General features: G+C 29.3%; 1 protein-coding gene and 1 long non-coding RNA gene across 9 annotated transcripts; both read right to left on the reverse strand.

Moving 5' to 3' along the window:
• Window positions 1-4517: 4517 nt before the first annotated feature.
• On the reverse strand, window positions 4518-8260 carry LOC105637134 (receptor-like protein 7). The gene is made up of 2 exons (XM_020680502.3): window positions 4895-8260; window positions 4518-4723 (listed from the first exon to the last, which is right to left on the reverse strand). Exon 1 carries the CDS (start codon window positions 8239-8241, stop codon window positions 4945-4947), a length of 3297 nt encoding a protein of 1098 aa, XP_020536161.3. The 5' UTR covers window positions 8242-8260; the 3' UTR covers window positions 4518-4723; window positions 4895-4944.
• Window positions 8261-19248: 10988 nt separating this feature from the next.
• LOC149493104 (uncharacterized) lies at window positions 19249-52991 on the reverse strand. 8 transcript variants are annotated; one of them, XR_016322965.1, is made up of 4 exons: window positions 52542-52991; window positions 51816-51881; window positions 40676-40871; window positions 38298-40592 (listed from the first exon to the last, which is right to left on the reverse strand). It is a non-coding gene; the product is annotated as an uncharacterized LOC149493104 (long non-coding RNA). The 8 variants fall into 8 exon arrangements; XR_016322967.1 differs by lacking the exons at window positions 38298-40592; window positions 40676-40871 and adding an exon at window positions 19249-19453; XR_016322964.1 differs by lacking the exons at window positions 38298-40592; window positions 40676-40871 and adding an exon at window positions 28133-29283.
• Window positions 52992-72089: the final 19098 nt, after the last annotated feature.

Consider the following 72089-nt stretch of genomic DNA (forward strand, 5'->3'; position numbering starts at 1 on the left):
CTTCTTTCCCTTTGGTGGATCAATTAAGTTCCACGTCTGATTCTTATAAAGAGACTTCATTTCTTCTTCCATAGCTTTTCTCCACTTTACTTCTTCTGAACTTTTGACAGCTTCATTAAAAGTGGATAGAATGCTATCATCTGCAATTGAAGATGCATGGCCACCATATCATCAAAACGAGCAGGCTTTCGTATAAATCTTCTTGGCCTATCAAGTGCAATTCACTCAAGTTACCCTCCTTCTACCTCAGGAGTTTCTGTAGGTTCAGTACCTGCCACTGATATTTTTCTATCAAACTCCACCTATTTTGAAGTATCCTCCACTTGTTGTGGAGTTCCATCTGACTGCTCCATTGTCACTTTTTTCAACATGGTAGATTCATCAAAAGTGACATCTCTGCTAAAGATTATTATCTTTGTTCTTAGACACCATAGCCGATAGCCTTTAACACCTGTGCTTATCTCCATAAAAATGGCTTTCTCAGGTCTTGGATCCAGCTTCGATTCCTTGACATGATAATATGCAGTGGAACCAAATATATGTAAGGAATCGTAATCATTAGCAGGTTCTCCACACCATACTTCTATAGGTTTTTTGCCACCAATAGCAATTGATGGTAATCGATTAATGAGATGGCATGCATATGACAAAGCCTCAGCCCAAAATTTCTTGTTTAACCCAGCATTAGACAACATACACCGAACTTTCTCCAACAACGTTCGATTCATGCGTTCTGCCACCCCATTCTGCTGCGGTGTATTTCTAACTGTGAAGTGTCGAACAATGGCTTCATCTGCGCAGATTTTATCAAAAGCATCATTTTTGTATTCTCCTCCATTATTTGTTCGGAGACATTTGATGCGTCTGCCAGTCTAAGTTTTCACCAATTTTTTCCATTTAAGAAAAACTCTTAGCACTTCATCTTTTGACTTCAAAGTATACACACAAACCCTTCAAGAGAAATCATCAACAAAGGTCACATAATAATGTTTGCCACCCAAAGAAGCCGTTGTAGAGGGTCCCCATACATCAGAGTGAACATAGTCCAAAATACCCTGGGTATTATGGATTCCGGTGCCAAATTTCACTATTGACTGCTTTCCTTTAGTGCAATGCTCACAGAAGTCCAACTTGCAGGTTTTGACATCTTTCAATAATCCCTGATCTGCCAAACTTTTCAAGGATTTTTCACCTGCATGTCCTAAGCGCATATGCCACAATCTGGTTGTTTCCAAATCTTTGTCATTAGTAGAAACAACTGCTGTTGTCGTCCTAATAATTGCATTACCCTGATAGTAATACAAATTATTCCTTCTCCGTACTCCTTTCATCGCCACAAGTGCACCAAAGATGACTTTCATCATTCCATCTTTCGCAATTATAGTGAGTCCTTTTGATTCTAGGACTCCCACTGAAATGAGATTCTTTGTCAAACTCGGTACATATCGAACATTAGTCATAATCCTGATTGACCCATCATGATTCTTCAAACGAATTGAACCAATCCCTTCTGTGAAGCAAGGAGTGTTATTTGCAGTATAGACAGCTTCATTTTCAAGTTTTTTCAAGTCAAAAAACCAGTCTTGATGGGGACTCATATGATGACTGCATGCAGAGTCTAACAGCCATACATCATCAGAACTTGTCAAATTTGCTGATGAATTGTCTATAGATGCCATGATAACTAATGAGAAGTCTGAGTCTGCATCATCACAATCAGCTATGTTTGAACCAATGACAGCTTTGCCTTTGGCTTTCAGTTTTGGACATCTTTCTTCCAGTAACCTTTCTCACGACAAAAGGCACATTCATCTTTTTCAACTCTGGCTTTTGAATGGGATCTACTTTTCTTTCCCTCTTTCTTTTGACTTTGTGAATGGCCTCTAACAACCAGAGCTTCTACTTTAGTTACCTTTTCCTTCTTTTCTCTCTTTCTTAGTTCATGGCTGTAAAGATCAGCACAAACTTCACTGAAAGTCACATCTTTATTCCCATGGATTAGAGTCATTGTAAGAAACTCATATTCGTCAGAAAGAGATGCCAACAATAATAATGCCAAATCTTCACCTTCAAATGTCACATCCAAATTAAACAAATCAGCCACCAACTAATTCAACTTTGTGATGTGTTCATTTATAGTGGTACCAGGAACATAATTGAAGTGATACAATTTCTTCTTAATGAAGAGTTTGTTCTGATTGTTTTTCTTCAAAAATTTCTCCTCCAATGCCTTCCACAATTTGTTTGCAGAAGTTTCTTTCAAAAAAGCATATTTTTGCTCTCTAGAAAGACACGACCGAATTGTACCACATGCCAGACGATTGATAGTCCTCCAATCACTCTCCTCCATCTCATTTCGTTTCTCTTCTTCAATAGCAACATCTAGACCTTGCTGAAAGAGAGCGTCTAGAAGTTCACTCTGCCACATACCGAAATGACTGGTGCCATCGAAAATCTCCAGTGTAAATCTTACATTTGATACAGTATTTCTTACTAAGGTTGATGTTGTAGCAGGTATGGTATTTTTCTTTCGGTCTGTCATTTCTGCTTTAAATATTTAATAGCTATAAAATCAATTTTCAAAATGCGGAACACAACCAAGGAACTTTTTTTATGTGGAAGATCAGACTATGCTGTAACCACAGTGAATACTTAGTAACCTTGGCTCTGATACCAATTGTTGTGGAAATTGGACTTTTTCCACCAAATTAAAAACAATAAGTGGAGGAGTCACAAGCGGTCTCATTTAAAATCCACTTGTCTTAGACTAAATTCCTGTCATTTGACAGAATTTACCTAGATATGCAATTAATCAGAAAATAACCACTAAAAATATTTTGCCCAACAATAGCTATTAAATAAATAAAGACAAAGCAATAAATAAGAGAGAACACCAGAATTTTAACGAGGTTCAGTCAATTTTTACCTACGTCCTCGTACACTAGCAAATTTATATTTCACTGAAGAAATATACAAATTGAGAGAAAAGAGAAACTTATCTAACATACTAAGTATTGGAGACAAGCTGGGACGATTTAGAATTGAAAGAGGTAGTCTCCTTTTATAAAGCAGAGGATACCCTCTCCCTTGCAAAAATCCCGATGTGGGATTTTTTCCACTAACCAACATTAATGTCTAAATTTATGTCTTTAATGTCTTTTAATCATAGTAATAAGGCGTTGTGTTTTTTATTTCTGTATTTTTTTAATCATGCAAAAATTTACAATTGATTGATTTTTCTATATCTTTTTAGGAACAAAAAATGAACGGATGATGGTTATTGGAAAATTTTGATAATACAATTTATAGAATGATAAGTATTGCTCCAACGTTTAAGTTCGAGTAATATCCCACCAAGCTAATACTATACGTGTTCATGTTATTTATTTGTTCAAATGCAAATTATACAAACTGCATCTACTTGATAATCAAAACAGTAGAGGTATTTATTTTTGTTGTTTTATAAAATTGTATTATTCTATAATTTTTAAGTTTATAAAAATGCAACGTAGGGGTACTATTGAGACATAAAAATTGAGACATAGTTATAAACTTATAGATTTGAAAATTTAAATAAGTTTAGCTCAAATGTATTTTTATTTAAAATACTTTCAATTATTTTTATTATTTATTTGCTATAAAGTTATAAATAAATTTTTTTTGAAACACAAATGTACAACAAACAAACAAATACAACAAACAAACAAATAGAGCAATTTGCACAAATGCGTAGGCTTTCGCCTAGTTTAATAAAAAAAAATTAAAATTTATTGTAAAAAATTATAATAAAATAAAAAATAAATTGAAAATTTCTTTAAGATTTTTTTTTTTTTTTTTTTGGAAACTTGAACTGCCGGTTTTAATCCAAAACCGTCTGTTCCACTTTTAGAAAATAAAGAACCGGAATTGAACTTTAAATACACGGATTAGATTACAATCTATAATCTGGAATCGTACGTTGACTACAGTTTAATGCCAGTTGTGACCAATTCCATCATTATTCAGTTTCAATTTGAAATCAAACCATGGTCATGGTAAATCATTCTCTTAAAATTATATATAAAAAAAAACAAATAAAATAGTTCATGAGAAATAAAAATGAGAGAAGTATATACTCCTTTTAATTTTTTGACAATAAGAAAAATAAACAAAAAAAAACAAACAGGCCCTTAAGTTTGGTTTCTAAATTTTAGTTTCAAAAGACCTATAGCATCTCTAGTAAGAATTTAAGAGTTAACTAAAATAGCAAATTAAGTGGAAAATTCTGGTTAATAACATTTGGACTTGTTTGAAAGATGTGGGCATTGGACACAATTAACCTAAGCAAAATCTTTTTCCAAGAAATTAATTCAATCTCTACACAATATAAAGCATGATAATTTTCAATATTTTCTTCTGCTTCTTTGTCATTTTATTCCTTATCGTTCAAAATTAAAATGGTCTGACTAGAAAACTGAGGCAGAGGGAAATAGAAATGGAAATGCAAATGCACATTTCTCTGACTTGTGGAAATTTAAAACAGTAGAAAGCTACATTTATAATTATTTGCAGGAAATGGGTGGAAAGTCCAATATATATAATATTTTCAGGATATATTTGAAATCTTCTATGAGACTATAACAGGTAGAAGATAAATACAAGATTGACACAAATAAAATTTTCTAATACAGCATCTCATGGCTCATAATATACCAGAAATCAGAATAGATGATCCAATTGGTACCTGAAAAGAGCAATGTAGGTTAGTGGCTAGATGATCCAACACATATGATACTGGACATTCAAAAGCAAAATACTTTTCTTATTCTCTGTTTTTGGCTGTGGTAACAAAATATGCATTTCAAATCTAATAATCCTAAAGCATTTACTTATTAGAATTTGAACTTCAACTCACCAGAGATTTAGCTAAAAGTCTAAAGCCTTTGATGCATATCAAAATATCTTTCATCTTCTTCGCCTTTTCTGCAAGGTAACCCCACATGTCTTAGCGAACCAACCTTTCTTTCTTTCTGTTACGAAATGTCCAATCACAAGTCCAAGCACAAACCCACACCCATATCCCATCAAAACTACTTCCCAACCAAATTCGAACAAGAATCCTGAATGGTGATTCTGTTTAGGTGCCGCAGGGGAGCTGTCAGGATATTCACAAGACTTCGTCAATGGACTACCACAAAGTCCAGAATTCCCATCATATGAATTATTTGGAAAGGTATCAAATTGCTTCCCTTGAGGTATAGGTCCAGTGAGATGGTTATATGCTACGTCGAACTTGGAAAGAAAAGTAAGCTGTTTCAGTTCCTGAGGGATAGGTCCTGAAAGCATGTTTCGAGAAAGGTCTAAATTTTCAAGGTTTGTCAAGTTCACAATAGATAAAGGGATGTGGCCAGTGAGAGCATTTTTGGAAAGGTTGAGAGAGCGAAGTCCCTTTAAAATGCCAATTAATTCTGGAATTTCCCCTTCAAATTTGTTGCATGAGATATCAATAGCTGAGAAAATCTCTACCACTCTTGGATATTCCCTTTCTACACCTTTGTTTGTCATTATGATTGAGTAAGCATAACCAAAATGCATGGATGAAAATTTGGATACTATATCTACTCCCATGTATTTTAAAACCTTCGAATCAACAACCCTCATTGCATTCCATCTCAGAAAACAATCAACAGGAAACTTGCCAGAGAAATTATTGGAAGAGAGGTCAATAATTCGCAACTTGGGGAATGCCGAGTCAGATTTACAAATCTCTAGTAGCGTACCATGAAACCGATTGAATCGAATAATGAGAATTTCTAACTCTGAGAGTGTTACCAACCAGAGGGGAAATGTATCATTGAGCTGATTGTTTCCGAGATCAACACTTTCTAGCATTGTACACTTAGCCAATGACTTTGGTATCTTCCCATGAAGCTTGTTTCGACCCAATTTTATCATCCTTAATTCACTTCTTGTCCATATATCAGGAATTGTGCCAGTAAATGAGTTTTTCTCTAGGTTCAGAACTGATAATGAAACACTGAAGTTTCCCAACCATTGAGGAAGCATGCCACTGAATTTATTGTTTGACAGGTCAAGTACTTGAAGGGAACTCAATTTGCAAAACCATTTTGGCATTTCTCCTGCCAGTGAATTATTAGAGGCTGAATAATATAAAATGGAAGATACCGGGATCGGCAATGATGAACTCTGAAGCTGGTTAGAATTGATGCTTAAGACTTGTAATCTAGACCATGGAAGAAAAACTGGAGTTTGGACAAAATTTGTAAGCAAGTTGTGAGAGAAGTTTATACAAGCAAGAGTTTCTATGCTAATGTTCAGTAACCATTTTGGTATCCGGCCCTTCATATTGTTAAAAGACAAGTCTAAGAACGTTAACTGATTTTGATTCTGTAAGAAGTCAGGAAACTCAGTTAGATTGCATGAACTCAAATCTAAATTAATAAACTTTGGAGAAGTAGAGTTATTACTTTTTTTTGTGATCAATGACAGATTATTTCCCCCTAAGTATAGATACTTTAGATTTTTCAGCACAAAGAATGAATGTAGCTCAACGTTGCCAACAAAATTATTTAAACGCAAGGAAAGACTTTCAATATTCACAAGGCTTGGAATTGGAATTGTGCCATGCAACCTATTTCCTGCAACAGTTAGCCAACTTAGTTGGGTTAGGTTCATTAGCCAAAATGGGAGTTGACCAATTAATTGATTTGAATCTAAGTCTAGGTTCTGAAGTCTAGTTAAGTTGGCCAAAAAAGATGGGATTTCACCAGTAAGTTGATTAAATCCCAAATCCAAATAATTAAGTTGTGATAATCCATCCGGGTCTAAATCTAGTGTACCATTAAAGTAGTTTGCAGCAAGGTTGAGAGTTCTAAGATTCTTGAGACCTGAAATTGAGGTTGGAAATGAACCTTGCAAATCATTTGATCCCAGATCCAGAAAATCCAATTGTGTGAGATTTGCAATCCAAGAAGGGAGCACACCAATTAATTGATTTTTAGCTAGGTCTAGGGTCTCAAGTCTTGTTAAGTTGGCCAAAAAAGATGGCATTTTGCCGGTAAATTGATTGTCACTCAAATCAAGATAGGCAAGTTGTGATAATCCATCCAGCTCCAATGTACCATTCAACTCATTTGAAAAAAGATGGATACCTTTAAGATTCTTAAGACTTGAAATTGAGGTTGGAATTGAACCTTGTAGGTAATTGGACTCCATAAACAGATAACCCAATTGGGTAAGGTTTCCTAGGGAAGAAGGAATTTTGCCTGTAAACGAGTTGCCTGTAAGGCGAATCTCAACGAGTTTGGAAAGATTACCGAGTGCAAATGGGATCATTCCTGAGAATTTGCAGTAACTGATATCAAAATATTCCAAGGAAATTAGTTTTCCAATAGAATCAGGAAGCTGACCGGAGAAACTTGTGTTAGAGAACCGCAATACCTTAATGTCAATATTCAACTGAAATCCAGGTAAACGACCATTGAGATAAGGATTGTGTGCCATGAGAAAAAAATGAACCTTTGGCAAATGAAAAATGGCTACTGGGAATTCACCATAAAGTCCACAATTGCAGAGACGGAGAGGGGTCAATGAGGACATATTTGCCAACATGTAAGGAATTGAGGAGGATATTTTAACAGAATCAAGATGGAGATATTCAAGGTTGGTCATGTTTTGCACTAAGATTCTAAGATCAGGCGTTTTAAGTTCCAATAACATTTCAAAGTCCCTTCTAGACATATCAAGGAGAGACAATTTGGATAACATAGAAATTTCAAATGGAACTTGGCCAGAAAATGAAGAATGGGAGAGATTAAGATGCGTAAGCATAGAAAGATTGCCAAACCTTGATGGTATTTGAGAAAAATTGAAGTGATTGAAGGCGAGGTTAACCTTTTGAAGATGCACAAGATTGAAGAGACTGCTATTGGAGTCAATAGAACCATAGAGACAGCTACTACTAACATCAAGGCCTATCACATGACTTGTGTTCTGATCACACTCCACGCCGTCCCATGAGCAGCAATCGTGGTTTAGTCCTCCAAGGTTCCAGGAGGCGACCTTGGGGTATGCTAGAGGATCATAATAAGAAGCATTCTTGGTAATGATGAAGCTTTCCTTGAATTGTAAGAGGGCAGAACTCTCTTCACTATGGCATAAAGGCTGCAAGGGTGGAAAGGCCGAGCTGAAATGAAACAGCAAGAGCAAGGGAAGTGAGCAAGTTATGATTTTGTTATGCATATTAATTAGTCCAATCTCTACTAATGAAGGAAAATTTAATTAGGAGATTTATAGATACTTCGAGTCTAGGGGAAGATTTACCCATGTATGGACTCACCTCCATATCAAACCAATCATAAATAGTGTTTTGATTGAAATGATTATATTTCTGATCGTATAATGAAAAAAATAAAAAGTAACATTTTCTTAAAAAATTATTTTTTAATTAGTTTGTTATATGGAACCACCAATACATCCTGTGTATGCAAGAATTTTCTTTAATTCTATGTGAGCAATCCAATTTGTACCAAGTAAATTTAATAGTCCCCGGTGACAATTGAAAACTAGAAAATTAAAAAGTGAGCAATTCATTCATTAAAATAATAATAATAATGTTGCACACTAAGAAATAGCTTAGTGGTCAGTGCATTACAACCTGACAATAGATCCATATTCAAATCCCCTTCCTTAATACTAAAAATAAAAAAAAAAAAAAATAATGATGTGAACTGCCAAACAAAGTGCCAAACGCGTAGAAGAACAAAGTGCCAAACGTAGAAGAAGGGTTACATGTCTAAATTAATGGTAAATAACGAGAGCACATATATAATTGATGCACAGATCAAGTCAATGAATAAGTTAAGTTTCAATTGACTTTGACAAATAAATATTAAATAGATGTTCTGGATCGTTAATTATAATCTACATCAGATATGTAGTATTATGAATATTTAAATAGATGTTTTTGAAATAATTAAAGAATAAAATCCAATTTCGTTCCTAAAAATGTCAATTTGACATTTTGAGCTAATTAAACCTTTAAACTTTTTTGAAATAATTAAAAAAATTAGATTTAATATTTTGGATCAATTTAACCACTGAATTTATTTAAAATAATTAAAAAAATCATATTTGATATTTTGAGTCAATTTAACCTCTAATTCTTCACTGCACTTATAATGTAAAATTCATTATATAGACATTTATTAAAACTTTAGTTGGGATCGAGCTAACTAATTTATTGAAAAATTAATTGATTATAAAATATAGAAAATGATATATGTAAGTATATTGTATCTCTCTTTACCTTGATTGATGGTTTTGAATCTATAAATATATATTAATTTGAACATTTTCAAATTAATCTCTCTTACTCGATTATCGCATTTGAAATCTATGCATTTTTCATGTTGAATAAATTAAAGTTCTAATGCATATTTATCAATTTATTATATTACAAGAAATAATATTTTTATAGATTTTAAATTTATATTCAGTGTTGGAAAAGTTTGATATGAGTATTTTTATTCTAGAACAAAAATAGATAAAAAGTTAATCATATCAAATTAAATCAATTATTAATTTATAAAAATCAAAACAAGTTTAAGGTTAAATTAGCCTAAAAAGTGAAATCGGATGTTTTTAATCATTTTATATAAGTTCAAGAGCGAAATTAACCCAAAAGGTCAAATCTGACCTTTTTTATCCTGCTAAAAAAGTTCAGAGACCAAATTAGTCTTTATTTTAATAATTAACTACCCCTCGTCAAATTAATTACTATGTTTTTTAAATAAATCGTTTAAAGTTTTTACACGGGATTTAAAGAAGCAATTAATTCTCCTAAATTATAACAAAATTAAGGATAATTTGACAAAATTACTTTTTATCTCACGTCATTATATTATATCTAATATAAATAAGATTAAAATTGAAAAAAAAAATTATTAGTCCCTAAACTATTCAAAACAACTTATATTTTGGGATAAAACTATCATCTAAATAAAACGACTTATGTTTTGGTATAGAGTGAGTAATTAATTATTGTTTCACAATTTTTATGATTAAAATATGTAAAACTTGCTACAAAATAAATTTTTATAATTTCCTAATCAAAATTATATAAAAAAATATCAATTCAAACACTGAAATACAATTATATATTTATTAATATAAATTTTTTTTTTGAGAATGTAAAATATTATAATTTGATGTGCCATATGCACTTAATGATTGTTTAGGAGGCTTCATTCCTTAAAAACAATCCTCTTAGACTATGAGGGCTATGGTTATGAGAATCGGACCAAATCAGCTAGTTCAATTAGTTAATTGAGAATCCAACCGTAGTCCATTCTGAATTAAATAGTGATATAAAAGGTTAAAAAACATTCAAGAATCTAAAAAAAATATTGAGTAATTGGCAAATTCGATTCAAAATCAATAAAAAAAATACGAGGAGAGAAAAGAGTTGCAAAGATCCTAAATGTGAAAAATAATATATATATATATATATATATATATATATATATATATATATATATATATATATAATAAAAATTAATTAATTTCTTGTTTAACATTAAATTTAGTTCTTTTTCATTATTTTTATAAAAATTATATAGTATTTATAAACCATATCTTTTCAATAATATTTAATAAATGTATTTAAAAATATTATATATAAAAATTTAGTTCAACGAATTGAATTTGGTAAAATCCGTGGTACAATGAACCCTTCGTTAGTCTAATAACTAGTCCGATTTTTTAAATATTGATCAAGGCCGACTCAATTTAACAATAAGTCAGTAACAATCATGTCAATATCTAAATAACATCGAAGCAAATTGCAAACGTAGGAGAAATAAGAATGAGTCCACTGCTATAAAGTTATGAATAATGAAATGACTAAATTCATAAAATTACTCTTCAACTTTGTAATTTTAATTTTATGCCACTCTGAATTTTGTAAATAACTTATTATGTACTTGACTTGCAAATTTTAGTAATATTGTACACCTTTTTATACTAATTGAAATAGTTTTAGGATTTAAAATTTCTATATGCAAACTATTTATTTGATATATAATTAACATAATTTTTAGGAAAATGGTTTCACATTTTTCGACTATTTATAAGTGTTTAATTGATTTAATTTTGTAAGTTGAATTGTTTAATATATCAAAATAAAAATTGAGGGTGTCATAAAGTTAAAGTAACAAAGTTTAAAGGTGAATTTATATATTGAGCTATAACGAAATTGTTTGATGCTTAGGCATTTCATGATACATCTAAAATTATTCAATACTAACTACTCCAGAATCAGGAGTGTAACATTTCAAATTCCATTCTAAAATATTTTGAAATTTAAAACTTTATTTCGTTCTGTTGTAAATATTTTTTGCAATTTAAAGTCTCATTTCATTTCGTTTTCATTTTGAAATTTAAAGTCTCATTTCATTTCGTTTTTTGAAATTTCATTTCATTTTGTTTTATAAAAATTCAGTTTGGAATTTTGTAATTCTATATTTCGTAAAGAATAAATCTAAATTTAAGAATAAATCTAAATTATAATATTATTTACGATATAAATTTTTAAATTTAATAAGCAATAATCAATATATTTATTTAATTTGATATAACAACATATGGGAATTGAAATTTGATAAAGTAAGAATTGATATATATATTAAATATGATATATTAAAATATAATAAGAATATAAAAGTTGAATTCAATAAAACAAGAAATTATCTTACATATTAAATATGTATACTTCAAATATGGTTAAGGATATAAGAATTCAAATTTGATTTTTGGTAATATTTAATTTAAATCAGTAGTAAAATTTAAACAAGTAATTAAACAATAAAAGTTCGTCCTAATCCTATTCTGTTATTAAATTTCGTCGTCATTTTTAATTTACTATATCAAATAAAAATAATTATATTTAATAATTAGAAGACCTATTTTAAAAAAATTAACTATCTTTATTGTAATAAGTACATTTTTAATTAGCATATCAAAAAATATAAAGAACATTAATTAAATTATAAAAGTTATTTTATTGCATAATGAATTAGCTATCTTATTGCACAATAAATTTTTTAAACATTCTTTCCTACATATATGCACGATTCAAGTTACTTATATTATTTTTATGTTTTTATTTTTGTATCTTTATTATTTTATCTTACAAGTTTTTTTTTTAATTATATCTTTGTTAATGGTGGTTTATGTAATTTAATTTTGTTTTTCCAATTCCCGCAAATGTCCTAGCTTGCTTATTTAAATATTAAAAACTTTCAAAGAATTGGGTTTGTTATATAAACTGGGATTTCTTGCACCTTTTTGTATAATTAGATTTATTTTATTTCATTTCTAATGTATTGCTTTATAATTATTAAGTCTCGAGTAAGTATATATATAAAAGTAGCGATAAGAAGTGTAATATGGGTCGGATACAAGTTAAATTTTGGTCAAACCATTGAAAGAACTCCTAGCTTTGCGGGTTGTTTTAATCTATCATAAGTCTAACTTTCTTCTTCAAATACCCTGAACTACATTAGTTACAATAGCACATAAATTCAAATTCTACCTAATTTAATGATAAAAAAATTATTTTTACGGGACTACAGTCTCTCTCATAGTTAACTTAATCCGAGGAAAAGGTTGATCCAAAGCACACCAGAATTTTAATACAACGTATATTCACTATAATTTTTAATTTAAATGAGCAAACTCGTGTGATATTTAGTTAATTTCAATAAATTAAAACTATTATTGTTAATATATATAAGATAAAATGTTTATCAACAAATATCTAAAATATAGTATTATTATCTTACAGATGAACTAGAAAAGGTCTAATATCTTTAAAATTATCTCAAATTACATCATTAATTAAATAGTTATTCGTTGATTGATCATACATATTTCCAAAGTTTTGTATTGATAGAGCTCAAAAGGCTTGTTTTACATTAGCAATAGCAAGCAACTGATAGAATAGGTGCAAGTTTTAAAAGTATGAACTAAGAACTAAAATGATTAGAGATTTCAAAAAGAATTAAAAATGAAAAAACAATTAAGAATTAAAATGAAATAATTGAAATTTTATAATCTAAACTCCATTTACTGATATTCAAAGTTTGCTAAGTGAAAATTTATAGATACTTTAATTAGGAGATTTATAGATACTTTGAGTCTAGGGGAAGACTTACAACTCGCCTATATATCAAACCAATCATAAATACTATTTTAATTGAAATGATGATATTTCTGACCGTATAATGAAAAAAATTGAAAGTAACACTTTCTTAAAAAATTGTTTTTTAATTAGTTTGATATAAGGAACCGCCAAAACATCCGGTGTATGCAAGAATTTTCTTTAATTCTATATGAGTCAAATCCAATTTGTACTAAGTAAATTTAGTAGTCCCACAGTGACAATTGAAAACTAGAAAATTAAAAAGTGAGCAATTCATTCATTAAAAAAATAATAATAATGTTGCACACTAAGGTATAGTTTAGTAGTAAGTGCATTACGATCTGACAATAAATCCATAATCAAATCCCTTTCCCTAATATAAAAAAATAAAAAAAAAACCAATAATGATGATGTGAACTGCCAAATGTAGAAGAAGGGTTACATGTCTAAATTAGTGGTAAATAACGAGAGCACATATATATATATATAATTGATGCACAGATCAAGTCAATGAATAAGTTAAGTTTCAATTGACTTTGACAAATAAATATTAAATAGACATTCTGGATCATATTATATATATATATAATTGATGTACAGATCAGGTCAATGAATAAGTTAAGTTTCAATTGAATTGGACAAATAAATATTAAATAGACATTCTGAATCTTTAATTATAATCTGCGTCAGATATGCAGTATTATGAATATTTAAATAGATATTTTTGAAATAATTAAAGAATAAAGGCCAATTTAGTTTATGAACTTGTTTAACATGATTAAAAATGTCAGATTTGACCTTTTTTGGGCCAATTTAGCCTCTAAATTTGTTTAAAATAATTTAAAAAATTAGATTTAATATTTTGGGTTAATTTAACCCCTGAATTTATTTAAAATAATTAAAAAAATTATATTTGATATTTTGAGTCAATTTAACCTTTAATTCTTCACTGTAATAACAATGTAAAAAATTCATTCTATAGACATTTATTCAAACTGTAGTTGGGATCGGGTTAAGTAATTTATTGGAAAATTAATTGATTATAAAATATAGAAAAATAATATATGTAAGTATATTGTATCTCTGTTTACCTTCATTGATGGTTTTGAATCTATAAATATATATTAATTTGAACATTCTTGGTAATGATGAAGCTTTCCTTGAATTGTAAGAGGGCAGAACTCTCTTCACTCTGGCATAAAGGCTGCAAGGGTGGAAAGGCCAAGCTGAAATGAAACAGCAAGAGCAAGGGAAGTGAGCAAGTTATGATTTTGTTATGCATATTAATTAGTTCAATATCTACTAATGAAGGAAAATTTAATTAGGAGATTTATAGATGCTTTGAGTCTAGGGGAAGACTTACCCATGCATGGACTCACCTATATATCAAACTAATCATAAACAGTGTTTTGATCGAAATAATGGTATTTCTGACCGTATAACGAAAAAAATAAAACAGTAACACTTTTTTTAAAAATTATTTTTTAATTAGTTTGATATATGAAAACACTAATACATCCAGTGTATGCAAGAATTTTCTTTAATTCTATGTGAGTCGAATCCAATTTGTACTAAGTCAATTTAGCGGTCCCACGTTGACAATTGAAAACTAGAAAATTAAAAAGTGAGCAATTCATTCATTCAAAAAACAATAATATTGCACACTAAGTTATAACTCAATAGGAAACTCATTACGACCTGACAATATATCCATGTTTAAATCCCCTTCCCTAAAACTAAAAAAAAACAATAATGATGTGAACTGCCAAACGTAGAAGAAGTGTTACATGTCTAAATTAATGGTAAATAACGAGATATATATATATATATATATTTGATGCACAGGTCAAGTCAATGAATAAGTTAAGTTTCAATTGACTTTGACAAATAAATATTAAATAGACATTCTGGATCGTTAATTATAATCTACATCAGATATGTAGTATTGCGAATATTCAAATAGATATTTTTAAAATAATTAAAGAATACAGGTCAATTTAGTTCCTGAATTTATTTAACAGGATTAAAAATGTCAGATTTGACCTTTTGGGCCAATTTAGCCTTTAAACTTGTTTAAAATAATTAAAAAATTAGATTTAATATTTTGGATCAGTTTAACCCCTGAATTTATTTAAAATAATTAAAAAAATCATATTTGATATTTTGGATCAGTTTAACCCCTGAATTTATTTAAAATAATTAAAAAAAATCATATTTGACATTTTGAGTCAATTTAACCTCTAATTCTTCACTGTACTTATAATGTAAAATTTATTATATAGATATTTATTAAAACTGTAGTTGGGATCGAGCTAACTAATTTATTGAAAAATTAATTGATTATAAAATATAGAAAAATGATATATGAAGTATATTGTATCTCTCTTTACCTTGATTGATGGTTTTGAATCTATAAATATGTATTAATTTGAACATTTTAAAATCAATCTCTCTTACTGTGTTATTGCATATGAAATCTGTACATTTTTCATGTTGAATAAGTTAAAGTTATAATGCATGTTTATCGATTTATTATACTAAAAGAAATAATATTTTTATGGATTTTAAATTTATATTCATAAGTGTTGGAAAATTTTGATTTGAGTATTTTTATTTTAGGAAAAAAATGGATAAAAAGTTAATCATGTCAAATTAAATCAATTATTAATTTGTAAAAATCAAAACAAGTTCAAGGGTTAAATTGGCCTAAAAAGTGAAATCGGATGTTTTTAATCATTTTATACAAGTTCAAGAGCGAAATTGACCCAAAAGGTCAAATTGGACCTTTTTCATCCTGCTAAACAAGTTCAGAGATCAAATTAATCTTTATTTTAATAATTAACTACCCCTTGTCAAATTAATTACTATGTTCTATAAATAAATCGTTTAAAGTTTTTACACGGGATTTAAGAAAGCAATTAATTCTCCTAAATTATAACAAAATCAAGGATAATTTGACAAAATTACTCTTTATCTCACGTCATTATATTATATCCAATATAAATAAGGGAAACTTGAAAAAAAAAATATTAGTCCCTATAATATTTAAAAGAACTTATATTTTGGGACAAAACTGTCACCTGAATGAAACGATTTATATTTTGGTACTGATGGAATAATTAATTCTTGTTTCACAATTTTTATGATTAAAATATGTAAAATGTGCTACAAAATAAATTTTTATAATTTCTTAATCAAAATTATATAAAAAAAAATATCAATTCAAACGCTGAAATACAATTATATATTTATTAATATAATTTTTTTTTTGAGAATGTAAAATATATTATAATTTGATGTACCACATGCACTTAATAATTGTTTAGGAGGCTTCATTCTTAAAAACAATCCTCTTGGTCTATGAGTGCTATGGTTATGAGAATCGGACCAAATCAGCTAGTTGAATAGTGACATGAAAGGTTAAAAAACATTTGAGAATCTAAGAAAAATATTGAGTAATTGGCAAATTCGATTCAAAATCAATAAAAGAATATGAGGAGAGAAAAGAGTTGCAAAGATCCTAAATGTGAAAAATCATATATATATATATATATATATATATATATATATATTATAAAAATTAATTAATTTCTTATTTAACATTAAATTTAGTTCTTCTTCATTATTTTTTTAAAAAAATTATATAGTATTTATAAATCATATCTTTTCAATAATATTTAAAAAATATATTTAAAAATATTATATATAAAAATTTAATTGAACGAATTGAATTGGATAAAATCCGTGGGGACAATGAACCCCTCATTAGTCTAATAACTAGTCCGATTTTTTAAATATAAGCCAATATTATTCCAGGATTGCAAGTCAGTAACAATCATGTCAGTTGTCACCATCTAAATAACATCGAAGTAAATTACAAACGTAGGAGAAGGGTTGCAAGTCCACTGCTATAAACTCATGAATAATGAAATGACTGAATTCATAAATTTACCCCTTAATTTTATAATTTTTACTTTATGCCACCCTAAATTTTGTAAATAACTTATTATGCACTTGACTTGTAAATTTTAGTAATATTGCATACCTTTCTATACTAATTGCAATAGTATTAGGACTTTTAATTTTTATATGCAAACTATTGATTTGATGTATAGTTAGCATAACTTTTAGAAAAATGATTTCCCATTTTTCGATTATGCATAAGTGTTTAATTGATTTAATTTTGCAAGTTGAAGTATTTAATATATTAAAATAAAAGTTGAGAGTGTCATAAAGTTAAAGTAACAAAGTTCAATGATGAATTTATATATTCAACCATAATGAAATTATTTGATGCTTAGGCATTTCATGAGACATCTAGAATTATTCCATACTAACTACTCTAGAATCAGGAGTGTAATATTTCAATTTTATTCTAAAATATTTTGAAATTTAGAACTTTATTTTGTTCTGTTGCAAATATTTTTTGAAATTTAAAGTTTCATTTCATTTTGTTTTATAAAAATTCAGTTTGGAATTTGGTAATTCTATATTTAGTAAAGAATAAATCTAAATTATGATATTATTTAAGATATAAAATTTTAAATTTAATAAGCAATAATCAATATATTTATTTAATTTGATATAACAACATATAAGAATTAAAATTTGATAAAGTAAGAATTGATATAATATATTAAATATGATATATTAAAATATACTAAGAATATAAAAGTTGAATTCAATAAAATAAGAAATTAGCTTATATATTAAATATGTAAGAATTCAAATTTGATTTTTGGTAATATTTAATTTAAATAAGTAGTAAAACTTAAACAAGTAATTAAATAATAAAAGTCATCCTAATCCTATTCTGTTATTAAATTTCTTCGTCATTTTTAAATTACTACATCAAATAAAAATAATTATATTTAATAATTTCTAATATAAGTTTTAATTGATTAGTTATGAATCAAACTAAAAGTATATATTAGAATTAGTAGAGCTATTTTTTAAAAAAATTAACTATCTTATTATAATATGTACATTTTTAATTAGGATATCAAAAAATATAAAGAATATTAATTAAATTATAAAAGTTGAGACTTTTTTTAATGGTTTGGCATTAAATTTTATAAATAAGAAAATATTATTTATATAAAAAAAAATCATTAATCAGATTGATTGTATTAGTTTCTTACTTCTATCTATCTATACTACACTATATATATAAATGTGAGAATAAGGGAGAAATAATTAGATTTTTGATATTGCCCTTAATAAAATTTAGAATATTCTAAAATAACCTTAGTCATAGTCAATTAGATTATTATATTTTATTAGTTGATTTGATATGTTTATAAAAATTAGTTTTTAAATAAATATATATAGATATTTAAGCATTTCAAATTTGAAGTTTTTTCTTTTCTAAATTTACTTTTAATAAATATATATGATAATAAGATATTTAAAAATTTTTATATTTCATTTATTACATATTTGATTCTATTTTGATTATAATTTAAATTATTTTATTTAGGAGAGAGATAAAATAAAATAAAAAGAAGTATATGTTATATATAAATAATTTTACTAAAAAAAATTTTAGTTGTGTAACGTGAAAAAATTTTAGTTGTGTAACGTGAAAAAATTTTAAAATATGTTATATATGATTTAGTATTTTATCTTAAAAATATAACACTAATATTATATATTATTAAAAATCTTAATCGAAAAATTTTGTATGCTACTATTTCTATCTTTTTTTTTTTTTTTTTACTGTTTATACTATTATATGTATTTATAATATTTTATTTATTTAATTAATAAATAACTATTAAAATTGTCACGACCCGTTTCCGTAGGCCGGACCGGCACTAGGGCCCCAGTAAGCTTAAGGCCCCCGAGGCCCATAGTAAGCCTAAATTATCCAATCTATCTAACTATCTGTCCCAATTTCATCAAAACAGTAAGCCCATATGGCTTAAGATACAAGTTGATAAAAATTTTCAAACATCTGACCCAATCTCAATAATACATAAAATTTAACCAGGGCCTGTTCATAATAAATCATAATCACAATATGGGCCTACTGATTCACCTGTAGCTAATTAAACAATAATTAATTTATAGCGTAGTGCTAACAATAAAACCCAATTTAAATACACAACCCTATAACTGCGGAGTTCAATAATAGTCTGATAAAAATATAATTTATACAGTCCAAATTAAATAACAGGAATACAAATTTTACATTTATAGCTCTGCGGAGAAGAGTGCAGAGCTTCAGTCGAACCGGCAACTTCCTAGTACCTGGGAGATTTGTTTGGGGGGGGGTGAGTTTTGCAACTCAGTGAATAATAATAAATAATACACATCACAAACAGTCACACATATGCACCCTAAAAGACTGAATGTACACACAACAGTCAATCATATGGCATCATATCAGCACCCACAAACAATATCACCTTCAAATAATCACATCACGTGGAAATTAGTCAGTGGAGTCACCGAACCCCAGATGAGCCGTCCTCCCACATGGCTCATCCTCTCACATGTGCACCAGGGAGCCGATCCCCCATACTGGCCGACCGGTCTAATCCTCACTTGACCAGCCCTCTCATTGTTTTTCTATCCTCTCTTTTCTTTTTCATACCAACATGAGGCAACCCGGTGGTCTCCATCCAATCTAGATCATCAAGCGCTCACGACAGGAGGCCACCCTGCGGACTGCGATCAAATCTAGACTGTCCGGTGCGCAACGACGAGAAGCCAACCTGTGGTTAACGGTAACGGTAACGGTAGGTGCACACGGGGGCGCCGATCTCCCATTTACCCAGATAACGGTAATCATATTGGATCCATATAACGGTACGGTCTCACAGTCCCATGGTGACCCACTTCATCCCAATTCCACACAAACAAATCACAATATATGCACAGCACAATTATTCAAACAATTCTTTCAACGTACTACACCAAATACATCCAAATATACAATTATGCAACATAAAATAAATATGAGCTTACTTTTACTGTTGGTGAACAGTAGTCTCTGTCGAAGAATCTCTACTGTTTGCTTTTACTGTTGGTGAACAGTAGTCTCTGTCGAAGAATCTCTACTGTTTGCTTTTACTGTTGGAACAGTAGTCTCTGTCGGAGAATCTCTACTGTTTGCTTACTGTTGGAACAGTAGTCTCTGTCGGAGAATCTCTACTGTTTGCTTACTGTGCCAAGTTGACCTTTACTGTTGGCGAGTGGACCTTTACTGTTGCTGAGTGGACTTTTACTATTCTTGAATTCTGGCGTTTTTACAAAGGTTGAAGGAATAAGGTTCCTTCTACCTGTTTATAATGATTCAGAACAAGATGAGGACGATGATGTGTCCTTCTTTTTCTTTTTTAGCTTTTCTTTTCTTTTTATTTTTTCTTTCTGTTTTAACTTCTTTTTTCTTTCTTTTTCTTTTTTACCTGCTTTACTTTGGATTTTTATGATATCGTTGTCTTCACTTTCGTCACTAGATGAACTAGATGATGAGGATGATGGTAAAGCAATTTTACCCTTGTGTTTATGGTGTGTAGTGTTTGAAGATTTACTGGAGGATGCACTTTGGGCTTTACTGGTGGATGGATTTATGGGCTGTTTTGAACTGGTTGAGAGTTGTTCAAACATCTCTTGACAGATCAATTTATATGCTTCTGGTGTTTTTGCTGCAGCTAACCGGGCCTGACATTGGGCTTTTTGGATACCAAACTGGGGGTTATCCTGAATAGCTAATGTATGGGCATAGGTTAAAGCTGGTTTAGATGGGCTGGATAATTTATTGCGGATCCATTGACTAATTTTATGTTCAGTGGTGGAATTTTTGAATGATCCCCACCATTTTATTTTATGTCTTTTTATTGTCATGGGAATTTGGCTTCCCGGAACATACTGATAATCAAAATACCATTGATATACCCATGGAGTGAAGAAGGTCATACAGTAATACATCAAAGAGGGAATATGAACTTCTTCAGGTTTAGGTTTATAATGGGTTTTAAAGAACTGGTACAAATAATGGATATCAGGAGGAATGATTTCCTCGGAAATTCCTTTAAATTGCCACCATCGTTTAAACCAATTTGGGATTTTTAAATCAGTGCGTATATTTTGATCAAAATATATTAACCATGAATGAGTAGTGGTGGGATTTTGAAGACAAAATATCGTATCCCACGCTTTTTTATAATCAAAATAATTATAACTCATATTATATTTATGTAATCCTTTAAATTTTACTGGCGTTGTTAAGGAAGATACGGGCCAATCCTTAGGATGGATGACGCGTTTTATTTTTATAGAAGAATAGGAAATTATTCCATTTTTATCAAAAGTATGTTTGATGTTTACTGAATCAGTATCTAATAATATATTATTATAATATGCCTGAGGTTTTGACAAGTCTGTTGGCATAAAAAACCAATTCTCAGGATAATAATTTTTTATAATTTGCCAAGGATTGGTATGATTATACCCATCCTCAACTTCGATTTCAAAATCAAATAAATTTTTATCAAACCATTTATGTATATTACCAGTAGATTTATATTGGATTTTTGGCAAATCCACAGCCATCAACGGATTTGATAACTCTTTACTATCTACCGTTTGAGACAGAGTAGCCGTATCATGAGCGGATACGATCGCTTTAGATTTAGAAGACATACCTGGGTCCTCTGTGGAAGAGGATGCCATACCCTGCAATGCTTTGATTACTTCAGGAGATTGAGAAAGTTCCTCAATCCATTTTTTAAGGTCTTTAGTAGAAGTGGTTTTAGTGTTTAAGGTTTTACTAAGATCTTCAGAGTGCTCAGAAAGAGCTTTAGTTGGGGAGCTGGAATCTTGTTTAATTTCTTTCCCTTTATCTTTCTTTCTTCCCATTGTTCTGTAAGAATTCTCTAGTTAGAAAGTCTGGAATATTATTATCATTACCTTTAATATATTCTATGTCAAATTCAAAAATACTTAAAAGCGCTTGCCATCGAGCAAAAATTTGTTTAGAGGCAAGGTTTTGGACATCTTTCTGCAAAACTTCTTTTGCAGATTTACAATCAATACGAAGTAAAAATTTTTGATTTAAAAGATCAGATTGAAATTTATTTATACAAATAACAATACTTAAAATTTCTTTTTTAATGGTAGAATAATTTAATTGAGTTGAAGTCCAATGACCTGAAGTATATTGGATTATTCTTTCTTTACTATTAATTTTTTGTTTTAAAATGCCGCCATAACCAATATTAGAAGCATCAGTTTCAACAATTTTAAAAGCATTAGGATCAGGAATATATAAGTAAGGAATTTCTTTTACTAATGATTTTATCTTTTTTACGAGTTGAGTATGCTGAGTTGTCCAAGGACCAGCATTTTTACAAAGTCTATTATGTAAAGGTTTTATCATGCAATTTAAATTTGGATAAAAATCAATTACATAATTTAAACAACCAAGAAAACGTTGTAATTGGGGTTTATTAGAAATTTCATCAGGAAATTTTTCACCAAAAACAAGTGCTCTTTCTATAGGTTGAATCTTACCTTATTCTATATGATGTCCTAAAAATCTTATTTTAGTTTTAAACAAATCCATTTTAGCTTTACTTAATGCTAAACCATTTTTCTCGATGACCATACAAAATGTTTTTAAATGTTTAAAATGATCTTCAAGAGTTGTACTAAATATAAGCACATCATCAATATAAACAATACAAAATTTAGAATGAGGGTTAAAAATATCATTCATGATCCTCTGAAATTCAGAAGGAGCATTTTTTAATCCAAAAGGCATTACATTCCATTCGTATTGGCCAAATGGAACTGTAAATGCTGTTTTATATCTGCCTTTAGGGTCAATTTGAATCTGCCAATAGCCAGATTTCATATCAAATTTACTAAAAATATTTGCATTATAGAGTTGCTTTAAAAGATCTTTTTTATTTGGAATAGGATACCTAATCCATTTTAAAGCTGTATTTAATGGTTTATAATTTATTACTAATCTGGGAGCACCACGTTCTATTTCAGCGTTTTTATTCACATAAAAAGCTGCACAAGACCATGGGCTTCTAGATTTAGAAATTAATTTTTTATTAAGTAAATCTTGAATTTCATTTTTACAATGGTCAATCAATTCAGGGCTCATCTGAATTGGTCTAGCTTTAGTTTTAATGGTTTTTTCATCAAAATCTTTTTCATATGGTAAGTCTACTATGTGTTGTTTACGATCCCAGAAAGCATTTGGATGATCAGCACATAATCTGTTTTCCATAAAATCTTTTAGAGTTGAAATTTTATTTTGGATGTCTTCAATATTTAATTGGCTTTTAATTCTATTTAAATATGCATTATTTTGCAAATCTTTTAAGTTTTCTTCTTTAGATTTAATCAAAGAATTTATTTCTAATATTTTAATAGAATGAGCTTTTAATAAATTTAATTGTTTCTTTTTAGGCTTTTCTGTAAATTCCAATTGAGCTTTACAATTTTTTATTTTAAATTTAATACAATCTTCTTTAACTGAATATGGTGTGATGAGATTTATAAATGGAGTGCCTAATATTACCATATAATTTATCTGAGGTGATAGTAAAAATACTGTGTTTATTTCTAATTCTTGATTTATGATTATTGCATATGTTTTTCCTATAATTTCAAGTTTAGATTTGTTGGCTGTACTTAATTTTTCACTAGTTTTTAACCAATATCTTTTAGGAACTAGATCAGATTTTATACAGTTTAAATCTGCACCTGTGTCAAAGAGTGCAATTGCATCTATCACAAAATCATTTATTTGAATGTTTATTTTTACTAAATATTTTCGTGAAGTAATTTCTTGTAATAAATTGAGAAAATTACAATCTACATCTTCATCTAATTCATTTATTTTTAAATTATTATCTGGTTCGTCTTCTTCTGAAGAAGAACTGGAAATAAGTTGGGATTCTAGTATTTTTATTTTTTTAGAATTTTGTTGAAGTTGGGTTTTTAATTCTTTTACTTCATGTTTTAGCGTCTTAATTTCCTTATATAATTCCTTAGTAGATTCATCCGCATCTACCTTTTTAGGTTTATTTTTATTTAAAATGGTAGTTAAATCATAAGTATTAGACTGAATTTTAGGAGTAATATTTTTTACTTCATTTTCTTCTTCAAAACTTTTTATTAGTTTTTTAAGAAGTTTAGCTTTAGTTTCTTGATCTTCAATACCATTAACTACTGTTAATAAATTACTTTGATCTTTAGATAACATGTTTAAAGAAAATTTTGATGAACTGGAAGAACTTGCAGTAGTTCCTAATTCATCAATTTGATTTTCACTTTCATTAATCTCAGATTCCGAAGAATCTGAATCAATATATAGTTCATATATTTTATTTAAAACATTATCTTCCAAATTTAATTCATGTAATCTTTTATTAAATTTACAAAATTTAGATGTATGCCCTTTTTTACCACAATTGTAACAAGTCAAATTTTTATAAGAAGTTTTAGTTGTAAATTTATAAGGTTGTTTATTTTTGTGTTTATAAGAAGATTTTGTTCTCTTTTTACTATAAAATTTATCTTGACTAGGTGTAGACCTATATTGTTTTTTAGAGTATTTATTTTTATAATATTTTTTAGGTTTATTTGTTTTAGAACATTGGCCATCACATTTCTGTGGAGAAGTTATACTATAGTCAAGTTGTTTACAAAAAGATCCTAATTCTTTTTTAGTTTTCTGCATTTCATATTTTATTGTTCTTTGAAGTTTTAGATCATGACATATTTGTAATCCTTCCTTTTGAATTATACTAATTAATTGTCCATAGGTTAACGTACTATAAGGTATAGGTTGACCATGTTGTTGTTTAATATGATTTCTAACCTTTTCTCCCAAGAAATAAGGTAACCCAGCTAAAAACTTTTCTTTCCAAAAGCTTTGATTAGAGTCTTCCCTTAACATTAATCGAGTGAGAAAAGTCGTTTTATAATTTTGAAAATCACCTAAGTTTCTACATTTTAAATTACTAAGTAACTCTGCATTTTTATCTTTTAAGTGAGATGGATCTCCTATAAAATGAAGTGAAATAGTGAGAATTAAAGATGGCACTGCATCTTGAATTACTTCACCATTTTCATCATATATAGGTTCACCTTCATCATCTATTTGAATTGAATTTAGGATTTCTAAATGTTGTTGGTCAGTGAGATGATAATCCCACCATCCTTTAAGTTGGCCGGTAAATCCAGCAATTAAGATTTCTGCTATAGCTTTATCAGAAATGATTGACTGTGTTTTATAAGCATTTGCAGCCATTGTCATTTGTTGCAAAATACTTAAGATATTATATTCACTTAAACCATCTATGTTCCATTCATAGATTGTTGAAGCATTATATTTAAATTGAGATACAGTGTTAGGTTTATCAATAATGCCTAAGTCTGGTGCCCTATTTACTATGTCTCGATGATGATTTATAGGATTGATTTCAAAATGTTTAATATTTTCTGAGTCAGGTTCACTAACATCAGAGTTGGTGTTTTCTTCTATCATATTTACAGATGCTTGAGGAGTATCAGGAGCTACTTGTTGAATAGTCGCAGAACTAACCTCAATTCTACTTAATTGATCTTTTAATTTTTTTACAAATTCTTTTTTACTTGACTGAGAAATTTGGTAAGGCTTAAACATGTGAGATTTTACTATTTCTTTACCTTTTATATTTTCCGTAACTAAAGGTTTATCTTCGAGCATATGTTCTATGCATTTTAATTGTGAGTTTAAACAAATTAAACTTGCATTACTAAAGTTATTCTGTTCAATTATCTTACTATTTGTATCATTATCTCGAGCAACTTTATATGGTGCACAGATAATTTCATGATCTTGATGTTTTAATTTACTAATTGTTTTAGGAGGAAAATCAATTTTTATGGTTTGTTCATTTACTATCCATTCAGGTCTTTTATCTCTAATTGTTATAGGGTTTAAATCTTTTTCAGATTTATTTGCTTTAATTAATTTATACCAATCAAAGAAATTAATTTTAGTTTGATTATTTATTTTATATTCTAAATATTCATATTTTAATTCTTCAAAAGTGTAAAGTTTTAATATCTTTTTCATTTTAAGTAAATTTTTAGTTTTAGATATTTCTTTTATTAAACTTTTCTCAATATCTATTTTACTAAGAACATTTAATTCTCTGTTTATATCACTAACATTTTCAATGATAGCTGAAGCTGTTGGTGATTCAGGTGAATTGACTAAGGTTGACTGTTGATTTACATAATTATCTACAAGATTATAAACTGCCTGTGGTATAAAATTACTATAATCAACACCTTTCATTTTACTTGGAATGTCTGAAGTTGAATATCTTGGTTTTACTATGGTTTGAATAATTGGTTTAGATTCATTATCTTTGTATTTAGCATAAATCACAGAAGGTATGGAGGAACTAGGTTTATCATTTTCATCTGTTGTAACAGAGGAAGATGACCCTGTATACCTCATACTTTGACTGCGATTAAATTTTAAAGTTACTTTACCATCTTCAAATTGTTCAATTTTTTGCAAATTGACATTTGGTTTTATTTGATCAATAACTGGAGGAGGTACAACCCCCTCTAAAATCCATTCATCTGGAAGTGTTATATCTTTCCATTGGATGGTTTTAGGAATTACTGTGTTTGTTTTAGTCAAGTCTGTTTGAAGAAATCTTGTTTCACCAATTTTAGGTTGTAATTTATATTTAGTACCAAAAGCTGAATTCATTGCCTTATAATGAATTTTATAAATTAAAGCTATAGGAATTGATCCTTGCTTCATTTTATAATTATGAGTTTTAATTTCCAAAACTATACTTTCTAGAATATTTAAATCATTTAATGAGACAGTCATATCTGGATAGACTTCAAAGGAGATCGATCCTTCACTTAAGCTAGTCTCAACTGATCCTAATAAAGAATCTTGAAAATTTAAAAATCTAGCATCTCTTACTACTGCAAGAATACTAGTATTTAATCCTTCTCTGGTTAAAGGTTTTATTCCAACTTGAATTAGTCCTATATGAATATATTTATATTTTTTACTTTTATGATGTTGCAAAGTTTTAGAAGACAAAAGAGTTATACGTTCAAAAGGTTTACTTAATTGGAAATCTCTTTCTTCGGTTTTAATTACATAATCTGTTTTAAATAAATTAAATTTAGAAATTTTATAAATTTGTTCTTTATCAACTTTAGGTATTTCCCATTCATCAATAGCTTTACTAAAATCTTGTAAAATTAATTCATTTCTATTTATTACCCTTTTAATTTCTGAGTTATCTGAGTCTTCAGATTTATTACTACTAGCCGACCTACACAACAAAGGATCCATTTTATTATATATCAAAAGCTTTAATGACTACCTGGTTATACCCTCCTGGTTATACCCTTTCGATGCCACTCACATGGGTCTTACTCACGGGTTCAATAGGAACGGGTTCAGTAGGCAAAGTCAAAACCGCTTAGGATATATACTAAAATGAAGTCTTTATTTATGTATTCAGATTGTAGATCTAAATCCTTAGGCTCTGATACCAACAAATCCACAAATCCGGCTGCTTAGGTGTCCGAAGGTCTAAGCGAGAGGGGACTGGTTACCCGCACCTCAGGATCGTGACAACTTGCGGTACCACTTAATTCTGTTTTACGGGCTGAATCGATTTGTGCCTCACGACACGCCCAACCTACCCCATTGAAGGGCTGACGCGCAAAACTAAGTGGCGTCCCATTAAGGGCCCTTGGCCACAGAGCCGCATTCGTCGAATAGGGTAACCTGGGGGTAAGAGCCTCTGCTTCGTCACAAGGTCACAAAGTGAGAGCCCCCCATGGAACGGACCCGATTTTGTCCTCAGAATTAAGTCAGATTATGGAGGGAGAAGAGAAGGAAGCCTTTAACAGGGCTTTAGGAAGTAGCAATTTATAAATAATATAAAACTTTATTTAATTACAAAGATTAAATTTGATTTACAAAATTGAAAGACATATACAAAATTTAAAAGATTAGACTTACAAAGTTTAAAGAATCTCTAACCTTGAATTCTTACAGTGGACGTTGGAAAGAGAGGAGAGGGGTTTACTAACTAAGCTTTTGGGCTTAGGATTGCCTATATTTGGACAATGCCTTCACATGGGGAAAGGCTCCCATTATATAGAAATTTTAAGAATCTATACTATTTGCTTTTTACTGTTAATGAACAGTGACATATCTGCCATGAAATCTTGCTTTTACTGTGGATGAACAGTGGGTTGTCTGCCACTGTGTCTTTGACCTTTACTGTTGAACTTTGGCTTCTACTGTTGAAAAAGTAGCTTGGCCTTTACTGTGCTGAATAATGGTTGACCTTTACTGTGTATGAATAGTCTTTGGTCTGCCACTCGTTTATGAGATCAAATTGAAGGAATAAGGTTCCTTCTGCCTTTTACAAGAAGATGAGGACGATGAGTTGTCCTTCTTTTTATTTTTTTCTTTTTATCTTCACATTTCTTTTCTTTGATTTATCTTTTATCTTTTGACTTTAATAATGGAATATCATCATGAATTGCACTATCGCCATGTGAAGGTGAAGGTGATGATGATAATATAATTTTATCTTTTTCTTTCTGCAAAATATTATTGAGACCATTTGGGCCTATTATATGGGCTTGCTTGCTAATATAGGCTTGCTTGCTAATATACCCATAATATACCCAGGGCGAAAAGAAGCCCAGCCGGATTTTTCGAGTATGGGTTTTAAAATAGTGATATTAAACCATTTAATCAAACAATGGCTTTACATAGAGCCTGAGCAAACAATTAAATAATCAATATATTGGATTTTTGGCAAATCCACAGCCATTAACGGATTTGATAATTCTTTACCATCTACCGTTTGAGACGGAATAGCCATACCATGATCGGGTATGATCGCTTTTAGGTTTAGAAGCCATACCTGACTCTTCTGTGGAAGAAGAGGTTATACCTTGTCATTCCTTTACGAAGTCCTGTTGATGATTTACTATGCAAGGGAAGTGTTTAAGAGGAGTTTAGAGGTTGGGAGAACATGTATCCCGGCTTCCTTTCCAAGTTGCTGTAAGAATTCAAGAGAGTCCAGTATACAAGACAAAAATATTGTAACAAAAGACAAAAGTTTAATATACCGATATGTATCAGAAAATGTCCAAAAATACGTTATAAAAGGATATGAATATTTTATTGTTTAAACTTTTGAATACGGATTTTTACTAGAAATACAAAGATAAAAATATTTTATTCGGATGAACTGGTTGTTGTTTCGAGTTTATCAGATTCTATAAACTCAGAGTCTGAAGTGTCTGAATCAAGATATAATTTATGAATTTTTATTAATATTTCTTTATCTAATTTTAATGCATTTAATTTTTTGTTAAATCGACAAAATTTAGAAGTATGACCATTGTTACCACAATGAAAACAAGTTAAATCTTTAAAAGAAGTTTTACCTGAAGATTTATGTGGTTGTTTCTTTCTATATGTTTTATGAGGTTCAGATTTATAAGATGGTTTTCTTTGACATACTTTTGACGTATGTCCTAGTTTGCCACAAATATAACAGGTTAAATTTTTATAAGGATTTTTAGATGAAGATAAATTTGATATAGAACACTGACCACTACAAGGTTTGGTAGAAGTCATATCATAACCAAATTGTTTACAAAAGGATCCTAATCCTTTTTGAGTTTTACGCATTTCAGATTTTAAATTTAATTGAATCTTTAAATCATGACAGATTTGTAATCCTGCCTTTTGAATGATACTATTTAATTGACCATAAGTCAATGTATCATACGGGATTGGATTACCAAACTGTTGTTTTATAGAATTCATAATTTTCTCGCCTAAGTAGAAAGGTAGTCCAGCTAAGAACTTCTCTTTCCAAAAAGCTTGATTTGAATCTTCCCTTAACATTAATCTTGTAAGGAAAGTGGTTTTATATTCTTGAAAATCACTTAATTTTCTACATTTAAGATTACTTAATAATTCACCATTTTTATCTTGTAAGTGAGATGGATCTCCTATAAAATGTAATGAAATAGTGAGAATTAAAGATGACACAGCATCCTGAATTACATCACCATTCTCATCATATACAGGTTCACTATCATCATTTATTTGAATTTTATTTAAAATTTCTTCATGTTGTTGGTCAGTTAGGTGATAATCCCACCAACCTTTAAGTTGTCCAGTAAATCCCGCAATGAGGATTTCTGCTATAGCTTTATCAGAAATAGTTGACTGGGTTTTATAAGCATTTGCAGACATTGTCATTTGTTGCAAAATACTCAATATATTATATTCAGACAATCCATCTATATTTCATTCATAGATTGTAGATGCATTGTATTTAAATTGACTAATAGTATTAGGTTTATCAATTATACCTAAATCGGGTGCTCTATTGACTAGTTTTCTATAATGATTTAGAGGATTTAAGTCAAATTGCTTAACATCTTCTGAGTCAGGTTCACTAACCTCAGAGTTGGTGTGTTCTTCTAATATATTTATAATTCTGGATGTTTGAGGAATTTCAGGTGCTACTTGTTGAGTAGTTTCTGAAAGAACCTCAAGTTGACGTAATTGGTTTTTTAATGTATTGACAAATTTATTTTGACTAGATTGACTTAAACTTTTACAAAATTTTAATGTATGCCCATTCTTACCACAATGATAACAGATGACGGTTGTATAATCCTTTTTAGGTTTATATTTTAGTTTTTGCTGACAAGGTTTAAATATTGCTGTTGTAAAGTTTTTTAATTCGCTAGGGATTTTATCTAATTCTTCATTTAAGTGATCTAGTTTTTTATCTAGTTTATTTAATGCTTTATGTAATCTAGACAATGGGTTCTTTTTACAAACTTTAGATGTGTGCCCTTGTTGATTACAAGTATAACAGGTTAAATCTTTATAATTCTTTTTAGTGTTTACTATCCATTCTGGTCTTTTATCTCTACTAGTTACTGGGTGTAAATCTTTATCAGATTGCGTTGTTTTAATAGTTTCATACCAATCAAAGAATTTAATGTCATTTTGAATAGTAATTTTATAGTCTAAAAATTCATATTTTAATTCTTCAAAAGTATAAGTTTTTAATATATGTTTTATTTTGATTAAGTTTTTCATTTTAGATATTTCGTTTATGAATTCTTTTTCGATTTCGTCTTTATCACCTGTAGAAACATTTACTGTAGAAATCTGAAAATCCTTTTTATCAAATACAATGACTGTAGCAATTTCCTTTTCATCAATAGCTTTATATAGATCCTTAAAAATTGATTCATCGCCATTAATAATCCTTTTAAATTCTGAAGATTCAGAATCATCCGATTTATTACTACTAATCGAGCTACATATAAAAGAATCCATTTTATAAGATAGCATAGATTATTATGACGGTGGTCCTGTTATACTATACATACATAAGATCCAGTTATGATATCTCAAGAACTCGGCCGGTTATACCCTTTCACTGCCCTACACAAATGGGTCTTACATTCGGGTTCAAAATAGCCACTTACTATATCTGATATCTGAGATGGACCTTAGATGGATAGTTCAGTGGAACCATATCAAAACAACCTATGGTATATTATAAAACGAAGTCTTTATATGTAGATCAACGAGCAGATCTAAATCATCTGGCTCTGATACCAACAAAAGCTTTTAGTAAAGGCTTCCTTCTCTTCTCCCTCCACAATCTGACTTGATTCTAGGGATCCCAGGTCAAGGTTGTAGGAACCCTAAACCTTTAAAAATTGTTCTTGCGATTTGATTGTTGCTTATAAACTGATTGTTATAAGTATGCTCTGTGGATGTAGCTCAGTCTTGATCTTCCACATCAGAAATTTGTATTGTTTATCTAAACAGTAACTGTTTGTTCATACTAAAAAAGATAAACAGTAACTATTTCTTAAAAGGAATCTAAACAGTACTTGTTTAAGTATTGGTATATAGGCTGGAAACCCAGGATTGCGGGCTACTGGTTCAAAGGGCTATCTAATTAGTCATATCCTTGGTATAACAACGCCACGTATCATACTTAATTTGTATGTTGATTCTGAGGTAAACAATTTGCTATAATTTAAACAGTACTTGTTTGTTCATAAACTCATATAAACAGTAACATCAATTTAAACAGTGCTTGTTTAAATAGTAATAGAAAAAGTTTAAAACTATTTATATTTATATGATATGTTTAAATGAAATCATTTCATCATAGCATTTACTTCATTTAAAATTATCCTTTTATAAGATTCAGATCTGTGAAACGGTCCTAAAAGCTTTTGTTGGTATCAGAGCCAGATGATTTAGATCTGCTCGTTGATCTACATATAAAGACTTCGTTTTATAATATACCATAGGTTGTTTTGATATGGTTCCACTGAACTATCCATCTAAGGTCCATCTGAGATATCAGATATAGTAAGTGGCTATTTTGAACCCGAATGTAAGACCCATTTGTGTAGGGCAGTGAAAGGGTATAACCGGCCGAGTTCTTGAGATATCATAACTGGATCTTATGTATGTATAGTATAACAGGACCACCGTCATAATAATCTATGCTATCTTATAAAATGGATTTTATATATATATATATATATATATATATATATATATATATATATATATATATTTATATTAGGATCAAAATTTTACATATCAAATTTAATATATATTAAAAAAAATTTTAATATATATATATATATATTGATATGAATTTGCCAGTAGCCAGATTTCATATCAAATTTACTAAAAATATTTGCATTATATAATTTCTTTAAAAGATCTTTTTTATTAGGAATTGGATACCTAATCCATTTTAAAGCTGTATTTAAAGGTTAATAATTGATTACTAATCTTGGCACTCCACGTTCTATTTCAGCATTTTTATTAACATAAAAAGCTGCACAAGACCATGGGCTTCTAGATTTAGATATTAATTTTTTATTGAGTAAATCCTGAATTTCATTTTTACAATGCTCTATCAATTCAGGACTCATCTGAATTGGTCTAGCTTTAGTTTTAATAGTTTTCTCATCAAAATCTTTTTCATATGGTAAATCTACTATGTGTTTTTTACGATCCCAAAAAGCATGTGGATGATCAGCACATAGTTCCTTTTCCATAGATTCTTTTAATGTTGTGATTTTATCTTGTATTTCTTTAGTCTCTAATTGTTGTTTAATTTTGTTTAAACACATATTATTTCTTGTATCTTTTAGATCTTCTTCTCTAGATTTAATTAAAGAATTGATCTCTAATATTTTAATTGAATGAGCTTTTAAGAGATTTAATTGCTTCTTCTTTGGTTTTTCAGTGAATTCTAACTTAACTGTACTATTTCTTATTTTAAATTTAATACAATCATCTTTAACTGAATATGGTGTTATTAGGTTTATAAAAGGAGTTCCTAATATAACCATAATTTATTTGAGGTGATAAAAGAAATATTGTGTTTATTTCTAAACCTTGGTTTACTATTTGTGCATCTGTTTTACCTATAATTTCTAATTTAGATTTATTTGCAGTACTTAGTTTTTCATTAGTTTTTGACCAATATCTTTTAGGGATTAAATCCGATTTTATACAATTTAAATCTGCACCTGTATCAAATAGTGCAATTGCATCTATCACAAAATCATTTACCTGAATGTTTATTTTTACCAAATATTTTCTTGAAGTTATTTCTTGTAATAAGTTTAGAAAATTACTATCTACATCTTCATCTAATTGATTTATTTCATCTTTATCTGGTTCTGCTTCATCAGAAGAAGAACTAGAAATAAGTTGAGATTCTAATACCTTTATTAGTCTATCATGAAGTTGAAATTGTCGTTTTAATTCACTAACTTCCTTCTTTAGGTTTCTAACTTCATTTTTTAAATTACTAGTGGAATTTTCTGCTTCTACTTTTTTATGCTTATTTTTATTTAATATAGTTGTGAGATCATAAGTATTATGTTGAATTTTAGGAGTTATATCCTCTCTTACTATCTGGGTTTCGTCAAAACTTTTAATGAGTTTTTGAAGGAGTTTAGCTTTAGTGTCTTGGTCATCTATAGAATTTACTACTTCCAAAAGTGTACTCTGATCTTTAGATAACATATTTATAGAATAATCAGATGAACTAGTTGTTATACCTAATTCATCAATTTGATTTTCACTTTCTATAACCTCAGATTCTGAAGAATCAGAATCAAGATATAATTCGTGGATTTTATTTAATACTTCTTCATCTAAATGTAATTCATTTATCTTTTTATTAAATTTACAAAATTTTGAAGTATGTCCCTTTTCACCACAATTATAACAAGTTAAATCTTTATAAGAAGTTTTATTTGAATTTTTAGCTTGTTGCTTTCTTTTAGACTTCCTATGGGGTTTATATTTTTCTTTAGAATAAAATTTATCTTGACTAGGTGTAGACCTGTATTGTCTTTTATAATATTTATTTTTATACTATTTTTTAGATTTATGTGTTCGCGAGCATTGTCCATCACATTTCTGTGGAGATTTTAAAGTATAATCAAATTGTTTACAAAATGATCCTAATTCTTTTTTAGTTTTCTGCATTTCATATTTTATTGTTCGTTGAAGTTTTAAATCATGACAAATTTGTAAACCTTCTTTTTGAATTATACTAATTAATTGACCATAAGTTAAGTTACTGTATGGTATAGGTTGACCATATTGTTGTTTAATATTATTCCTTACTTTTTCTCCTAAGAAATAAGGTAGTCCAGCCAAAAACTTTTCTTTCCAGAAGCTTTGATTAGAGTCTTCCCTTAACATTAACCTAGTTAGAAAAGTAGTTTTATATTCTTGAAAATTACCTAAGTGTTTACATTTTAAATTACTAAGTAATTCTGCATTTTTATCTTTTAAGTGAGATGGATCCCCAATAAAATAAAGTGAAATAGTGAGAATTAAAGATGACACAGCATCCTGAATTACTTCACCATTTTCATCATATATGGGTTCACCTTCATCATTGACTTGAATTGAATTTAAAATTTCTAGTTGTTGTTGTTCAGTGAGATGATAGTCCCACCAACCTTTAAGTTGTCCAGTAAATCCAGCAATAAGGATTTCTGCAATAGCTTTATCAAAAATAATTGACTGCGTTTTATAAGCATTTGCAGCCATAGTCATTTGTTATAAAATACTTAATATATTATATTCACTTAAACCATCTATGTTCCATTCATAGATTGTTGAAGCATTATATTTAAATTGAGATATAGTGTTAGGTTTATCAATAATGCCTAAGTCTGGTGCCCTATTTACTATTTCTCGATGATGATTTGTAGAATTTAATTCAAATTGTTTAGCATTTTCTGAGTCAGGTTCGCTGACATCAGAGTTGGTGTTTTCTTCTATAATGTTTATATTTCTAGAGGCTTCAGTAGTGTCAGGAGCTACATGTTGAGTAGTTGCTGAATGAACCTCAAGTTTACTCAATTGATCTTTTAATTTATTTACAAATTCTTGTTTACTTGAGTGAGAAATTTGATAAGGTTTAAACATGTGAGTTTTTACAGTTTCTTTGCCTTTTATGGTTTCTGACACTAAAGGTTTATCTTCTAACATATGTTCTATTCGTTTTAATTGTGAGTTTAAACAAATTAAACTTGCATTATTAAAGTTATTTTGTTCAATTATCTTACTATTTGTATCATTATCTCGAGCAACTTTATATGGTGCACATATAATTTCATGATCTTGATGTTTTAATTTACTAATTGTTTTAGGAGGAAAATCACTTTTTATTGTTTGTTCATTTACTATCCATTCTGGTCTTTTATCGCGAATAGTGATTGGATTTAAACTTTTATCAGATTGTTTCTCCTTAATTAGGTTATACCAATCAAAAAATTTAATTTCAGTTGAGTTATTTAATTTATAATTTAGATATTCAAATTTTAATTCTTCGAAAGTATAAGTTTTTAATATCTTTTTATTTTTATTAAATTCCTAGTTTTAGATATTTCTTTTATTAAACTTTTTTCAATATCGTTTTTACTAAGGACATTTAATTCTCTGTTGATATCACTAACATTTTCAGTTATAGCTGAAGCCGTTGGTGATTCCGGAGATGTATGTACTAAGTTGGACTGTTGATTAACATAATTATCTACAGGATTATAAACTGCCTGTGGGATAGAATGACTATAATCGACTCCTTTCATTTTATTTGGAATATCCGAAGTGGAATACCTAGGTTTTACTAAAGTCTGAATAATAGGTTTATGCTCAGGTTCTTTATATTTAGCATAGATCACAGAAGGTATAGAGGAACTAGGTTTATCATTGTCATCTGTTGTAACAGATGAAGATGACCCTGTATACCTCATACTTTGACTACGATTAAATTTTAATGTTACTTTACCATCTTCAAATTGTTCAATTTTTTGTAAATTGACATTTGGTTTTACTGGTTCTGGAGCAGGAGGAGGTACGACCCCTTCCAATATCCATTCATCTGGAAGAGTAATATCTTTCCATTGCAGAGTTTTAGGAATTACTGTGTTAGTTTTAGTTAAGTCTGTTTGCAAAAATCGTGTTTCAACAATTTTAGGTTGTAACTTATATTTAGTTCCAAAAGCTGAATTCATTGCTTTATAATGAATTTTATATATTAAAGCTATAGGAATTGATCCTTGCTTCATCTTATAATTATGAGTTTTAATTTCCAAAACTATACTTTCTAGAATATTTAAATCATTTAATGAGACAGTCATATCTGGATAGACCTCAAAGGAGATCGGTCCTTCACTTAAGCTAGTTTCAACTGATCCTAATAAAGAATCTTGAAAATTTAAAAATCTAGCATCTCTTACTACTGCAAGTATACTAGTGTTTAATCCTTCTCTAGTTAAAGGTTTTATACCAACTTGTATTAATCCTATATGAATATATTTATATTTTTTACTTTTATGATGTTGTAAAGTTTTAGAAGATAAAAGAGTTATTCTTTCAAAGGGTTTACTTAATTGAAAATCTCTTTCTTCGGTTTTAATTACATAATCTGTTTTAAATAAATTAAATTTAGATACTTTATATATTTGTTCTTTATCAACTTTAGGAATTTCCCATTCATCAATTGCTTTACTAAAATCTTGCAAAATTAATTCATTTCTATTTATGACTCTTTTAATTTCTGAGTTATCGGAGTCTTTAGATCTATTACCACTAGCCGATCTACATAAGAAAGAATCCATTTTATAATATACGATAAAATTTTTTGACTACCTGGTTATACCCTTCCTGGTTATACCCGTTAGATGCCACTCACATGGGACTTACTCATGGGTTCAGTAGGCGTGGGTTCAGTAGGCAAAGCCAAAACCTTTTATTATATATCATAAAATGAAGACTTTTTATGTATCTCTACCACGTAGCACTAAATCTAATGGCTCTGATACCAACAAAAATTAAAGACTAAAAACTTTGAAAACAAAAGACTTATGCTTTTTAAATTTTATCGTATATAAACTTTAAGGATAAAGACTTTAAGACTAAAAGAATATACAAAAATTAAAGACTAAAGACTTTGAAAACAAAAGACTTATGCTTTTTAAATTTTATCGTATATAAACTTTAAGGATAAAGACTTTAAGACTAAAAGAATATATATACCAACAAAAACTAAGACTAATGACTTATGACTTTAAAGTAGACCAAAGACTTTAATAAAGACTAACGACTAAAGAATTACAAGTCATATATATGTAGAGAGCTAATATTATTACTAGGATTTAAATAAATACAGATACAAATATTTAAAGATAAATTATAACTGTGAACTAAAATACTATGATTAATTGGGTTTATATGAATACTTATATAATTCATTAAGTATGATTTTACTTCAGAATTAACATGCAGTTTACACAGTATTTCTGATGTGGAAGATCAAACTAAGCTGCATCCACAGAGCATACTTATAACAAATTTAATCAACAATTTAGCTCAAAGGTTTAGGGTTCCTGCAACCTTAACCTGGGATCCCGAGAATTAAGTCAGAGTGTGGAGGGAGAAGAGAAAGGTGCCGTAAACACGGGCTTACAATAGTAGCAGTTTAATATAAAATACAAACTTTATTTACTTACAAAATATAAATACAAGATTTAAAACTTACAAGAGTTTTAGATTTAGACTTTCTCCAACTTGAACGCTTACAGCTTGAACTAGGGGCGAAGAAGGAGAGAGGGATTATGGTTAATAACTAAAATTAAACTTATGCCTTCACAAGGGGAGAGGCTCCCTTTATATAGAAAAAACAAAGAATCTTTTTTCTGTTTACTTTTTACTGTTGATGCACATTACTCTGTTACGAAATTTTACTGTAGAGAAATAGTGCTTGGTCGGCCATTGGAACTTGCCTTTTACTGTAGAGACAGGTGAAGGAATAAGGTTCCTTCTGCCTTTTAATCAGATGAGGACGAAGTGTCCTTCTTTTTCTTTTCTTTTCTTTTCACTTTGCTTTTTTGTTTTAACTTTGCTTTTTACTATTATTGATTGAAGAATATCATCATTACTATCTTTACTTGAAACAAGGGAAGATGATGATGTTGACGAAGAGGAGGACGCCATGTCTGCCTGTGGGTCCCGTTTATGTATGGCACAACCCAAGAGGGGGGGTGAATTGGGTTTTCTAAAAATTTAACTTTTAAAAACAAAAATCAGAATTCTATTGCAGCGGAATTAGAAAGCATTTGTGAGAGTTAGTTATCAAGTTTAGAACTTCCTCACAAAGCTTATTGCAAGATTAGAAAGACTCTGTGAAGAACAATTATTGGATTTAGAACTGCTTCACAAAGCATAAACAAGTTTAGAAAGACTCTGTGAAGAACAGCTATTGCGATTAGAACAGCTTCACAAAGCTTAAACAAGTTTAGAAAGACTCTGTGAAGAACAGCTATTGCGATTAGAACAGCTTCACAAAGCTTAAGCAAGATTAGAAAACTGATTATGATTCAAATTGTGAATTACACTGAATATAGAAGGACAGATTAGAACTTGGTATAATCACAATACAGAAATCCAGAGTTCTAATGTTTCACAGAGATAAAGCTTATTCACGATTAGAATCAGAAACTCATTAACAACATCACATTTCTAAACAGATTAACAGTTGCGTAAATAGAATATAATCAAGCAGAACTTCAGAAAGTAAAAGAAGATAAACACAGAGATTTATAGTGGTTCGGCACTAACTCGCCTACATCCACTCCCCAAGACGCATCTTGAGATCCTCCACTATGTTATCTCTTTTCAAGGGTAAGAGACAAACCAACAATACAAGGAAATAGATCAACAGCTAGATCTAACCTTTATCCCATTAGATTTTTCAAAGGTTCTAGTTAACCTCAACCCCTTTCTGATTTTGCAGAGATCAGAAACTCAAATCAAGACATTAGAATCTCACACAAGGAGAAGGTCGCTTGATAACCTATAACACCATAGCTTTTCACCTAAGCTATTACACAAAAGTTTTTCAAATAAAGAGCCTGTCTACAACAGATTACAAAATCTATATAGACAGAGAGAAATGCAAATATAAGCACAGGAAGAACAGAAAACGAATTTAGAAAACAGATTTAAAGATCAGAACTGTTCTTCAGAAAATGTTGTTAATAAATTTTCTTTTCTCTTAAAAATTTTTCTTGAAGCAAAGAGACGAAAAGAAATAGGGGGATTAAAGAGAGAGCTTTGAGAGATTTAAGCTTTAAGCAATGGACTCATACTCTTTTGCAAAACCCATTCTTTTTAAGAGAGGAAAGAGTTTTTATATGAAAAGATGATATTCTCTTTGAAGTTAACGTTGAGAGTTTTTCCTTTAATGAGCAATGAAATTTCTGATGTTTTTTTTTAAACTAACGAGGCAATGCATGGGTTGCAATTAAAAGGGCTGTCAGACCACATTTAATATTCACACATGCAAGGTTTGGAGATGAAAGGTTCAGTTTAGAAAACAGTGTAACATTTATATCAGAAACAGATAGCTGTATTAAATCAGAAACTGCTTTTTAGATCAGAAAATACTTTTTGCAGAATTTCATTTAATAGCTACCAAGAATATTTACTCCAAAGATATTTTAGATGGAAAAACGTGAAGAGTAAAGATTTTGGCTATATCATCTTAATAAATTTATTTTAAAACATTTCAAAATAATTTTGAGAGAGATAAAATAGATTTGTGCTTATAATATCATTTACTCTCTATCCTACAATAATTTCCTAAGACTTATTATAATACTAACCAATAGAAAATATCTTCATTAATCTTCATGGTCTTCAAATAAAAATCTTGGGATGTAAGAACTTCATTTCTTCAATAATTTTCAACAATAATTTCTGCATAAAATAATATTAGCACATACAATAATATTAAATTTATTTGTTTTGTATAATCATCAAAATCTCAAGATAAAATTGACCTTGAGCCAACACTGCCCATTTGGCTTTGCCTTTAAGACTGGGTTTGGATGACGATTTATCTGAAGAACCTGCTTGCGGTTTACTTGAGGAGGTTTTTACTGGAGAATCTGTGGAAAGTTGCTGGAACATTTCCTGGCAAATTCTTTTATACTCATCAGGAATTTTAGCTGCTGCTAACCTGGCTTGACACTGTGCCTTTTGAATGCCAAATGTGGGTTGATCCGTTAAAGCAAGTGTATTAGCATAGGTTAATGCAGGTGTTTAAGAGAGTTTATTTCGAATCCATTGATTAATTTTAAGTTCAGTAGTAGAGTTCTTGAAAAAGCCCCACCATTTAATTTTGTGTCGTTTTACCAACATAGGAATTTGAGTTCCTATGGCATACTGAGTGTCCAAATACCATTGATATACCCAGGGTGTAAAGAAGGCCATACAGTAGTACATTAAGGATAGAATATGGGCTTCTTCAGGTCTAGGTTTATAATGGGCTTTAAAGTACTGATATAAAGAGATGATAGGAGGAGGGAGAATATCATTGGATAAACCCCTTGTTTGCCACTATTTTTTAAACCAGTTTGGAATCTTTAAATCAGTACGAAAAGACTGATCAAAATAAATTAACCACGAATGAGTAGCAGTGGGATTTTGAATATAGAAAACTTTTTCCCATGCTTCTTTATAGTCAAAATAATTATAAGTAGTGCTATGCACATGCTTATATAAAACTTTGAATTTTACTAGAGTATAAAGAGATGGTGCAGGCCAATCTTTGGGGTGAATAACCCGTTGAATTTTAATGGAAGAGTACAAAATAATAGATTTATTTTTAGGATCAAAATTATGTTGGTATTTTATATTAAACTGCTACTATTGTAAGCCCATGTTTACGGCACCTTTCTCTTCTCCCTCCACACTCTGACTTAATTCTGGGGATCCCAGGTTAAGGTTGCAGGAACCCTAAACCTTTGAGCTAAATTGTTGATTAAATTTGTTATAAGTATGCTCTGTGGATGCAGCTTAGTCTGATCTTCCACATCAGAAATACTGTGTAAACTGTATGTTAATTCTGAAGTAAAATCATACTTAATGAATTATATAAGTATTCATATAAACCCAATTAATCATAGTATTTTAGTTCACAGTTATAATTTATCTTTAAATATTTGTATCTGTATTTATTTAAATCCTAGTAATAATCTTAGCTCTCTACATATATATGACTTGTAATTCTTTAGTCGTTAGTCTTTATTAAAGTCTTTGGTCTACTTTAAAGTCATAAGTCATTAGTCTTAGTTTTTGTTGGTATATATATTCTTTTAGTCTTAAAGTCTTTATCCTTAAAGTTTATATACGATAAAATTTAAAAAGCATAAGTCATTTGTTTTCAAAGTCTTTAGTCTTTAATTTTTGTATATTCTTTTAGTCTTAAAGTCTTTATCCTTAAAGTTTATATACGATAAAATTTAAAAAGCATAAGTCTTTTGTTTTCAAAGTCTTTAGTCTTTAATTTTTGTTGGTATCAGAGCCATTAGATTTAGTACTACGTGGTAGAGATACATAAAAAGTCTTCATTTTATGATATATAATAAAAGGTTTTGGCTTTGCCTACTGAACCCACGCCTACTGAACCCATGAGTAAGTCCCATGTGAGTGGCATCTAACGGGTATAACCAGGAAGGGTATAACCACGTAGTCAAAAAATTTTATCGTATATTATAAAATGGATCCTTTCCTATGTAGATCGGCTAGTAGTAATAGATCTGAAGACTCCGATAACTCAGAAATTAAAAGAGTCATAAATAGAAATGAATTAATTTTGCAAGATTTTAGTAAAGCAATTGATGAATGGGAAATTCCTAAAGTTGATAAAGAACAAATATATAAAGTTTCTAAATTTAATTTATTTAAAATAGATTATGTAATTAAAACCGAAGAAAGAGATTTTCAATTAAGTAAACCCTTTGAAAGAATAACTCTTTTATCTTCTAAAACTTTGCAACACCATAAGAGTAAAAAATATAAATATATTCATATAGGGTTAATTCAAGTAGGAATAAAACCTTTAACCAGAGAAGGATTAAATACTAGTATTCTTGCAGTAGTAAGAGATGCTAGATTTTTAAATTTTCAAGATTCTTTATTAGGATCAGTTGAAACTAGCTTAAGTGAAGGACCGATCTCCTTTGAGGTCTATCCAGATATGACTGTCTCATTAATGATTTAAATATTCTAGAAAGTATAGTTTTGGAAATTAAAACTCATAATTATAAGATGAAGCAAGAATCAATTCTTATAGCTTTAATATATAAAATTCATTATAAAGCAATGAATTCAGCTTTTGGAACTAAATATAAGTTACAACCTAAAATTAGATTTTTAGGACACTATATTGAACAAGGTAAGCTCCAACCCATCGAAAGAACACTTGTTTTTGGAGAGAAATTTCCAGATGAAATCACTAATAAACTCCAACTACAACGATTTCTTGGTTGTTTAAATTATGTTATTGATTTTTATCCTAATCTAAATTGCATGATAAAACCATTGCATGATAGATTATGTAAAAATCCTCATCCTTGGACGGAAAAGCATACTCAATTAGTACAAAAGATAAAATCTTTAGTAAAAGAAATACCTTATTTATATATTCCTAATCCTATAGCATTTAAAATTGTTGAAACTGATGCTTCGGATATAGGATATGGTGGTATTTTAAAGCAACAACTTGATGGTATAGAGCGTATAATCCAATACACTTCAGGCCATTGGAACCCCGCTCAACTTAACTACTCCACTATTAAAAAAGAAATTTTGAGTATAGTACTAAGTATTAATGAATTTCAATCTGATTTATTAAACCAAAAATTTTTATTACATATTGATTGTCAATCTGCTAAAGATGTTTTACAAAAAGATGTTAAAAATCTTGCCTCTAAACAAATTTTTGCAAGATGGCAAGCATTATTAAGTGTTTTTGATTTTGATATTAAATTTATTCCTGGTCATAAAAATAATATTCCAGACTTTTTTACTCGCGAATTCTTACAGCACAATGGGAAAGAAAAAGGACAAGGGTAAAGCCATTAAAGAGGACTCTGACTCACCCACTAAAGCTCTTTCCGAGCATTCCGAAGACCTCATTAAAACCCCAACTTTAAACACTAAAACCTCTAAACATCTTCAAAAATGGATTGAACAACTCAGTCAATCCCCTGAAGTTTTAAAGGCGTTGCAAGGTATAGCATCTTCTTCCACAGAGGATGCAGGTATGTCTTCTAAACTTAAAACGATCGTACCCGTTCATGGTACGGCTAGTCTGTCTCAAACGGTAGACAGTAAAGACTTATCAAATCCGTTAATGGCTGTGGATTTGCCAAAAATCCAGTATACCACTCAAGGTATACATAAATGGTTTGTTAAAAATATTTTTGATTATGAAATAGAGATCGAGGATGGATATAATAATATTAATCCTTGGTTGATTTTAAAACATTATTACCCTGAGGATTGGTATTTTGCTCCAAATGATCTTTCAAAACCTCAGGAATATTATCATAATATTTTACTTGATACTGTTCCTCAACTTCAGCTAGAACGCCTCGGTTTGTCATTCAGATCAAGAATTTAGTCTCGGGATTCAATGTCTCTTTCTGCCACATCTATCGTGAGGGGAATCAAGCAGCTACTTTCTTGGCTCGTTTCAGCAGATTGTACTCAATTAATTGTATTTTTACTACATTTGCTTCTTTGCCTCAATTACTTAAAGGCATTGTTAATTCTGACATTTTGGATTCTCCATATATAAGATATAAATAAGGTTTATCTAAAAAAAAAAAAATTATTGTAAAAAAAAAAAAAAAAATTTACTTGATACTGAATACGTAAAAATTAAACATAATTTTGATCCTAAAAATAAATCTATTATTTTGTACTCTTCCATTAAAATCCAACGGGTTATTCACCCCAAAGATTGGCATGCACCATCTCTTTCTACTCCAGTAAAATTCAAAGTTTTATATAAGCATGTGCATAGCACTACTTATAATTATTTTGACTATAAAGAAGCATGGGAAAAAGTTTTCTATATTCAAAATCCCACTGCTACTCATTCGTGGTTAATTTATTTTGATCAGTCTTTTCGTACTGATTTAAAGATTCCAAACTGGTTTAAAAAATGGTGGCAAACAAGGGGTTTATCCAATGATATTCTCCCTCCTCCTATCATCTCTTTATATCAGTACTTTAAAGCCCATTATAAACCTAGACCTGAAGAAGCTCATATTCCATCCTTAATGTACTACTGTATGGCCTTCTTTACGCCCTGGGTATATCAATGGTATTTGGACACTCAGTATGCCATAGGAACTCAAATTCCTATGTTGGTAAAACGACACAAAATTAAATGGTGGGGCTCTTTCAAGAACTCTACTACTGAACTTAAAATTAATCAATGGATTCGAAATAAACTCTCTCAAACACCTGTATTAACCTATGCCAATACACTTGCTTTAACGGATCAACCCACATTTGGCATTCAAAAGGCACAGTGTCAAGCCAGGTTAGCAGCAACTAAAACTCCTGATGAGTATAAAAGAATTTGCCAGGAAATGTTCCAGCAACTTTCCACAGATTCTCCAGTAAAAACCTCCTCAAGTAAACCGCAAGCAGGTTTTTCAGATAAATCGTCATCCAAACCCAGTCTTAAAGGCAAAGCCAAATGGGCAGACATGGCGTCCTCCTCTTCGTCAACATCATCATCTTCCCTTGTTTCAAGTAAAGATAGTAATGATGATATTCTTCAATCAATAATAGTAAAAAGCAAAGTTAAAACAAAAAAGCAAAATGAAAAGAAAAGAAAAGAAAAAGAAGGACACTTCGCCCTCATCTGATTAAAAGGCAGAAGGAACCTTATTCCTTCACGTGTCTCTACAGTAAAAGGCAAGTTCCAATGGCCGACCAAGCACTATTTCTCTACAGTAAAATTTCGTAACAGAGTAATGTGCATCAACAGTAAAAAGTAAACAGAAAGAAGATTCTTTGTTTTTTCTATATAAAGGGAGCCTCTCCCCTTGTGAAGGCATAAGTTTAATTTTAGTTATTAACCATAATCCCTCTCTCCTTCTTCGCTCCTAGTTCAAGCTGTAAGCGTTCAAGTTGGAGAAAGTCTAAATCTAAAACTCTTGTAAGTTTTAAATCTTGTATTTATATTTTGTAAGTAAATAAAGTTTGTATTTTATATTAAAAAAAAATCAAAAACACTTAATAATGCTTGACATCTTGCAAAAATTTGTTTAGAGGCAAGATTTTTAACATCTTTTTGTAAAACATCTTTAGCAGATTGACAATCAATACGTAATAAAAATTTTTGGTTTAATAAATCAGACTGAAATTTATTGATACATAGTACTATACTCAAAATTTCTTTTTTAATAGTGGAGTAGTTAAGTTGAGCGGGGTTCCAATAGCCTGAAGTGTATTGGATTATACGCTCTTTACCATCAAGTTGTTGCTTTAAAATACCACCATATCCTATATCTGAAGCATCAGTTTCAACAATTTTAAATGCTATAGGATTAGGAATATATAAATAAGGTATTTCTTTTACTAAAGATTTTATCTTTTGTACTAATTGAGTATGCTTTTCCGTCCAAGGAGGAGGATTTTTACATAATCTATCATGCAATGGTTTTATCATGCAATTTAGATTAGGATAAAAATCAATAACATAATTTAAACAACCAAGAAATCGTTGTAGTTGGAGTTTATTAGTGATTTCATCTGGAAATTTCTCTCCAAAAACAAGTGTTCTTTTGATGGGTTGGAGCTTACCTTGTTCAATATAGTGTCCTAAAAATCTAATTTTAGTTTTAAACAAATCTACTTTAGTTTTACTTAATGCTAAACCATTTTGTTTAATAACCATACAAAAGGTTTTTAAATGTTTAAAATGTTCTTCAAGTGTTGTACTAAAAATAAGCACATCATCAATATATACAATACAAAATTTAGAATAAGAGTTGAAAATATCATTCATGATCCTCTGAAATTCAGAAGGAGCATTTTTTAAACCAAAAGGCATTACATTCCATTCATACTGGCCAAATGGAACTGTAAATGCTGTTTTATACCTATCTTGAGGAGCAATTTGAATCTGCCAGTAGCCAGATTTCATATCAAATTTACTAAAAATATTTGCATTATATAATTTCTTTAAAAGATCTTTTTTATTGGGAATTGGATACCTAATCCATTTTAAAACTGTATTTAAAGGTTTATAATTGATTACTAATCTTGGCACTCCACGTTCTATTTCAGCATTTTTATTAACATAAAAAGCTGCACAAAACCATGGGCTTCTAGATTTAGATATTAATTTTTTATTGAGTAAATCCTGAATTTCATTTTTACAATGCTCTATCAATTCAGGACTCATCTGAATTGGTCTAGCTTTAGTTTTAATAGTTTTCTCATCAAAATCTTTTTCATATGGTAAGTCTACTATGTGTTTTTTACGATCCCAAAAAGCATGTGGATGATCAACACATAGTTCCTTTTCCATAGATTCTTTTAATGTTGTGATTTTATCTTGTATTTTTTTAGTCTCTAATTGTTGTTTAATTTTGTTTAAACACATATTATTTCTTGTATCTTTTAGATCTTCTTCTCTAGATTTAATTAAAGAATTGATCTCTAATATTTTAATTGAATGAGCTTTTAAGAGATTTAATTGCTTCTTCTTTGGTTTTTCAGTGAATTCTAACTTAACTGTACTATTTCTTATTTTAAATTTAATACAATCCTCTTTAACTGAATATGGTGTTATTAGGTTTATAAAAGGAGTTTCTAATATAACCATATAATTTATTTGAGGTGATAAAAGAAATATTGTGTTTATTTCTAAACCTTGGTTTACTATTTGTGCATCTGTTTTACCTATAATTTCTAATTTAGATTTATTTGCAGTACTTAGTTTTTCATTAGTTTTTGACCAATATCTTTTAGGGATTAAATCCGATTTTATACAATTTAAATCTGCACCTGTATCAAATAGTGCAATTGCATCTATCACAAAATCATTTACCTGAATGTTTATTTTTACCAAATATTTTCTTGAAGTTATTTCTTGTAATAAGTTTAGAAAATTACTATCTACATCTTCATCTAATTGATTTATTTCATCTTTATCTGGTTCTGCTTCATCAGAAGAAGAACTAGAAATAAGTTGAGATTCTAATACCTTTATTAGTCTATCATGAAGTTGAAATTGTCGTTTTAATTCACTAACTTCCTTCTTTAGGTTTCTAACTTCATTTTTTAAATTACTAGTGGAATTTTCTGCTTCTACTTTTTTATGCTTATTTTTATTTAATATAGTTGTGAGATCATAAGTATTATGTTGAATTTTAGGAGTTATATCCTCTCTTACTATCTGGGTTTCGTCAAAACTTTTAATGAGTTTTTGAAGGAGTTTAGCTTTAGTGTATTGGTCATCTATAGAATTTACTACTTCCAAAAGTGTACTCTGATCTTTAGATAACATATTTATAGAATAATCAGATGAACTAGTTGTTATACCTAATTCATCAATTTGATTTTCACTTTCTATAACCTCAGATTCTGAAGAATCAGAATCAAGATATAATTCGTGGATTTTATTTAATACTTCTTCATCTAAATGTAATTCATTTATCTTTTTATTAAATTTACAAAATTTTGAAGTATGTCCCTTTTCACCACAATTATAACAAGTTAAATCTTTACAAGAGGTTTTATTTGAATTTTTAGCTTGTTGCTTTCTTTTAGACTTCCTATGGGGTTTATATTTTTCTTTAGAATAAAATTTATCTTGACTAGGTGTAGACCTGTATTGTCTTTTATAATATTTATTTTTATACTATTTTTTAGATTTATGTGTTCGCGAGCATTGTCCATCACATTTCTGTGGAGATTTTAAAGTATAATCAAATTGTTTACAAAATGATCCTAATTCTTTTTTAGTTTTCTGCATTTCATATTTTATTGTTCGTTGAAGTTTTAAATCATGACAAATTTGTAAACCTTCTTTTTAAATTATACTAATTAATTGACCATAAGTTAAGTTACTGTATGGTATAGGTTGACCATATTGTTGTTTAATATTATTCCTTACTTTTTCTCCTAAGAAATAAGGTAGTCCAGCCAAAAACTTTTCTTTCCAGAAGCTTTGATTAGAGTCTTCCCTTAACATTAACCTAGTTAGAAAAGTAGTTTTATATTCTTGAAAATTACCTAAGTGTTTACATTTTAAATTACTAAGTAATTCTGCATTTTTATCTTTTAAGTGAGATGGATCCCCAATAAAATAAAGTGAAATAGTGAGAATTAAAGATGACACAGCATCCTGAATTACTTCACCATTTTCATCATATATGGGTTCACCTTCATCATTGACTTGAATTGAATTTAAAATTTCTAGTTGTTGTTGTTCAGTGAGATGATAGTCCCACCAACCTTTAAGTTGTCCAGTAAATCCAGCAATAAGGATTTCTGCAATAGCTTTATCAAAAATAATTGACTGCGTTTTATAAGCATTTACAGCCATAGTCATTTGTTATAAAATACTTAATATATTATATTCACTTAAACCATCTATGTTCCATTCATAGATTGTTGAAGCATTATATTTAAATTGAGATATAGTGTTAGGTTTATCAATAATGCCTAAGTCTGGTGCCCTATTTACTATTTCTCGATGATGATTTATAGGATTTAATTCAAATTGTTTAGCATTTTCTGAGTCAGGTTCGCTGACATCAGAGTTGGTGTTTTCTTCTATAATGTTTATATTTCTAGAGGCTTCAGTAGTGGCAGGAGCTACATGTTGAGTAGTTGCTGAATGAACCTCAAGTTTACTCAATTGATCTTTTAATTTATTTACAAATTCTTGTTTACTTGAGTGAGAAATTTGATAAGGTTTAAACATGTGAGTTTTTACAGTTTCTTTGCCTTTTATGGTTTCTGACACTAAAGGTTTATCTTCTAACATATGTTCTATTCGTTTTAATTGTGAGTTTAAACAAATTAAACTTGCATTACTAAAGTTATTTTGTTCAATTATCTTACTATTTGTATCATTATCTCGAGCAACTTTATATGGTGCACATATAATTTCATGATCTTGATGTTTTAATTTACTAATTGTTTTAGGAGGAAAATCACTTTTTATTGTTTGTTCATTTACTATCCATTCTGGTCTTTTATCGCGAATAGTGATTGGATTTAAACTTTTATCAGATTGTTTCTCCTTAATTAGGTTATACCAATCAAAAAATTTAATTTCAGTTGAGTTATTTAATTTATAATTTAGATATTCAAATTTTAATTCTTCGAAAGTATAAGTTTTTAATATCTTTTTTATTTTTATTAAATTCCTAGTTTTAGATATTTCTTTTATTAAACTTTTTTCAATATCGTTTTTACTAAGGACATTTAATTCTCTGTTGATATCACTAACATTTTCAGTTATAGCTGAAGCCGTTGGTGATTCCGGAGATGTATGTACTAAGTTGGACTGTTGATTAACATAATTATCTACAGGATTATAAACTGCCTGTGGGATAGAATGACTATAATCGACTCCTTTCATTTTATTTGGAATATCCGAAGTGGAATACCTAGGTTTTACTAAAGTCTGAATAATAGGTTTATGCTCAGGTTCTTTATATTTAGCATAGATCACAGAAGGTATAGAGGAACTAGGTTTATCATTGTCATCTGTTGTAACAGACGAAGATGACCCTGTATACCTCATACTTTGACTACGATTAAATTTTAATGTTACTTTACCATCTTCAAATTATTCAATTTTTTGTAAATTGACATTTGGTTTTACTGGTTCTGGAGCAGGAGGAGGTACGACCCCTTCCAATATCCATTCATCTGGAAGAGTAATATCTTTCCATTGAATAGTTTTAGGAATTACTGTGTTAGTTTTAGTTAAGTCTGTTTGCAAAAATCGTGTTTCACCAATTTTAGGTTGTAACTTATATTTAGTTTCAAAAGCTGAATTCATTGCTTTATAATGAATTTTATATATTAAAGCTATAGGAATTGATCCTTGCTTCATCTTATAATTATGAGTTTTAATTTCCAAAACTATACTTTCTAGAATATTTAAATCATTTAATGAGACAGTCATATCTGGATAGACCTCAAAGGAGATCGGTCCTTCACTTAAGCTAGTTTCAACTGATTCTAATAAAGAATCTTGAAAATTTAAAAATCTAGCATCTCTTACTACTGCAAGTATACTAGTGTTTAATCCTTCTCTAGTTAAAGGTTTTATACCAACTTGTATTAATCCTATATGAATATATTTATATTTTTACTTTTATGATGTTGTAAAGTTTTAGAAGATAAAAGAGTTATTCTTTCAAAGGGTTTACTTAATTGAAAATCTCTTTCTTCGGTTTTAATTACATAATCTGTTTTAAATAAATTAAATTTAGATACTTTATATATTTGTTCTTTATCAACTTTAGGAATTTCCCATTCATCAATTGCTTTACTAAAATCTTGCAAAATTAATTCATTTCTACTTATGACTCTTTTAATTTCTGAGTTATCGGAGTCTTCAGATCTATTACCACTAGCCGATCTACATAAGAAAGAATCCATTTTATTATATACGATAAAATTTTTTGACTACCTGGTTATACCCTTCCTGGTTATACCCGTTAGATGCCACTCACATGAGACTTACTCATGGGTTCAGTAGGCGTGGGTTCAGTAGGCAAAGCCAAAACCTTTTATTATATATCATAAAATGAAGACTTTTTATGTATCTCTACCACGTAACACTAAATCTAATGGCTCTGATGCCAACAAAAATTAAAGACTAAAGACTTTGAAAACAAAAGACTTATGCTTTTTAAATTTTATCGTATATAAACTTTAAGGATAAAGACTTTAAGACTAAAAGAATATATATACCAACAAAAACTAAGACTAATGACTTATGACTTTAAAGTAGACCAAAGACTTTAATAAAGACTAACGACTAAAGAATTACAAGTCATATATATATATATATATATATAAGGTTTGTAAAAAAAATGCTATGCAAATGCATGTTGATATGCATTATTTATTATTACTCACAGTGGTGGAGAGCGAAGTTCTAGCTTTGATTCTGTCTTGGAGGAGCACTAGATGGACCCGGGCGATCTAAGAAATTTAAGAATGACACAAAACAAAAGTAACTATATCAGATAAAGTATTTCTTTACCACTCTTAGAATTTTATTTTATATTCTAAATTTTTCTACGTAATTTAATCGCGATATTTAATTTCTTTTCTGTAACAACTTTTTATTTTTCTACCGAACTCTATTTTATTTATTTCTTCTGAAATCTATTTTATTTCCTACCGACATTTATTTCATTGTCTACCGAAATTTCGGCAGCATCTCCCCTAAAAATTGGACTATCTACCTATTAGAATATCAACAATTTATCTAATAACTCCAAACCACACAGCCCATCCATCAGGCAATCAATCAATCAATTCAATTTTCTCATCCTCCATCCGAATATCAATATCAACATTACCTTAAATTCTCAATTCCTCATTCCATTCCGTTCATGATATTATCATCAAAATTCCTCAATAAATTAATCAATGGATTTTAATTATATCAACATTTATATTATAAATCAATACTGAAAATTAAATTAACTTAATTTAACTACTCACAATTACTAAATTAAATTAACTAAATAAATTAACTACAATAATAAAATTAATTTAACTAAAATTATTAACATTAATTTTGTTACCCCAAAATATAATCTTTTGTTTAATTTTCGCTAGATCGGGAATTCTTACGCGTGTTGGATCAAAGTACACACGCTGGGACTGTCAAGCGGTGGCCGGAAATGCACTGGAGCAGCGGCAAAGCTGCTGTGACGTCGGCAGAGGCGCGATCTGTTGTGGCAGAGCAATGGCGGGGCAGCAAGGCAACGGTGGTGGCGCGACAAGGTGGAGATCGTGCTGCTGCCGTGCGCTGCGCGATCTGGCAGAAAGCGGAGCTACTGGCTGTGGCGCGCGGAGGAGCAGAAAGACGGTGCTGGCGCGCGATGGAGGCGGTGCGACTGGCTGAGCTCGTGGTGGTGTCTCGCGTCTCTGCTGATGCTGGCTGAGCTCGACGCAGACGCAGGGAAGAAGGGAAAGAAGGAAAAGAAAAGAAAAGAAGGAAAAGAAAAGAAAAGAAAAGAAAAGAAAGAAGAAGAAAGTGGAGGAGAAGGCTGGCTGGTGGCGCTGCGTGGTGGTCGGAAGGTGCTGGACTGAGTGAGTGAGATGAGTTGAGCGTGAAGATAAAAGAAAGAAGATGTTTCTAGATGATTTGGGTCGATTCGGTTCGATTCGGCCCAAATCTTTGGTTTTCATTTTTTTTTTTCATTTTTTTTTATTTTTAATTGGTTTTCGATTCGGTTTATCACTGTACAAATTATTAATTCACGTTTAAATATTTAAATACATTTTTCACGCTGTCAGTTTATTAAATTTAAATGAAAAATCTTTGAAAACAAAAATTCGGGTTATTTCAAAAATTTATTAAAAATTTTACTATCAAATTTAAGTCCTTTTATGCTGTTGAAAAATAAGTCTTAATATTATGTTATTAAATGTTATTAATATATTATAAAAAAATTTATATGGTCTTCATTAATTTTTTTTTTTGAATAATTTTAACAAAATAGAAGGATAAAATAATATTTCTCTTCTATTTTAATGTATATTTTTTTAAAAAAATAACAAGAATATATAACATATCAATTATTAGGGGCAACATAAAAAAATTCCAAATCAAAATTTTCTATTCCAAAAAATTTCCATTCAAACCTAAATTCTACTAAGAAACTATATTATATACTAAATAAGGTATCTATTAAATGTTGTAAAAAAATATAATATCTTTACAATTTTAATAATATTGATTCAAAAAATAAAGGTAATTTGATTAAATAAGGTATCTATTAAATGTGATAAAAAAATATAATATTTTTAAGATTTTAATAATATTGGTTAAAAAAATAAAGGTAATTTGATTTTGATTGGTTATATTATACTATATAAGGTATATGTTAAATATGATAAAAATATAATATATTTTGTTTTTACTTTTATTAAATATTTAATTTGATTGGTTATAATTATTTTGAAATGAATAAATATAATTTATTATTATTCATTGAGGATACATATAAAATTTATTGTTTGATATAATATAGAAAATAAAACTCAATAAAAGTATATATCTATATCTATAGATAGTTTATCTATTTATGAAATTTGTAATATGCTAATATAATCTTAGTGATTGCCAATTATAAAATTATATTTTATTAGTTGATTGGATATAATTTATAAAAATTATTTTTTAAATAAAAATACATATACATAATTAAGAATTTCAACATTTGAACTTCTGTATTTTTTAAATTCATTTTTAATAAATATGCATATGACAATAAGAGATTTAAAAAATTTTATATTTTATTTTTTAAATATTTGATTCTATTTTGATTATAATTTAAAATAATTTTATTTAGCAAGGAGATAAAAAAAAGAAAAAAGTATACTCTTTTTTATATTTATATGATTTGATTTGATATACTTTTAAAAAATAAATACACATAATGTTTTATTTAGGAGAGAGAGATAAAAAAATATATATATTCTTTTTGTTTCTGTATAGCTGTAAAAAAATTGAGAGTTTATTTGAAAATGATATAATATTTCTTTTATGTAATCTTTTTTTTTTTTTTTTTTTTGTTACTTAGTTAACTTCTTTATTTATTTTAAATATGCAACTTAGAACAACAGAGAAATAAAATACTTAAATAAGCTCATTAACTTACCAATATTGGATCCTAGCATGATTTACTTTGTGAAAGCTCATTTATTGACTTGGCTTTATTTATTTATTTATTTTTGTCCATCAACATCAAATTTAATTAAATTATAACCTTTCGATGGTTATTTTTGAAATTCAAATTGGTAATTTTTTTGATATAATTTATTGCTTATTATATGTTGAGTTTTTAAAAGAATTTTATTCTTAATAAAAATTAGGTAAAAGCTCGCGCATTGCGCGAGTTATTGAGTTACTATAGATTATATTTTGTAGTTTGTACATTATGATATATAAATTATAATTACTGTACATATATTTTTTTTTTTCATGTCCTTTCTTTAAAGTCCACAAATAAATTCATTAGGAGATAAAAGAAAAAAGAAAATCACAGCATGAAAGGTTAATATAAATAAAATATATATAATATAATATCTAATTTATAAACAAACAAAAACTATAGAAATCAAGAGTTTAATCCTATCATTACTATTGTTACATAGTAACTAAAGGATAAAGACCCACAGAATTACTAAAATATAAAATCCAAACGTGTAGTACATGAAATTTGCAAAAAGAAGAAGAAAAATGGATATAAAAAATAAAAAGAAAAAAAATATAAAAGAGCTAACATTAGTTTGAGATGAAAAAAAAAAAAAAAAAGGCAATAGTGTATCCGAATTTAAAATTGTACTTTAGTCGAACTAAGCTTCTGTCACGACCCGATTCCATGGGCCGGACCGGCACTAGGGCCCAGGTAAGCTTAAAGCCCCCGAGGCCCGTAGTAAGCCTGAAACACTACAAATTTGCTATCTCAATCTAATTTTAAACATTCAGCCCAAATTTATAACATTTTAAACATTTACAAATTTCCCTGCTTACAATACACTATATTTATAATACAGGCTCACAGAATTATTTCATCTATAATAATACACAACTTAAAAATATACAAATTCTATAACTGCGGAGTTCACTGACGGATGTATACATATAAGTCTTCGGACATTTATCTATTTAATTGATCAATACTAAAAAGTGAAGAGCAGAGTTATAGCTGGGATTTAAAAAAAAAAAGCTACTTCCTGAAAGATTTAAACAAAAGAGATGTGAGTTTATTAATGAATAATAATTATTGCACAACACACGCATTCACACAATTGTATAAATATATCAACCTAGTCATCCGACTAGGTATATGCTCACACAGCCAGTCACACAAATGACATATCACCAGCAATCACAATTATTAGCATCTTCATATAATCACATCACGTGGAAATTGGTCTGTGGCGTCACCAAAACCCCCGATGAGCCGTCCTCCCACATGGCTCATCCTCTCATAACGTGTGCACCAGGGAGCCGATCCCCTATACTGGCCGACCGGTCTAATCCTCACTTGACCAGCCCTTTCATTGTTTTTTTTTTTTCATTCTCTCTTTTCTTTTCCATACCAACAGGAGGCAATCCGGTCGTCTCCATCAAATCTAGATCATCAGGCGCTCACAACAGGAGGCCACCCTGCGGGCTGCGATCAAATCTAGATTATCAGGTGCGCCCAAATAAAGAAGCCAACCTGTGGTTTTCCATATCATCCAAATCACAACAATAGGTACACACGGGGGCGCCGATCTCCCATTTACCCGGCCGACGGTCCAACCGTCCTCACAAACCCAAGGTGACCCACTTCATCCCAATTCCACACAAGCAAAGCACGGCAATATCACAACACAATTAATCAAACATTGCAATTAAATGCAAACATATTGATCAGTTGAACATCATAATGAAAGGCACAATTAAACATTCATTCTCAAATGCAATTAAATAATTAAATAAATAATACTATCAATAAACAATAACGATAAAATAAACACTAATAATAATAATAATAATAATAATAATAAACAATGATAATGAAAATAAATAAATACATAATTACATAATAAGAATAATGATAAAGTAATTAATGCACTATATTTATTTTGCATCATATTATAGAAATTATCTAAATAAACTTATTTATTATGTTATTTATTAAAACTAGTCTAGGTTCTACCGAAATTTCGGCAACACCTCCCCTAAAAATTGGACTATCTACCTGCTCAAATATCACAATATTATCATATATATATCAATCAATTCACATAGCCCATCTGTCGGGCAATCAACAATTTAAGTCCCATCCTCGTTTCAGTATTCAACATTCACTAAATAAATCTACAAATTATAATAACCTCCAACATGTTCCAATGATTTTATTAATTGTCCTCTAACTAATTATCAAATAAATGTACACTTTATAAATAAAACTTGCGTCGATAAGTTAAAATCTAAACTAGCCACTAAAAATCAATGCTAACCTAAATAAAAATTCAATATATATATGTATATTTCTACGTTAGTATATCTAAAAGGGCACCCGTTACCTGAAATAGCTGCTGCCCACCAAGAGAAATAGCTTCCACTTGACTTAAACTTATATACAGTAAACAAACTAACTCATTCCCCATCAAAATTTAAACTTAACAACAACATATAATTCATATCAAAGTAAAAACTCAAGGGAAAAGCTGAAATGGTCGCTGCCATCTAAAGTTTCTAACTTCTTTCGCCAAAACCTGTTGTAAACTAAATAATTGATTCATATAGGTAAGACTTCAGTTTATAGTTCAATTAAAGCTTCATTTTCCTCCATTTGGCATACGTCTACCATTTCCATTTTAATTAAAGCAAGTCCATGATCAATTTGTTTATCTAGCAAGAGTAATATTATCGAGTACTAACTGTCCTTAGCTCAAGTATTAGTAATATAATTGTTGTAAAATTTGATGCTATGCTTATACTTAGGAATTATACTACATTTATACATTATATTATAGCTAGCAATGTCTCTTAAAAATTCTAAGTTAACATGTATAGATAATAGCTAGATTTCTCATTCCTAGACCAACACTGTTAACCATAATAACCCACCCAACTTCATCAAGAAACTCAAATACTAATTCCTAAGTAGCTATGCTTATATAATTCCTGAGCAAAACGCAGAGAAATGTAAGTTCCTATAGCCATATTATTTAATTCATAATACCCCTTAAATAAAATTTGAAGGATCTATAAACATATTATAAATGATTAGAAATTAATTACCTAGTTAAACAATTAGCGTCGGAAAAATAAATTTTCCGGTTAGGATGACCGGAAACAGCTCCAGCTATCTACATTTGCCCCCTGCCGGAGTTGAGGAAAACGGTAGCCGGTGGAGTCGCCAAAGGTGTTAGAAGGTGTAACCATCCAGCCCTTGACTGGTTTCGCCGGAAATAGCAAAGAAAATCGGTGAGTCGACTGTCCCGATCGCCTAAGACCGCATCTCGCAGCTCCTTAATTTGCTGCGCTAGCCTGAAACAACAGAGGTGAGAGAGAAAAAGAGCGGCATGGGAACGGCGGCGGGAGGCGATGGGGACGGCGGCGGCTTCAGGTGACCGGAAAAAAAAGAAAAGCAAAAAGGGGAGGGGGAGGGGTGTCGCGCGCCTGGCGCTCGCGCAAGGAAGAAGAAGGGAAAAGAAAAAGAAAGAAAAAGAAAGAAAAAAAAAAGGAAAAGAAAGAAAAAAATCCTGGGCTTCTAGACCATTCCGGTTCGATTCGAACCGGTTTGGTCTAATTTAATGATTTGGCTTAATTTGCTTGGTTTTCGAGTTTTTTGCTTGGTATTCAAAAAATCGAATTGGTTTACGGGTCCAGTTTAGCAATAATAAAATACTAGCTGGTATAATTTCATTGGTTGAAATAAAAAATTTAGTTTTTAAATGAAAATTCTACGAAATTAAATTTTCGGGTCGTTTCAGCTTCTGATTAGAATTTAAAAATATTTGAAACTCCATTTTTGTTCTGGATAAGATACTACGTTGATTATGATAGTGACAATAATAATAATAATAATAACATAATAATAATGAGAGATAAAAGATATTTTTCAATTTTAAAAATTAATAAAAACTCAAAAATTTATAAAAAATAATAATAATAGAAAAATTGATATTTTTAAATTTTAAAAAATTAGAAAAAAATTCAAAAATTTATATAAAAAAACAATGAATACTCAAAGAAGAAGAATAAATTGATCCCTACAAATTAAAATAAAAGATCCTATTAGGCAATGATTTTGATTAATTTATAAATACCTTAAGTGGATCGTGAGTCAATTTCACGAACACTTCCTCAAACATAAGCCTGTTGCTGCTCTTAGTTAGATGCAGACCATCCCTATTTTTTGAAAAGAATAATTTAATTTATAAAAAAAATTAACAAATGCAGAGAATTAGAAAAAAAAAAGTATATTTATTTACTTGGTCTAAATAACTATAGAATAGAAAATAATTGGATGTCAAACAAATTCATCAAACAATTCGCAATTTTTTTTTTCTTTTTTCATATATTCCTCTAATTCAGAACTCTAAGAAAAGGTAATATATATATATATATATATATATATATATATATATATATATATATATAAACCATAAATAAGTTGTACCTCATCCAGTGATGATTCCTATTAATAAAAATTAATCCATTCCATTGAGCGGGTGGTTCCTATGAATATGATGTAGAAAGGAGGCAGCCATAAATCAATCCAGCTGGAAAATAAAATAGAAATAGGAATTAAAGAGTTGAATACTTTATATGTTTCAAATTCAGTATATATTTATATATAATAGCATTTTGTAAATAGAAAAATATTCAAAATTTTCAAAATTGTAAATAAATAGCCTCCTCATTAAACATTTTTAATTTTCTTAATATTTTTTCTTTTATATCCTAAGTCTGTTTGACTTGAAAGAAAATAGTAATTATAAAATTGAAAAAAACTAGAATTATATATTTATGTTCTGGATCATTTTTTTGGTTTTAAGAATTGTGTGTATTCATATATTTCTTTCTTTAATGCACTTAGTAAGTAAGACTATCACTATAGCCAAAATGATTACCATTATTAATTCAAATCATCTTTTCATTTCTTTTTTTTTACCTACTAGTAAAAAATAATTTTTCTTTATAGTTGTATATAGATATTAATTTGGGATTGAAGGCAAGGGGTTGGGGATTGAGTGATGACTTGATTTTTTTTAGCACATATCATAGTTTTAAGAATCTGCATTTGTAAATTAGGGATTGAAGGATTATGTACATGGATTGGATTGAATTTTATTTTGAGACTACTTCATTATATAAAAATGCATTCTCGTACATAAGAAATAGTATTGTAAGTAGCTTATATGGCAAGGTATAATACAAATTAACCAATTGTATTTGTTTTAACAAAGACTTATACTTTAATATTATATAGATAAAATAATTAAAAGAGTAGAAAAAATGAAAATATAACGAGCATCGTTAATATACAACGCACGTCATAAAAAAAACTAGTATTATATATAAATATGGGAATAGGGAGGAATAATGAGATTTTCGATAGTGCCTTAACGGAATTTGGATATCCTAAAATAACCTGAGTCATAACCAATTAGAATTTATATTTTATCAATTGATTGAATATAATTTATAATAATTATTTTTTAAAATAAATACATATAGATAATTAAGAAATTTAAAATTTTAAAATTTAAAACTTTAAAATTATTTTTTAATAAATATATATAATAATGAGCATTTAAAAATTTTTATATTTTATTTTTTAAATATTTTGATTTTATTATTGTTACTGCCTTTAGGCTGTTTGATTATGAAATTAGAAATATTAATTTGCAAACTATTTCCAGGAGGAGAAGAGCTTTACGTGCCTTATGTGCATATACGATTACCTTGTTTTTATTCAATTAACTGCATTAATTAAATACAAAAGAAAATAGCAACTTAAACAAAAATAAAATTAAAGTTATTGCAATTATTACTAATTTTACAAATCGATTTTTTTTTTTTAATTTGTAATTCAATTGACCTTTTTTTTTAGAGGTCCACCAATCTTCATTTTAGAACAAATCATATATGATTTTATAAATAAAAGTTATTATGAAAATAATAATTAAAATAAGTAAAACTTGGCTTTTATACTATCAACTTTAAAATTTTCTTCCCATCATTTATTCTTGGCTTTCATTGTTTTCTTACATGAATATATATTTTTTTTAATTTTACTTCATGCTTCTTCACTTTTTTCATATCCAAAGTCAAACACTAATCCTAAAAAGTTGGTTTCTTTTTTATTTTTATTATATTTTGATCAAATGATTTTTTATTTTTTTTATCTTTAGATCACTATATTAACCACAAACCACTTAAAAAAAATTTTTTTTTTGATAAAAATGAAAATACTTCAAATTTAACTAAACTATATTATACATGGGTATAGGAAGGGAGAATAATAGGATTTTAGATATCGCCCTTAAATTTGAAATATCTTAAAATAGCCTTAGTGATAGCCAATTAGAAAATTACATTTTATTAGTTGATTAGATATAATTTATAAAAATTATTTTTTAAATAAATATATATAGATAATTAAGAATTTCTAAATTTTAATTTTTATCTTTTTTTAAATTTATTTTTTAACAAATATATATGATAATGAGACATTTGAAAATTTTTATATTTTATTTTTTAAATATTTTGATTTTATAATTATATTTTATTAGTTGATTGGATATAATTTATAAAAATTATTTTTAAATAAATACAAATAGATAGTTAAGAATTTCAAAATTTTAAGTTTTATATTTTTAAATTTCTTTTTTAATAAATATATATATGAAAATGAGAAATTTGAAAAGTTTTATATTTTATTTTTTAAATATTTTGATTTTATTTTCATTTTAATTCAAAGGCTTAATTATAATTTTAGTGATTGAACTATCAAAAAATTTATATTTCAGTATCTCAACAGAAAACGTTTGCAATAAAATGTCTAAACGGATAAATTTTTTTCAATCGAACGTCTCCATCTTACGTGGCTTGCCGAAAACATAAATAGTACTTGTCAGACTCATTTAATATTTAAAATAACAGCTGAATATGACTACAATTAGTTTGACACATCGGATTTGACATGTCAAACAATAAGGGTAAAAATAATTGACAAAATTGCCCTTAGCCCCAAAGAAAGCAATTTATCGTCCAATTGGAAATCACTCTCATCGAGATGTTTTATTTTAATAGACTGTCTTCTAGGAAAAAACTTTTTCAGAAAAACAGAAAATCCAAATTAAGAACCAAGCTCACATATCAAATTCACCTTCTTAAACTCCATAAAGTGAATTAAGAAAGAGAACTAAAAAAATTGAACTTGATTAAGCAAAGAGTAACAAACAATTAGTAAAAAGAATACTAATAATTAAAAAAAGATTGTACGTTCAACAGATTCATGACAATGCAAGTGACGCGAGGATCTCTTATTCCCAAACCTTGTGTCCACCTTCCAATGCGGAACCATTTCCGCAACCAAAGATGCCATTGCACTATAGACACTGCACACTCAATCAACAACCAAGCATTAATCTTTTCTTTTTCTTGTTTAAACCAACAACTTAGCATTAATCAAAACACATCTGCTATTATACATACATGTAGAGCCAGAGCGGAAAAAGGTTAGTGTCAATTGTTAGCTGATTTCATAAAACGAATCCCATAAAGAAACTCAAATACAGAAAATTGATTCGTTTTATGAAATCAGTTAATAATCGACACTAACCTTCATTAATGAATGTGATTAATTCCTTCTTTGATTCTTCTTCTTGTGATTCGTTTGGTATTATTTTTGTGAATCATTTGGTACAATGCTTTGATTATTTTAGGACAGGCTTCGATTCATTTGGTGTTAGAGTTTGACTATGCTAGGATTTCTTTTTCCCTATTTTGAGATGAGAGTGATTTCCAATTGAACGACGATTTGCTTTTTCTTTTGTCTAAAGGCAATTTTGTCGATTGTTTTTTACACTTTACTGTTTGACATGTCAAATCTAACATGTCAAGCCATTTGTCATCCTACTCAGCATTATTTTAAACATTAAATAGGTTCCACAAATTCTGTTCATGTTTCCGGTAAGCTATATAAAATGGAGACACTTGATTGAAAAAAAATTTATCAGTTCAGAAACTTGATTGTAATAAAAATTTTCTATTAAAACACTGAAATAGAAATTTTTGAAAGTTCAGGCACTAAATTTATAATTATGGCTAATTCAAAATATTTGATTTAGGAGAGAGATAAAAAGAGGAATATATATATATATATATATATATATATATATATATATATATTTGTTCAATTTGATTGGATATATTTTTAAAAAATAAAATTTCAATAAATTATATATATTTTATTAAGAGAGAGATAAAAAAAGGAAAAATTATATATATTTTTTATATGGTTGTAGGGTTTATTTGGTGAGGATAGAACGTTCCTTTCATGTAATCTTTTTTATTAATTAACATATAAATAATTAAGAATTTCAAAATTTTAAATTTTATCTTTTTAAAAAATTTTTTTAGTAAATATATATGATAATGAAACATTTGAAAATTTTTATATATTTTTTAAAAAATAAATTTTCAAATAGAATATATATATATATATATATATATATATATATATATATATATATAATACTTTATTTAGGAGAGAGATAATTTTTTCTTTTGTATGGTCAAGGGAAAAATTGAGGCTGTATTTGAAAAATATAGAATGTTTTTTTATGTAATCTTTTTTATATTAATTAATTAACTTATGTATTTGGTTTAAATTTGCAACTTAAAACAATAGAGAAACAAAATATTTGAATAAACTCATTAATGACCAATATTAGATCTTAGCATGATTTGCTTTGTAATTTTCATTTATTGACTTGGCTTTCGTCTTTTTTTTTTTTTTTGTCCATCAATATTAAATTTCATAATTATGGAATTTCCAGTTGAAAAATACGTTGATTTTTGAAATTTAAATTTGTAATTTTTTAATAGAATTTGTTTCTTATTATATGTTGAGTTATGAAAAGAATTTTATTCTTAATAATAATTTTTTTTTATTTTCTTTTTCGTTACTGACTTAAGCCCCGTTTGTTACAGTTGTTTGTTTTTGGTTTTTTATTTATTACAAACATGAAGTAACTTTTAGTTTTTGATTATTCATTTTTTTGAAATCTATTTTTTAAAATCTATTATTATTTTTTGGTTCATAAAATGAAAATTTCTTCCAATTATCAAATCTCTCCCTTAGCCATTAAAGATGTTAGTTAATAATAAAAATTTTAAAAATCGAAAGTTTCAGACAAAATAATTACAAATATTTTACAATTTAATTTTAAAATTTTAAAATTACAGAACTATTGATTATTATGTTGAATAAAAACATAATATCTAAATATTATAATAAATAAATAATAATAAATAACATTAGAATTATATAGATAGAGAAAATAATAGTAAATATAAAAATAATACTAAGTAGAGAAGATATAGAAAAAAAAAAAGCTTAGAATTTGAATAAATATAAAAATATATGTTTGTATATTTTTGATAAATAAATAACATTAGATTTAGATAGATAGGGAAAATAATAACAATAACCACAATAACAGTGGTAGCAATTTTATTATGATAAATTACCAACATATATATTTAATTATTATATATAGAAAAAAAATCATTACAAAAACATTTTTATTTTTCTTTGGCTATAAGATTATTATATTTTATATCAAAGATTTTTCTACCTATTAACTTACTTCTTAATCTTAGAGATATTATTTTGCTTGAAATTTTTATTATTTTTATTTTTCACCTTGTTCCAATCATAAAATTTTATTTTTACATTCCATTTCAACATTTTTTATAATATTTATTCATTTTGTTTAAATATATATGCCAATTTTTTAAAATACATTTCATTTTGAATTCCCTATTTCAAAATTCCACTTTAATTTCAAATTTCTTTTTAGAAATTTTGTTTAGAATGGAATATACAAAATCAAATTGTGCCCCTAGTTATTGGTGTCCGCTTTAACCTCCTATAGATTATACTTCCTTCTTCAATCCTAATTTTAGTATGGTGACAAAATGTAAAAAAAGGTTGTTTTATTCATATTTCACTACAACTAAATATTGTTCTTTATATATAGGATGATGTTTGATTCTAGGAAACTATATATAGTAAGTAAATATTTATAGCTAAATTATTTGCTAATATGCCCCCTTAAGTTGGAGCACGGAGGTTATGAATGCCCAACTTGCCAACAAGAAATGAGAACTGATGAGAGCCAAGTGCTTTTGTGAATATATCAGCTAGTTGAAGATTAGAAGGAATGTGTGAGGTGATAATGGAGCCGGATTTAAGGCAATCCCGAATAAAATGGCAATCGATTTCGTTATGCGTCATATGCTCATGATGCACAGGATTAGCGGCAATATGAATGGCAGCACGGTTGTCGCAAGACAAATGGGTATGTGAAGTAATGGGAACTGTCAAATCATGGAGTAAAGTGAGAAGCCAAGTGAGTTCATAAGCAGTAACGACCATGTAGCAATATTCAGCTTTAGCCAATGAACGTGAGACAGTAGTTTGTTTCTTTGTTTTCCAAGAGATAGGGGAACATCCCAAGAGAATAAAGTAACCAGTAAGTGAGCGATGAGTGATGGGACAACCAACCCAATTGGAGTCACAATAAGCATGTAGCTGAAGGTCGAACTTGGATGATACGAAAATACCTTGACCAAGAGAAGATTTAAGGTATCGCGAAACACGAAGAGTTGCTGACCAATGTCCATGAAGGGGCTGATGCATGAACTGAGTAAGAATGTGGATGGAGTAACAAATGACGGGTCTACCGATTATCAAGCAGATTAAGCGCCCAACAAGACGTCGATAGGCTTCTGGATTATCAAGAAGAGCACTATCATCTAAGGCCAGTTTGTGATTATGTTCCATAGGAAAAGATAAAGGTTTGCTTCCAATTAGACTTACCTCCTACAAAATATCGAACACATATTTGCGTTGAGATAATACTATGCTATCAAAAGTACGAGTCACCTTTAAACCAAGAAATTATTTGAGAGGACCAAGATCTTTAATGTGAAACCAAGCATTTAGGTAATCCTTGAGTGCTTGAGTATGTACAGGGTTATTGCTAGCAATAATAACATCATCCACATAAATAAGCATTGCAGTGAACAAAGTACCTTTGCTATGAATGAAAAGAGAAGAATCTGCCTTTGATTGAGTGAACTCAAATTGAAGAATGGCATTAGAAAATTTAGCTAACCATTGTCGAGATGCCTGCTTCTACCCACAATTAGATTTACAAAGACGACAAACACGATTGTCATCGAGGGACAAGTATCCAGGAGGTGGAGTCATGTATACTTCTTCATTAATGTCCCGATGCAGGAAGGCATTATGCATCAAGCTGGTGTAGTTCCCATGATTTGGCAGCAGCAATGGCCAATAAGGTTCGCACAATAGTAAGCTTTGCTACTAGAGCAAAAGTCTCAGTGTAGTCAGGTCCTTCAACTTGGATGCAGCCTTTAGCCACCAAGCGAGCTTTATAGCGCTCAATTATTCCATCAGAATGATATTTGAGCTTATAAACCCACTTGGAACCGATGGGTTTCTTTCCAGGTGGTAATGATTCCAAAGTCCATGAATTGTTGATTTTAAGTGCTTCTAATTCATGGTGCATTGCTTCTCGCCAATGAGCATTCTTGATGGCCTGTATATAAGATTTTGGCTCATCATGTTGAGTGATGGCCGCTAGAAAACTAATGTGTGAAGGAGTAAAATTAGAATATGAAAGAAAGTTTGATAATGGATAAGATGTACATGAGGATGCATGACTGGAATTGGTGAAAAGAGATGGGCATGAGCTGGGCAACTCAACCTGAAAATCATGAAAGCAAGATGGTAACTTTGTTGTGCATGATGGTCGTGGTGATGGTAATATAGGAGGTGAGGCTGGAGTGGAAGTGGTAGGTATGACTGTAGGTGAGTTAAGTGTATCGGGAATTGCATTATCTATGTTTTGAGATGATGGATTTATTAGATTAGTGTTGGTATTTTCTAGAGTAGGTGTTCACTCATGGTAAGAGATAGGGAAAGGAATGGATATATTTGTGGATATAGAAGACGGCTGATGCATAGATAAATTTGTATTGTTTAAAGGAAAATATGGTCATAGAACACACCATCTCTAGAGATGAAAATTTTATATGTATGTAGGTCATAGACCTTATAGCCTTTGTGCGCACGGGGATATCAAATAAAGAGACAAGCTATGGAAAATTCGAAAAACTTATCCTTGGATCGAGGTAAGACTGATGTATAACATAGGCATCCAAATACTCCAAGATGGGAATAGTTGGGTTTTCGAGAAAACAAAAGCTCATATGGACTTTGTCCTTATAGAAGAGGAATGGGAGTATAGTTCATCAGATACACAGCTGTTAAAATGCATTCTCCCCAAAACTTGATTGGTAAATTGGCTTGAAACCGCAAGGCTCAGGCAACTTCAAGGATATGTCGATGTTTACGCTCTACGATTCCATTTTGTTGGGGCGTAGAAATGTAAGAGAATTGAGTTAAAATTCCATATTGCTGACAATACAATTGAAGATTATGATTTGTGAATTAAGTCCCATTATCACTATGGATTACATTTACTGTTTTCCTAAATTGTCGAGTAGTCATTGCCATAAATGAGATCAACCAAGTATAAACTTCTGATTTATTTTGCATCAAATAAACCCAAGTAGTTTTGGTGGTCATTTATGATACTTAAAAAATAGTGAGCTCCAGATGATGATGTAGCTTGATATTATATGGTCCCCATACATCACAATGAATTAACTCAAAAGGTTCATGTGTTTTGATAGTACTAATAGGAAAAGAAGATCGAGTTTGTTTGGCTCGATGATAAGAATCGCAACACTTATTAAAAGACTTCAATGAAAAAGGGCCTAAGTCTTTAAGGAGAGATAGCCTTTCGAAAGACAAGACATTGATGCCATAAGGTGGCATTCAAATCAGAGGTGACGCTGGTTGCTACAACTTGAATTTTGATTGCTTGAAAATAATAAAGACCATCTCGTGATTCACCCATTTCAATTAGCTTCCTTAGGAGTAGGTCCTATAAGACACAAAATGAAGGGAAGAAATGAGCGGTATCATTCAAGGTTTTAGTTAATTTACTAATAGAAATGAGATTGCAGGAAAATGATGGTATGTAAAGAACATTTTTTAAGTCAATAAGAGGAGTAAGAGAAACTTATCCATATTGACTTTGCTGGAACAAGCGACCCATATGGAATTTTAATTGGCATGAAATAAGGAATATTTGTGTTTAAAGAGATAAGTTTTTTTTATGAGAAGTTATATGATCAGAGGCACCCGAATCCAAGATTCATTCATTTTCATCAGTGGGTAAAGAAGCTGCCTTACCTGCAAAGTTGGCGGTAGAAGCATGGCTCTTTTCAAGATTGAGGATGGATATAAGCTGAGCATATTGCTCATTTGTTAATCCAACAATTGGAATAGTGTTGTCATCATTAGTTTCCGTCATGTGTTGTGTATTATTAGCTATTTTTGGTTTTGATGATTTCTTCCTGTTGTCCCACCATTCTGGATAGCTGTGTAGCTCAAAACAGGTTTTTTTAGTGTGCCTTGTCTTTTTTCAGTGAGTATAATATAGTTTGGTGTTCCCTTTGTCGCCATTACCTGTAGACTTGTGGTTGTCATTGGCTCTATTGAAATTCGTTGTCAAGAATGCAGCCGCATCAACAGATGGTGATCGTGACTCCACTATTAAATGTCATCATTCCTTTTGAGCTACCTATGCATAAGCACGTGATAAGGATGGTAGAGGATCTGTATTCAGGATATAGGAATGAACCATTTTATATTTTTCATTTAAACCCAATAAAAATTGGTGTACTTTTTCTTTTTCCCTTTCTGCGGTGAATGCCTTTGCTGAGCCGCAAGTACATGGTGGAATCTGTGAATAAGTGTTGAGTTCATCCCAAATACCTTTTAACTTGGTGTAATAGGCTGAAACACTCATTCCTTGTTGCAGGGTATTCATCATCTCAGTTTTTATTGATGAATGCGAGGAGCATTACCCTATAAAAATCGTTCCTCCAAATCTTTCCATAATTCTTCTACTATCATAAAAAATGCCACACTATATTGCAGCGTAGGGTGTAGAGAATTAAAGATCCAAGAGAGGACCATTGAATTACATTTGATCCATGTCGACTCTTCCTTCAAACTAGGTGATGGATGAGTTATAGATCCGTCTACAAAACCAAATTTATTTTTGACTTGTAATGCATTTTTCAGGGCGTGACGCCATGTGGGGTAATTTTCTTCTTTTAGGAGACAGGTTATCGAGGCTGTCCCTGGCTTATCAGAGGCATGAAGAGTATATGGTGATGAAAAATCAAAATCATTTTGGTATTATTTGATTGGTTGTTATCGATGATTGGAGGGTTTTCGTTGGTCATGATAAAGGAAAACTTTAGAATTTAACCCGCTCTGATACCATGACAAAATGTAAAAAAGGTTGTTCTATTCATATTTCACTACAACTGAATATTGTTCTATATATACAAGAAGATGTTGGACTCTAGAAAACTATAATAGGATACAAATCACAAATAATAAACAGAAATTAATAGTAATGATTCCTACGCTTGATTCTAGGATGCTACATATAGTAAGTAAATATTTACAACTAATTATTTTCTAATATATGGTTTGCTGGCTTGAACTTAATCTTTCAAAGTCAATTAATCATTCGTCAAGGGTTGGATTGGGGAATCGTTTTTGGGGTGGCTTGTTGGCATATCTGGAAGAAACGGAATGAGGTTCTCTTCTTTGATTTCCACTTTCCGATGGGAGGGGATGTTCGTAGTATTTATGCCCAAGTTGAGGAGATTGTTTCTTATCCCTGTTGAGTATATTTACTTATTTTATTATTAGTTAGCTGTAGTCTTTGTTGAGTTCGAAAATACAACTACTTATGGTGATGCGGCATAAGTTCACGTGGCTTAGTATAGGAGCTAATGAAGGCAAGTGTACAACTAGATATAGTACAGTTAGTATTAGATATAAGAAGTTAGAAACTCATCTATATTTTCTTTTTCTTCTTCATACGATATAGATTAATGAAGACCTGTTTTACAATTTTATGGTTTCTCTTCATGGTATCAGAGCCAAATACGCGTTATTGAAATTGAAGTGTGATGGATTTATTTTTTTTTTTTTAAGGTTCCTTGATTATTGATCTATAATCATAGGAATTGACCTCTGAATTGGAGTAGCTTTTACGATATGCAACGAGACGACAGGAATTGAGAATCAAAGAGCAGCTGGTGCAAGAACTGAAGATGAAAGCGATTACCTGAGTCTTAGTAACTCAGATCATCCGAGTCTTCAACTCGTAAGCGCTCCTCTTACTGGAAACAACTATTTATCCTGGATTAAATCAATGACCATAGCATTGAGAGCTAAGAACAAGCAAGGGTTTGTGAATGGTCAAAATCCTAAGCCTCCTATTGATTCCTTGAATTATGAGAAATGGATTAAGAATGACAATCAGATAATTTCTTATGATTAGAGAAATTCTTACAACCACAACAAGAAGAAAGAAGACATATTCTGTAATCATTGCAGAATGGGGGGCACACAAGGGAAACATGCTTCAAATTGCATGGTTACCCCGATTGGTATAAGGAACTGAAGAAGAAAAGAAAGCAGGTTAGAGCAAATCTTGTACAACAACAGATTGATATTTCTAATACACCTTTTGAAGGACATAATACTATGGAAATGGAGGGTGGTTTGGAATGGACTGAGAACATATCAAAGTTGGTGCAGCAAGAAGTTATGAGGGCCATGAGAGGGAAAGCAATTGAAGTGAATGACAATTCAACTGTAGTTAACCAGACTTATTTTGCAGGTACTTTCCTTTCTTCCCTTTCTTTTAGTAAAATTGATGTGGAAAAAGGTGAGTTGATAATTGATACAGGTGCATCAGACCATATGACTTCTGAATTAACCTTTTTTATTCTATTTCCAAATTTAAAACTCCCAGAAATGTTAGATTACCTGATGGAACCATTAAATCAGTAATGCACATTGGAACTATATCTTTAAACCCAAAATCACTTTAGTAAATGTTCTGTACATTCCTAATTTTAGATGCAACTTACTTTCTGTAAATACACTATCCAAAATATGCCAAGTATCTGTTAACTCATTACCTGATTACTGTCTTATACAGGATTTATAGAATAATGAAATCATTGCTATGGAACACATACAAGGAGGACTATACCACTTGAAAGACAAATCTTTCCTAAATAAAGCATCTCATACATATTTATTTGCTTGTAATGATCATAAACCTCATTTAGCATTGTTATGGCATAGCACACTAGGGTACGTTTCTGATTTGAGGATCAAACATATAGACAATAAAGAAATGACTGATATGAAAGAATGCTTTTGTCCTGTATGCATTATGTCTAAACAAATAAGTTTACCATTTCCTATTAACTCTAATAAATGTTCTAGTATTTTTTTATCTTATACATGTTGATTTGTAGGGGCCTTATTCTATTAAATCTATTATTGGAGCCACCTATATGATTACTATAGTATATGACCACAGTAGAGACACATGGACATATATGGTTTCCATGAAAACATACTTAGTCTTAAACCATTTTCTCCAACTAATCTCTACCCAATTTCACTACACCATCGAAGCTATTAGAACTGATAATGGCACAGAGTTTATCAATGAGAGTTGTTAAAATATGTTCAAAGAAAAGGGGGGAGGGTGAATTGGGTTTTCTAAAAATCTAACTTTCAAAAAGAAAAATCAGAATTCTATTGCAGCGGAATTAGAAAGCATTTGTGAGAGTTAGTTATTAAGTTTAGAACTTCCTCACAAAGCTTATTGCAAGATTATAAAGACTCTGTGAAGAACAATTATTGCATTTAGAACTGCTTCACAAAGCTTAAGCAATTTTAGAATAATTTTGTGAAGGATAGTTATTGCATTTAGAACTACTTCACAAAGCTTAAGCAAGTTTAGAAAGACTCTGTGAAGAACATCTATTGTGATTAAAACAGCTTCACAAAGCTTAAGCAATTTTAGAAAGACTCTGTGAAACACAGTTATTGCATTTTAGAATTGGTTCACAAAGCTTTAAGCAAGATTAGAAAACTGATTATAATTTAAATTGTGAATTACACTAAATATAGAAGGACAGATTAGAACTTGATATAATCACAATACAAAAATCCAGAGTTCTAGTGTTCCACAGAGATAAAGCTTATTCACGATTAGAATCAGAAACTCATTAACAACTTTGCATTTCTCAACAGATTAACAGTTGCGTAAATAGAATATAATCAAGCATAACTTCAGAAAGTAAAAGAAGATAAACACAGAGATTTATAGTGGTTCGGCAGTAACTCGCCTACATCCACTCCCCAAGACGCATCTTGA

The sequence above is a fragment of the Jatropha curcas genome, chromosome 10, assembly GCF_041381405.1.
Source record: "Jatropha curcas cultivar XTBG-Jc1 chromosome 10, XTBG_Jcur_1.0, whole genome shotgun sequence".
Classification (NCBI taxonomy): domain Eukaryota; kingdom Viridiplantae; phylum Streptophyta; class Magnoliopsida; order Malpighiales; family Euphorbiaceae; genus Jatropha; species Jatropha curcas.

Coding starts and splice junctions, on each gene's coding strand:
- LOC105637134 (XM_020680502.3), bottom strand. CDS start 8,241: ATGCATAACAAAATCATAACTTGCTCACTTCCCTTGCTCTTGCTGTTT.